The sequence below is a fragment of the Mya arenaria genome, chromosome 12, assembly GCF_026914265.1.
Source record: "Mya arenaria isolate MELC-2E11 chromosome 12, ASM2691426v1".
Classification (NCBI taxonomy): Eukaryota; Metazoa; Mollusca; class Bivalvia; order Myida; family Myidae; genus Mya; species Mya arenaria.
The window spans coordinates 23,584,918-23,657,006 of NC_069133.1; the positions used below are offsets into that span (position 1 = coordinate 23,584,918).

General features: G+C 34.5%; 2 protein-coding genes across 8 annotated transcripts; both read left to right on the plus strand.

The window, feature by feature from the left end:
* Positions 1 to 3,805: 3,805 nt before the first annotated feature.
* LOC128211481 (LIM domain-binding protein 2-like) lies at positions 3,806 to 56,068 on the plus strand. 6 transcript variants are annotated; one of them, XM_052916322.1, is made up of 12 exons: positions 3,806 to 3,936; positions 6,240 to 6,434; positions 27,339 to 27,414; positions 30,738 to 30,840; positions 35,894 to 36,066; positions 36,406 to 36,555; positions 38,146 to 38,223; positions 42,531 to 42,660; positions 45,309 to 45,362; positions 47,455 to 47,481; positions 49,583 to 49,722; positions 51,417 to 56,068. In XM_052916322.1, the coding sequence occupies exons 2-12, from the start codon at positions 6,382 to 6,384 to the stop codon at positions 51,672 to 51,674; spliced, it is 1,242 nt and encodes a 413-aa protein (XP_052772282.1). In that variant the 5' UTR covers positions 3,806 to 3,936; positions 6,240 to 6,381; the 3' UTR covers positions 51,675 to 56,068. The 6 variants fall into 6 exon arrangements, with proteins under 6 accessions (XP_052772282.1, XP_052772276.1, XP_052772277.1 ...); XM_052916316.1 differs by lacking the exons at positions 3,806 to 3,936; positions 6,240 to 6,434 and having other exon boundaries at positions 26,184 to 27,414; XM_052916317.1 differs by lacking the exons at positions 3,806 to 3,936; positions 6,240 to 6,434 and having other exon boundaries at positions 26,184 to 27,414; positions 36,406 to 36,543.
* A 3,721-nt stretch (positions 56,069 to 59,789) lies between these two features.
* On the plus strand, positions 59,790 to 71,742 carry LOC128211695 (ras-related protein Rab-24-like). Of its 2 annotated transcripts, none has more exons than XM_052916714.1 (8): positions 59,790 to 59,877; positions 61,170 to 61,384; positions 61,873 to 61,941; positions 62,641 to 62,787; positions 63,872 to 63,971; positions 66,263 to 66,313; positions 66,903 to 66,971; positions 67,930 to 71,742. In XM_052916714.1, the coding sequence occupies exons 2-8, from the start codon at positions 61,271 to 61,273 to the stop codon at positions 68,010 to 68,012; spliced, it is 633 nt and encodes a 210-aa protein (XP_052772674.1). In that variant the 5' UTR covers positions 59,790 to 59,877; positions 61,170 to 61,270; the 3' UTR covers positions 68,013 to 71,742. The 2 variants fall into 2 exon arrangements, with proteins under 2 accessions (XP_052772674.1, XP_052772675.1); XM_052916715.1 differs by having other exon boundaries at positions 59,816 to 59,835.
* The last annotated feature ends 347 nt before the right edge of the window (positions 71,743 to 72,089 follow it).

Here is a 72,089-nt window from a genome sequence, read left to right on the forward strand (position 1 = left end):
TTATTAACGATTCAAAAAATTGAGTTTTTCGCAGAAAACGTCATTTTTCAAACGTAAATAAATGTCAGCAGCCTTATATCACTGTTTTTCAGACAATTACGCAAACATTGACACATTCTTAGACAAAAAAGTTGTAAAAACGGTCCATCTGCGAGAGCGCAGTTAAACGTATCTTTGTGCTATTGGGAAAAATATTGGTCACAAGGGAAAACAATATTACACTTTCTCGCAGCCTGGGCAATCAAGTCACAAAACGCCAAGAGAAATGAATTTATTTTAATTGTGAAAAATCTAATAGTGACGATGATCTCTCCTTGCATAATATCTTAACAATTATTTTATAATAATAAATATTGACAGAGGCCAGTTTAATTTGATAATAACCAAATCTCTCTCTCCTCTGCATTAAAATAAACAAAAACTATGATATTAATAAGTTAATAACCAAATACTAAACAACGATTTAACTATTTACATTTATAAAAATACATGGAATGCGCCATTTATTATTATGGTTATAAAATCCATAAAAATGATCGTATTACATATATTCTGCACTTATATCATCAAAGCTATTATAAAGAAGCACAAATGGCTAATACAATAACCCTGGTTGTTGGTAAATATATAATAATATTTGGCCGCTGCAAAACAGCTCCAAACATATTACGCATATAAATAGAGTAGTTTATATGTAATCGATGTATCGTGACAATGCTAAAACATATATATTACATGCTGATTATTCGCAAACATCTGTCAGAACAAAATTAAAACTGTTATAATTACCTTTTCGTAATCCATGTTTAGGTGTCTCACAAACGGTTGTTTTAGATTGAAGTGTTACGTTGCTGTTACTCTGAAGTATAAGCAATTATTTATTGTATTTAAATATTTATAATATGCTCGTTTAATTTTCAAGTGTTTCTTTTTCAAAGTGCAATAGATGAATACGCAAGTCGAACACTTATCGTTTCTATCCATTGCCAATACAATCATATAGGCATTTTCACTTGACAACTTTTGGGAAACCGTCATAACGATAATTTTAGGTGCGGAAAATTCGTATATAGCAGTAGTAGAATACAAGAGCGAGCTCCCAAATGTGTGAATAACACCTGAAAAGGCTGATCGCGTTTTAGTTCGTGCCACGGAGAGCTGAATAGTAACCATCGGCAACTTCGAATATTTCACAAGTTTTTCCTACAAATCGACGTGGAATTGTGTGTAAACTGCTAAAAGAATATTGATGTGAACAATAGGTGCGAAGCCTCCTTTATGGTTGTCGTCAAACAAATCTGTCAACGCCATTACAGCTGGCCTAATGAAGTGGCAATAACGAGGTGGACAGTGTGAAAAGTGACCGGGGTGTTTATTTGTTCCCTCCACCATTAAAAGCTGTATTTATGCCAACCGAGACTTGATAGATTTACCGACCACTTTCGAACAGGGATGTACGACTCATTTGCGTTTGCATTAATTTTGTATATTACTACATGTCTTTTGATATACACGTAATACATGTACAAAAAAAACAACAACACACAGCAGTCTGAAGTGTGGGGAAAATCAATGTCAATTCAAAAGTCTAATTGTGAGTTTGTTAAGTGGCCACCAAGCCGGGCAAGCGAGTTTCCTCCAGGTAAATGTACAAAAAAAACAACAACACACAGCAGTCTGAAGTGTGGGGAAAATCAATGTCAATTCAAAAGTCTAATTGTGAGTTTGTTAAGTGGCCACCAAGCCGGACAAGCGAGTTTCCTCCAGGTACACCGGTTTCTCTCAGAGCACAAGACCACGCCCTCGTGCAACATCGTGTCAGCGAGACTGACTTTGTATAAGTTATCATAACTTTTTCACTATTGTTGTAAAATATATCATTTTCTATGGTGGTGTGTGAGCTTATTCATGTTCACACTCGGGCTTTGCCCATTCGGCGAGTGCTCCATTCTAATTTTTGGAGAATAGCGCAAAGACAAAATGTAACTCTGGTTAGAGCTACCTTTGTTCTTTAACGTGCACAAGTGTATAGCATTGTCACACGGGAACCCCATTTAACGCCCCCCCCCCCCGGACGACGATTATTATTTGTTAAGTGGTGTGGCGTGAAAATCGAACCTGCGACCCCACTTATCCATGGATCCCCAAAATTTGTAATCTTCTATACAAAAGAGTCCGATGATCACTTACTTCAGACGCGGTATCCTAGCACTAGACCATTCGGAGCTCCTCGGCCATTTTTTGAAAAAATGGCCGAGGAGTTCCGAATGAGCACTAGACACATGTGATCATTCAAGTGACAATGTGGCGTTGTAAAATAAACGTATCTTTATGCACGGGCATCGTTACAGCAGCAGCAGCATCCGTCTTGTTAGACTATAGAACCCAAAGCATCACCGTTCTTGTATATGAGAATGAAGTCTCTCACGTGTATAGACATAGAACCTCACAGGAAACCCCATTTACATACCTCACTTTATACGGTTATTTAAAGTGCCCATGTCATGCCATTCTCATTCGAAAGATAATTCTTATTTCCTCCTTTGAAGAAGAGATTGTACGTAGCATTACATACTTATATATAAACACATGATATGATTTAATTTACAGGAGACGGTTAGTTTTTAAGTGCTTAACTTGCGAATCGAACCATCGACCCATCGGTTGACGGTTAAGTCTCTTCACTAGCAAAATCTAGTCCAGCGCTGGTGTTTATTTCAAGTGCCCCGCCCGTGAACAGAACAGAATAGAAATTATTTTATTAAACTTAAAGTTTACGTTTTTTGTGCAATATCATTGACACATGTATGTCCGTGGCTATATAATTCATAAATATATCATGTTAACATTTCAATTATAGAAGCCTGACATACCAATGTTTGAGCTAGTTGTTTAAAAAGGACCGGGTACTAATTTAAGGGGGAAAAGGGCTCTTTGTGTCGAAGAATGTGAACATTATGATTTTCAAAGAAAAAATAGGAATTGTTCTTAATTGAAGTAATAAAAGGTTTCATTGACTGCCAAATACTGTAATGTCAAGTTCGTGTGAATATTTGTAAAAAAGCACATTTCAAGTGATAATCAAGCAAAAGAAAATGTTCATTATATAAGGCATTTAATTCTATGAAGGCAGGGGGTGCACATGGGCAGAAGGGTGCTACCAAAATAGGACAGCACCCTTTCATAACGCTTTTGTCGTTTGATTAACCCGTACATCAACTTGAATCCGGCTTCGGCACCAAACGCCAGTTAACAAGTCATGATCAGCGCCTTTTGACGACTTCAAAGTCCACACCATCACAACTATGCGATCTCGATTAGCCTACAGAACAGCTGCATTTTCTTTCACTATTTCTTTCCCATTCTTATAAAGGACCAAACACCATCTTTATATTTCACACATACTTATGTATGTTAGGTGTCAATTCCCGTTTTTATCTGGCTAGCGGGTTGCGTCTGACCAGTTTTGTTAAACAAATCTGGGACCAATAATACAGTCATGATCTTACTCCCAGTAGAAATGCTGTCTGAGTAATCGCTCAAGAGAAGGCGAAACCGAGGAACATTCTTATATGCAACATACCACGAAAAGCCCATATACATACACGTATAAAAGCCTTTCTTGAACACCATTTTAACGAATATCGTATAGCAGACGATTGCAATTGTGTGAAAAGGTACTTTATGTTAAATTCTGGGTAATGCATGTATATTCGAAATACATCATGTCATTATAGCCCCCCAAAGCCCCCGTGCCGTCGCCGAGATAATATAGTGCGACATAACCATGTACAATAGGGTTTAGTTTTTTTTTCCGTCATGCATGACTAGTTTATTTACATTTTGCACATTGAATTAAAAATAGACATTCATTGACTATTTTTTATTGAATAGCACACTCGTTTTGTATTGCTACTAAGGCTTCCACAGACAAAGGTATTCATCTTTTCGATAGCAAGCAGAGGGAAATCAATTAATTGAAGTCACCCGCAAAACAATAATCGTCAATGTAAACAAAGTGGGTGGGGTATTTTGATTTTTAAAGCTGTTTAATATGAAATTCTACATGAATGTCCTCATTGTCAACCTGATATTAAGAGAGAAGTACGATTATAATTCTTGGTTACATCAAATGTTTTGTGTTATTTGCCATTATGAAAGAGAAATATGGTAGACCATACTGTGTCAGTCATCGAAATTAGACTTTTGGATGAACAAGCTCGAATACTTATGGTATTGTTTAATATCAAATTCATGAACAAGCCCTGCTATAAAAAATCAAGAATCTGAGCAAGCCCGGAAAGCATTTTACCAGTGCAGGGCTTGTGCTAATTTCGACCACTGTATAAGGGCTTATAGTCTACATTTTACAGTATTTGTAATTTAATGCTGAGCACAGTTTTAAGTTTTCAAGAATCATGAGTTAAAAACAGTTTTCACCCTTCGTATGAATCAAACAGAAAAGAAAGCAGGTTTACCTTCTGCAACAGTTTTTTCCTTTAAAGGGGCTGGGGAAGCCACCTTTGGAGCAGCTCGTGTAGAGTGGGCTTGTGCTAATTTCGACCACTGAGGTGTAATATAGTGCAAATAATTGTACGTTGATGGATTTTTTTTACGATTTTTGATATGGCAAGTCCTTAACATACAAATTGTTTTGTACCAAAAGTGGGTAGTTATTCCCATCGGGATACGGTTTTAAGCATATTGCGTCAATAAAATATCATAAATATATGAACTTTTACCAAATAATGTTATTTTATATAAGTTCCGTACACCAAAAAATAAATATTCAACAAATTATTACGAGTTTGATGGGTTTTTCTTCATTTAATTCTGTTAAACATAACAATATATACATGAAGGGCACCTGCAAGGCTGCAGTTCACAGTTTTACAACAATCGGAACACTTCGGCCATGTTGTCTGTGTCAGTCAAGTTTCGTTTTATTGGAAAGCTAAATCATGTGTTTAATGCATTTAATGCTTGTTTTGTGCAATATGTCATATTTTTTTGATAGACAGACAGTATTTGTCAGTAAGATTGTCCAATGAATGCTGTTCTTAATCCAGGTTTGTAAGCTTATTTATACTCGCTCTCGGGCCTTGCCCATTCGGCGAGTGCGCCATTAAGATTGTTAGTCATTTTAGGTTTTTGGAGCATAGTGCACAGACAGAATGTTACCCTTGTTAGAGCTACCCTGGTTCTATAACGTGCACCACTGTCACATGGGACCCCCATTTTACTTTCCTCCCGGAAGACCATTAGTATTTGTAGTGATGCGACAGGGAATCGAACCTGCGACCCCTGGATTGATAGTCAAGTGTGTAACCACTAGGCCATGGATCCGCCACGGATTCTTAATCCATATGGAATATTATATTTATATCTTGTGTTAATTTTGTGTGAGTTACAATGATTTTACAAAAGGTATACCATGTATTCCCATGGTAGAATAGTTGTGCAGGTAAAGTTATTTACAATGATGTAGTAGCTAACATCTGCTGGAAAAGGATTGCCCTAACACCTGGCTGTCAATAATCCGGGTTGGTAGGAAGTTCTTATCTTCCCATTTACAATCAGATTTAGGGATTGGAACTTGCTACAAATGCAAAAGCTTTATATGCTTGCCCAATAAAAACAATAGAGCCAATCATTATACCTGGTTGTAGTTTTAATTTGTTAAAATCTTTTAACAGTATCAGTATTTGTATTATGAAAACATAATTTTAGAAGTGTGTCCTGATGGACATGTTAAAACTTCTGCCACTGACTTTTTTCATACAATAAGGACCTGTTGTTTTATTCCTAGAGACTCCTTTGAAAAAGACCAGCTGAGTGAGGGACTTTGAAAAGAGTCATGTCCACTTGTCCCTTACCTTGGAGTTAGTATGGTTCCAGTTCGCAAAAGCTGTGCTGCTTGTCAATACAACTCATAATGGAGCTGGAAAACATTAGAATTTAGTGAAACAAGTCACTAGTATGATGGCATATTATGTTTCTTTCCTGTGAGAGATATCTCCCCACCATCTTATTCATCATGGACTGTCTAGTGTAGTTCTAACTTATATCAGAAATTTACAAAAGAGTTGACAGATCTTATTTGTTTCATATTTGCAGTGCAGTCCTTGACTTTTCTTGCTTTATTTTTGTTTTTAATGCAGTCATTGACTAAATTTGCTTTGTTTCTTTTTTTGCAATGCAATCATTGACTGAATTTGCTTTATTTCTCTTTTTTGCAGGGCAGTATATGCCCGGATGTTCCAAATTCCTAGCACTTTGGAGAGTCCCAAAACCATTCCAGTCCTGAGTGTGAAGTGGTTTGGAGTGAAGTTTTAGTGAGGACCCCCAATAACCGGCAACATTCGCCTCCGAAGCCCACAGATGCCGTCCCGGCCCCTCCCTCCTACTATGGAGGGGGACCCTGGAATGCCAGGGTAAGTTTGACATTTAATATATAGAGAAATCTGTTGACTTTCTGTGTCATCAAGCAGTGCACTAGTATAAATTTAAGTAATCTCAAATTTCTTTGAAGTTTATATTATAATAATATGATCCATTTGTCCATGATATTCTGTCAAATTTGAACTTGTCTTTTAGTCTTGGATAGATCTTTAAAAATACAATGACAGGAGTTATCTGTATGGACAAATGTAAGAAGTTTCTATATTGATACGAAAGCCATTATATATATTTAATCCTACTGAAGCCATTCCTCTTTTGATAGATCTAGACTAGAGTTTTTTATGTGTTGTTTTGTTTCCAGAACTTGTGTTCGCAGGAGAAGAGAAAATAAAATGGCATTTTAAATGCCAGTTTGTTTTGATTTGTTCAAGTTCATCAAGTGAATGTTATTGATATATAATTATCATCTAATGGAAATTTGTCATCATTTCTTTATTTGATTTGGTAAAAAATTAATTTCAGTTCTTTAAATGTTTAAATATACCAACAAACACTTTGCCTGAACAGACATTAAAATGTATTAAAAGTTATCTGACTGATTTTCAGCGTTTTTTAGCAAAGTGCGATCACGATTTTGTCATCAAGTTGGAATTATCTTCTTCTTTTTTTAAATAGCAAAAACTCAGGTCTGTTGGTCTGAGTAACGAATGTAGCCTTACATAAAAAATCAAATAATGCACCGGTATTCATCTGTGGCTCATCGTAGGGCAGAGATGGCCGACATGTTCAGTTTGATAAAAATGGCCAAAAAATATCAACCTGCATGTGTAATATGGCAGATGACTTGTTGCTTACAAAATGTCATTACACCCTGGGAGTAAGGCCGCTTGCTGAAATTTGAAAACCACCCATTCATTGAATAGATAATTAGCCAATGGGAGCCCATGGTCTTTTGTTGAATGTTGCTAGTCAGATGTTGTTAACTGGATTATAAAAGTGCTATTATTTACTGACGCAATGCAATCGCTTAATAGGTCAATTGAATGGTAATATGTTGACCACTTCAATTTTAATTAGCTCACAGAAGAACTGTTGAAAGTTTCCCAAACTTCACACATCAGTATATGTCAAGACAGTCTATCACTTTCATGCAGGAGTTACAGCCCTTGATGACTTCACACATCAGTATATGTCAAGACAGTCTATCACTTTCATGCAGGAGTTACAGCCCTTGATGACTTCACACATCAGTATATGTCAAGACAGTCTATCACTTTCATGTAGGAGTTACAGCCCTTGATGACTTCACACATCAGTATATGTCAAGACAGTCTATCACTTTCATGCAGGAGTTACAGCCCTTGATGAATTGAAATAAACAAACAATATTTTGTTGAATTCATTTATAATATCTTGAAGAAAGATTGTTCAAATTACGTAATAGTTTACACCGCAGAACATGGCAGACAGATTGTTTTTTAGTAAAAAATATTTTATCATGTGTAATTGCTGAAAGTTTCGAGTGTAACACCATGATGTATTTTCCTTACATCACAATAGTGTTATATAAAATGACATTGATGTTATTTCACTCCACTAATTCAGCATTTTACAGAATAAGGAATAAGTTCTTTATTTTTGGTAAAGAATGTGTCATGTGGTAAAATGAACATTAGGCCCCCCAAAAAAATACCTGTGTTTCCGGTAACCTGACCGACCCTATTTTTTCCTCGCCGACCCTAATCTTTTTTTAGATATAAAAGTAAAAAAAAATTCTATCCTAAAAAAACATATTTCTTTAAATATATCATTATTATTTTCGTCGTTTGTCTTTCAATGTCCCCGGAGAATACACTTTCATTTCTGATTATTGTATTACCGAGACGGGAAAACAAAATGGCGGAGGGCGGGAACCCTGTCCGATATCTTAAAATTGGCAAACGCATGTTTACGGTCCAAACACGTGGTTGATCCCCGGAGACATATTTTGCTGTCTTTAAAATAAAAATATTTTGAATTATAGTTCGCGGTGTTATTTTAATATCCATATCCATGTCCAAAATAAAACTTACTTTTTTACAATTAGGCTTTGCGTATATCATGCAGGCTTCTTACGATTAGGCTCTGCGAATTGATGCAGGCTAACTGCCAGGTTCCAATACTCATTTCATTAATCTTTATATTAATTTATCCGCAATTATCAAATGGTTATTTATTTTGCTTTATTTAAGTCCCATCAACTGAAATCCAAACAAAAACCTGCGAAAGTTAATAACACTTTTACAATTTTTGGAATGTGTCGACTGCAGATCAAACGGTACAATTTGTGACGTCAGAGCACGAGGGGTGATAAGATCAAAGGCGCATGGCTATGGTTTGTATCTTATTCGGTCAGTCAGATACCGTATGATCCCATTTGATTGCCTGGATTTCGCTTAGGCTGGTACGAAAATACCATACGATCGAAAAAATAATAATCAATAATAGTCGTCTGGGAATCTTAAAACAATGACCGAAATGTTTGAATTCACTATAAATATCAATGAAACTTTGAATGTAATAATGTACGAAAATAAGATACGTAAAATAAATCCATATCCGCGTTTACTTGTTCTTTTATTATCCTACCTCCACTTGAAGGCCTAGTTTAAGGAGCTCACAGTTGACAAGAAAATCGGCGATTTTCCTCAAGCAAATCAAAAATTTAGTTGATAATTGACTGTTTGGCTAGAAGATTATCACAGATTTGGTGAAGTTGGAAGTGCTGGATTTTCCTAAAAACCGATCACGACTTATAAACGAGTATTGTATACAAAAAAACACCAGATTTCATGGACAAAATTGGCAGGAAAATATGGTAGTCGAAGGTAAGGAAATGATTTCAGACAGTAAACAATGCTGTTTTATCAGACTTTTTGTAAAAAAGAAAACGCGCAGATATAACATAATTGGTCTGATGCAACAGAAAATTGCATGATATGGAAAGTGTAAAAAAAAACAAAAAAACATATCCCGACCTACCGACCCTATATTTTTTCGCCATGTTACCGGAAACACAGGTATTATTTTTTGGCCTTACATTTGTTGCCATTCAATACAAAGCTTGTTAAAGATGCACTCTTACTCCCAAATAAGATTTACCACAATTAATAATATTGTTTTAATATTCCAAAAAGGATGATTAAATGACTACAGTACATCACGGTAAATCTTTTAGCATTCACCAATCATTTGATATTTTTGCGCTTTCTGCTATTAAATACGAGATTACAATCTTGATTTCAGTAATTAATATTTTCCATAAATGCATTATTTAGAAAGTAGTTAAAGGTTTATCACTCAAAATTGATGTTTGTTATACATGTGTATGTATTGATATTGAATAAGAGTGCCACTTTAAGGAAAAGTTATACAGTTTGCCAAAGGTATTGAATGGAAACTCTTGTAAGGTCCTAGATATATTTTAAAAGCTATTGATCTGAAGGTTTGATGTCACCTTTAGAATATGAGTAACAGACAATGAAGGACGAAGGAGAACTTTTATTCAATATACATGTACATTGATGGAAGTGTGAATAACTTCTATGTGTAAAACAAAACAAATATGTGATCGATCCCATGAGAATTTCCCCCACTTTGGTGTATTACTTTTATTTGGTGTTATTGTAGTTGCGTATTATCTCAAAGCAAAGGTCGTGCAATTTTGAAATAGTGAAACATATGGATGCTGATTATTGCTATGGCAACCAGTGTTTAGTCAAATAATGAAGCCAGAATATTTGCTTTCATGAAGTTGTAATTCTGTGTGCAATAAATGGATGACAATTTCATACAGAATAGCTTCCTGCATGCTTCTGTTACAAATAATTCTGGTTTGAAAAGAAAGAGTAAGAATATGATATATTTTAAAGGGACTTAGTCACATGTTGGCAATATCTATTTTTTTAAATATCTTGAATTTGAGTTATTTTACTTTAAACAGATACTTTTATGACAAACATCATACAGCAAATGGCAGATGCTCATTTGGTCAAACAGATACTTTTATGACAAACATCATACAGCAAATGGCAGATGCTCATTTGGTCAGAATTTTGTAAATTAAAGTAAAAAATTAATCATTTTTTTTATAACGTTACTCTGCGCTTATCAGCATAATAGAGTATTTTCTATCACATTTTAAAATAACCTTCATTGAACCATTATTGTTTCGAAATAATTACCACGAAAAAGACTCATATTAAAATGAAGTGTTGCTTTATCATTTATTTGCATCATAATTTTATATCTCATTGATCTGCTACTGTTTCTGAAGTGTTTAAACAATGATTACTTCCATGCTGGTTGCGAGAAAAGGAACCATATTGTATGGTGACTGTAAGTTCAGATTTTTTTAGAAGAAAAAAGTCAATTTACTGTAATAGTCTTGGCGTTGGTGTCATTTTGGTGTTGTTGTTGGGTGTGTTGTTGTTAGCTGCATCATTGCTGGCAAAACCTTTGCTATTATAACTAAAAAAGTAATCAAAATTTTCAAATACAGCTTGGTACACATGTTGCCAGAAAAAAAATGCTGATATACAGAAAGGCACATAACTCTGACTCTAATAATTGTGGAGTTGTTCCCCTTAAACAACTGAAAAATGTAGACAAATGTTGGCGTTGTTTATTGATTGTTGGCTTCTATTTAGAAATGTTCTCTCACTCTCAACATTTTTACCATATTGCAAACCATTACAAACCCATTTTCCTAAACATATTTTTATCCTTGTCTTTAGTGCCTTTGTCAAATTTTTTACCAGACTTACTCAAAATTAAATAAGACAGAGCTTGACGTTCAGATGAGTTTTACGAACTCTTTTTACACTAATATATTTACACCTCAACTTCCATTCCTTTCGGCAATTGATTGATGAACGCAACATCTTCGGATATGTTCGGATCGTAATTCATTGCAGAACAATATACATGAAAGCTATTGATCTTGCTATTGGTTGTATTGTGTCTGAAGGTCCCGTAAAATATAGATCAACATTTTTAAAAGTGTTAGTTTATTATATTTTAAATATATTGGTACCAGAAGTGTTTCAATTTTACGTTTTAAAGTGATTTCAAGTGGTTGATCTTTTCCCGCGTAATTGTGACGTCATTTGATAAAAATATTTCCGGTTATAGTCGGGTCGTTCTATTTACAGAATGGGTAAGAACGGATTACTGAAAGGTTTTCTTAAATGAAATGAAGTATTTTTTTAACAATTCTTGAATGAAATAATGAACTAATGGTGTAAATATAAGGAATGAATTGCGGGATTGATGTCATTATCGGGGATATGAACGCAATTGGGTTGGTCAAAGTACGCGTGGAGTCCTTCGGACTCCACACACATTGACCAACCCAATTGCGTTCATACCCCGATAATGACATCAACCCCGCAGTTCATTCCTTAAATAAATAACAGTGCACTGGTTGTCTTTAAGACCATAAAGGGGATTATAGTTCACCAACTGATACATGATGATGCATGTTTGTGTCATCCAATGGATTGCCTTGACCACCACATACAAATAAACTTTGACAAGTGACCAGGCTAAGTGGTGCTCCCATTTGCATCATTGTACTTATGTAGCAGTATTCATAAAACATCTTAAGTATTTTTCTAGCTTATGTCAGTTTCTTAAGTTAAGAATCTCACTTATTATATAATATAATAATTTTATACCATCTAAAATACTCTTTTATTGATTTAATTTAAAATACTTAGTATTAAATGTTAAAAAATATTTGAACTTTTCTTTTAATTTGATTTAATACAATTTTTTAATTAAATTGAAGTAAATTCAAAAAAATGACTTAAGATGTTTTATGAATACCAGCTGAGGTTTTTAAATTTATATCTCTATAGTAACAAATTTGGAAAGTAGAATTTTTGTTATTTAAATGTTAGAAAGTTTGTGACTTCGTCTGTTGATGTCTGTGAAAAATAACAGGTTACAGTTAAGATAAGTAAATTAAAAAAAAATAACATCAAGAAACAAGGGTTAGACAAATTTTGTTTGCCGATATGTGTTTTGTGTATGGAAAGTGTAAATTGATATTTATTGGTTGACTGTTAATATTGTTAATACATATTGTCGCAATTTCCAGGAAATTTCCAGTCTTTATATCGGTTGCTTTAAGACTTGATGTTTTGCAGGTCCCACTTAATTTGTTAAAGCTGCATAATTTTAAGGCATTGTTAGAGTGGAAGATGTCTTTAATCTTCTGTTGTCTTCAGTCTCGATTAGTATGTAGGTAACGAAATGTGTGCACCATTTAATTGTACAATGTGTCCTGCCCGCAGACTGTTATGCTTGGCGTGGCTCAAATTTCAACAGATCAGGCTCTCTGTCTTTTGCTGTGTCATCTGGCTCAGTGATAGTTTCGGATTCACAGTTTGGACATAGTTGGTATAAGGATTGGTAAAACATGCATCAACACCACTGTTGACCAGTAAGTGAGTATATACTTATTGCCTTGGTGTTTTTGTATCGGTCATGAAAAGGTGTCAATTTTACCTGGAATGTTTTATTTAAGTGTGAGTTTTACAGCAAAGTTTTCACAGATACCAAAGCTGATATGGTGTTCTTGTATTATGAAATGAAGGTATAATGTTTGTAAGTTTCAATGGTTTTCGATTTATATGTAAACTTTCTGTTATGAAACTTCTATGAAATTAACTTAAGATAGGAACTGAGTTAAGATGTTTTATGAATACTGGGCAAGGCTTTTTTTTTAAATTAAATCTCGGTAAATTAATAGTAAAAAAATTGAAAATTTAAATTCTTGTAATTCAAATGTTAAAACATGTGTCAGTTGTTTAGATAAGTAGATAACAAATCAACAACATGAGTCATGTGTTCGTTCGACAAATTTTGTTACCGGTATGTGTTAGATTAAGATCAGAAGTGCAAATTGATATTTATTGTTATCTATTTAGCTGACTGTTAATTCTGTAAATGCACATTGTGTCGCCATTTCCAGGAAAATTCCGGTCTTACTTTCGAGTTCTTAAAGGTTTGATGTTTTGTAGGTCCCTAAATTCTGCAAAAGATGCGTGATTTTAAATCATTGTGCCTATATTAAAGCAGTCTCGATAAGTATGTAGGTAACAAATTGTGCATGCGTATGTGTTAGTTTTACAAAAACCAAGTTTTCACAGACACCAAAACTGTTAGGTGTTTTTGTTTTAAGAAATGCAGGAATGTTTGTTAGTTTTAACGGATTATGGTTTATATAAAAAGTAATGCAGAATACACCTTTCATGTAGGGTTTTAGACAGGTTTTTAAAAGGACAGGGTGCTACTGAAAAGGGGACAGGGTGCTACTGAAAAGGGGACAGGGTGCTACTGAAAAGGGGACAGGGTGCTACTGAAAAGGGGACAGGGTGATACTGAAAAGAGGACAGGGTGCTACTGAAAAGGGGACAGGGTGCTACTGAAAAGAGGACAGGGTGCTACTGAAAAGGGGACAGGGTGCTACTGAAAAGAGGACAGGGTGCTACTGAAAAGGGGACAGGGTGATACTGAAAAGGGGACAGGGTGCTACTGAAAAGGGGACAGGGTGCTACTGAAAAGAGGACAGGGTGCTACTGAAAAGGGGACAGGGTGCTACTGAAAAGGGGACAGGGTGCTACTGAAAAGGGGACAGGGTGCTACTGAAAAGGGGACAGGGTGCTACTGAAAAGGGGACAGGGTTCTACTGAAAAGAGGACAGGGTGCTACTGAAAAGGGGACAGGGTGCTACTGAAGAGGACAGGGTGCTACTGAAAAGGGGACAGGGTGCTACTGAAAAGGGGACAGGGTGCTGAGGGACAAAAGGGCACATTGTATCGGGCAGCGAATAATTAAAGCATTATAAATTTCATACGGGCACAGAAGGGTGCTTCTAAAAAGGACCCCTTAAGCTAAAACTCCATAGTTTATAGCTAATTCTTCATCACAAGTAAATAAATAAGTTAAATATTTACTGCTGGATAAGACGATGATGGAGTGTTGTCGAAATGAGATTTTTTGGCTTTTCCAGATGGCATAAATTGATTTTGAATTTCATAAGCAATAAAATATTTTATGAGAACTCATGAGATGACAGTAATTGTACACTAACAAATTATAATGTTGAAATCCAACAATTGAAAATGAACTGTTTTTTCCATGCAATTCGGAGCCATGCATTCCTCATATGCTGAAAAATAATTAATTGGAAGCAAAAATTTCAACTTTAGTCTGTCTATTTTCTTTGTCAATCTAAAACTTGATAATTGATCATAATGCCCTCTTCAATTAATCTAATAATGGATTATGGTTTGTGTATTGAAGGTTTGGACAAGGTCGAGGTTATGCATGGCCATTCAAACTAGTTTCAGTCCCCTGTAGACTCATTTTCCAGTTGACTTCTTTTTCACTGAATGTTCCAAGGCATTTACAAATCCCATCATTTATCAGCTATTAAAAGCTATTATGATGCGTTCGTTGTCTGTTTCAGGTGTCTATACATTTGTGTCTATAGTTCATTATCGTTTGTGTCTATAGTTCATTATCGTTTGTGTCTACAGTTCATTGTCGTTTGTGTCTCTAGTTCATTGTCGTTTGTGTCTATAGTTCATTGTCGTTTGTGTCTACAGTTCATTGTCGTTTGTGTCTAAAGTTCATTGTCGTTTGTGTCTATAGTTCATTGTCGTTTGTGTCTATAGTTCATTGTCGTCTGTGTCTTTAGTTCATTGTCGTCTGTGTCTTTAGTTCATTGTCATCTGTGTCTATAGTTCATTGTCGTTTGTGTCTATAGTTCATTGTCGTTTCTTTAGTTCATTGTCGTTTGTGTCTATAGTTCATTGTCGTTTGTGTCTATAGTTCATTGTCGTTTGTGTCTATAGTTCATTGCGTTTGTGTCTATACCACGTGATAAATTACGTCAAATATGCTACGTCAGAAGGTAACATTTTGCTTAAAATGAAGACTCAAATTAAGGATAACTCCATTTTAAATGAAACAAATGGCAGTCTAAAAAGCTTAAAGGGCCCCTAGTTGTGTCATTACCGAACTTTGATAATGTCATTAGTTTCATCAAACACTTCGACAAACCTGTTTCCAAAATAATGTTTTGACAGTGCTGCGTCAGACAGCCGTATTGTGTAAAGGTTTGTTGAAGTGTTTTAAGAAACTAAACTCTCAATCAAATTCTGGTAAAAGACTGAAGGCAGGGCTCTGTAAGCGACGTAGACTGCGCTATATTTCATTTAAAATGGTGAAGAAATAGTTAAGTTATCTTTGTTTAAAGTCTATTTTCAAATCAGAATATTGCCTTCCAACCTAGCATTTATGACGCAATTTATCACGTGGTATACACAGACTGTGCACCCACTTTCAAAGATTTTTATATAAATACACAATGAATATGGAGCTATGTATACTGGTACAAGAAATGTATATTTCAATAAGAGGGTTGGCAGTGTTAAAAAAATAATTGCAGGTCAAGTGATAATAAAATAAACCACTTATTGACTTAAAATTGCGAACTGATTTTTGATACATGTATATTACATCCATTTGCATTAAAACGTTGTTTTTGTTTTGTTTTATTAACTTGCAAAATCCTCCTTTTTACCAAAAATAACATTAGATTTCCTTTTCTCAGTGCCCCGACCCCATTCCCCAAATCTCAAATGTAGAAAGTCAGCCCTGGTTGGGTATAAGTAACTTGCAGAGCTTAATACACAGTGAGTAACATGCATATATTGTAATGATGTTGTAATTTATCTGCAATAACTACCAATGGTAAAGGGTCTAAGAAAGACCATGGAAATCTCTCACTACATGTTTTTTAGGTTGGCAAATATTTAGGTATGTTTGTGGATGGTATGAATATCCAATACTTGTTTGTTTCAGTGTCAGATAACTATTAACAACACACCAATAGTGTTATAAGACTACGCCTATGTGTCGCCACACCCATTCCGTCACACTATGTCACAGTAGGGACCTCCAACACGTAGCAGAAAAATATGATAAGAGTTTGAATAAGTTCATAGGGTTTTAGCTTGTAAGAGTAATTGAAGGGTGCTGCTCCCTGCCCTTTTTTCGCAGCATCCCTTTGTCCTCGTAGAGACCAGGATGTGCACCATTCAGTGCCTTCTTAGAATTGATTACTTTAAACAATCAAATTACAAATACAAGCATTAATCTGGAGGTTGAAACCAAGAACTACTTCAATTTAACACATAACTAACACTTTCAGATAAGTTTAGAATATTTTATATTTAGATTCTTCACAACACAATGAGCCTTTTTTGTCTTTTAGCATTCTGTCCCTTAACTGTTAGCACCCTGCCTCTGCCCTTTTTAAACCCTAGTTAAGGCCCCTTAAAAATTTGTTAATGCTCAATAGTGATCACTCTGTCGTCTGTCTATCTGTTCGTTAGCCGTTCAAGGTATCGAATTCATACTTTCTAAACTTCCTCACAGTAACAATACACTCTTTTGTGACAAGTTATGTAACTAATGCTTTAATATTGTCGGATTTATGCCCCTTGGTTTTCTTAGAAATTGTGATAATTTTTATGGTTTTTTACAGTTTTTATTGGAATGCGTTGATAAAAAATTTCAATATTTCAAAGAAAAAATAATTCTAGAGCAAAAAATATACTTAATAATTGTTAAAAAATAATGGATTATACTCAAATACTTTTTGGCTGTTGAATATTTTTCCTTTGGAATCTTGACCAACGTATTCTATGATAGAATGTGCTCTTATAAGATAAGGTGTTACATACAGTTGAAATCACAGGGACTGGCGAAAATACCTCGAGTCTCAAAAAATTTGAGCAAACCGGAAATGCTTATCTTCATTATAAAGAAATAAATCCTATACATCCAGTTTGACCCAATGAGGAATTAGAGCCCCCGGCGGGGGGGAAAATCCCCCGGAATTTCGATCCATCCCCCGGTCTCCCGTCGGGAGATAAAAATCCCCCGGAATTTAAAAAAAAACAAAAAACATTTTTTTTTTTTTTTTTTTTTTTTTTAAATTTTACATCAGGCAATAATGACAAAGTGAAACCACAGTATGTGAGTGAAACTCTCCAAAAGGAAACTTTTACAACAAGTGATCAATTAATTTGTAGTAATTATCAAAGGCAAAGAAATATTACTCTTTTGGAAGGAAGAAATTAATAATATTTATTCTATTCTCTTATTGTCTGAAAGTCATCAAAGCTGATAGAATTAAGCACAATTTTTTAAAGACTTTGGAGGAAGGTAAATTTTATTTAATTGTCTCGAAAACATATTTTTCCAATGACATATTTTGTTCTGCAAGTGCATTACAGTATGACATGACAGTGTATCATAAAAATATGATAAATCATGACATAAAATAATTCTGTATAATGAAAAAGTTTAGAGGTTTTCAAAGCAAACTATATGTGAATACATTTTTTCATACTTGCGTCTAAAAATACTTTAAAATTTCGCCAACTTAGACCTGCTAAAAAAATCCCCCTGAATACAAGCAAAATCCCCCTGAATTTTCAGCCTTTTGAACAAATTCCCCTGAATGGTCTCCAGAAAATATGGCATGCATGCCGGCGGTGATGAAAATCTAGCAATTCATTTAAAGTCACCTAATATTTAGTACTGTACCTCCTCACTTCAGCCTACTGGATCATTTAAGAAAATAAGTTTTATGGTTTGTTTTCTTAAATGATTGAGGGGAGCTAAATATTGAAAATCTTAAGGAGATTATTTAACAATTATCTCCCTTTAAGTAATGCAAGACTATTACCTCCAAAATTCAGAAAATTATTATGTTCAATAATTATTATCGGTCAGTTTCATGAAGACTGAGTATTTAAAATTTATACTGATCATGTATTATTCTCCCATTTACCCCACAAAATTTAAGAAATGCTAAGTTTAGTAAGCAATTTTGAGAAAAAATAATAAATTACGAGTGTTGATTCATGAAAAAAGTTCTATTACTTTGTTGACAAAAGCTGCCATCTTATTTAAGTTGTGTCATTTTTTCCCCTTAAAATAAACAATATTTTTTTCATATGTTATACAAGCATCACATAAATTCTGCCAAGATTAAAAATTGAGTTAGTGTAGAAATGATCTGGAGAAAAATCAATGTGTTTTCTCTCTCGCTAGGATGGCTAAGCTAAAGCCTGTTTCAACGTTTCAGCACTCACTATTTCCCTTCTAATCTGCCTCGGGCTAGCGTAGACTGGCACCCTCATGCAGATAAATATATTTAGGATTGGGGAGTAGTTAGAAATATAGTAGCTCTTGGCCATTTTACTATTTGTAACGATATCAAAATAAAATTATAATATTTGGAAAAGCAGTTAGAGACTTGTCTGATAGAGGGGTGTTATACTCAAATTTAAAGGGACTACACACCAGATGATACAATTGTGAGAAAAAAAAAGAAAATTGTCAAAAATTTACATAAAACTGTTATTGTAAATGTACATTGCACTGATTCATACTTCATACAACACATTTATCTCTTGCAGTTTTTGGGTAATTTTTCAATTCAAAATCTTCTGGGTTTATCTACCAAGTAAGTTTAAAAAAAATAGCTTCTACCAATTCATCACTTGTCTTTCACATGCTTAATACACACGCTTCATGGATTGACAGTACAAGGACGCGGGGAAAACTGCTGCGAAACAATGTAGGTGCAGAGCTTTATTTACCTATTTCAGAACTATTTGGTGTCAAGTCCCTTAAATAATATTGATACAGTATTTTGGCTTGAGTGGAAGATCTACAGTCATTTTAAGAGTTCAATTTTTCGCGATCTTCTAAAAAGAGCATTATATATAATGTTAAAATTGGACTCTAATTTATTTCGTGTTAGTTTGTTACATTCATCAGAATTGATCAACGTAAAATTAATGAACAATATAGAAGAGTCCTCTGTTGTCATTTGCCACACAAAAATGCAAACACCAAGTATATGTAACCTTTTACCTCAGTCACTAGTTCATGAAATGGTTAAAAAATATACCTACTTAAATATCCTCTATGAATTTATTTTTGGTTCATTCCTCAGAATGGATCTTAACCTAAAATAAATGAAGAGAAAATTTTGAAAACCCTTTGATTGACATTGGCCCACACAAAAATTCAAACACAAAATAGTTTTATGAAGAATTATTTAGCTGTTTCCTTTGTATTAATAGTGAATAAGTATTTTATGTATAAGAATATAATAGTCTGTGCCATATTCATTTAAAATATTTTTTATACTTATCCTTACACATGCATCAGTGATTCCATTTAGTTTCTTGTCCAATCAGTTTTGCCATCCATTCAAAACCCTAAGATTCTTCTCTTAATATTAAGTTAAATCTAAGTTGGTTGAAAATTGCCCCAGTTTACAATTAAGCAATCAATTTTAGTTAGACAAATGAGGCATTCTTGTCTTAAATATGACTCTTACTCAAAAATAAGATTTACCACAATTAATAATATTTTTTTTTTAATATTCCAAAAAGGATGAATAAATGTCAAAAACCATGGTTCTTATGAAGGATACCGAGTTACATTTGAAAGAAATAAGCATAAAACATGCTATTTCTACCTTATATTTCAGCATTCACCAATCTGTAGTTAATATTTTCCATAAATTTATGCATTATTTAGTAAATAGCTTAAGGTTTATCAGTCAAAAGTTATGTTTGTTATAAACATATATGTATTGATTTTGAATGAGAGTGTCACTTCAATTTAATAACCTTGGAAACTCATGAGAAAAGCTTTAGAGAATTCCTACATGTAGATCAAGTTTATTATTTAACAAATTTAGAGTGGATTAGGCAGATCAATGAGTCAGATAATGTTCAATGAAGCAGCAGCAGTAGGGCCAGTCCAAAAAAAATGCCAGTATTATTATACATGTACCTGTAACCTGGTCCCAGTCTACAGTTGTATAAACTGTGCACAGGTTATCTTCAAATTGATCTCATTCCTATTGTTTGCATATTGAGACCCTGTGTTACAATGTAGCTATGGATGAGCTCTCTATCAGGGTGAGGCCTCATCCTTATATTGGCAAAAGTTTGCTTACTAAATATAACAAGCCTCAACTTGGTAAAAGTCATGCTACAAGTTTTGAAATAGGGCAAATAAAAATAAAATGTACGCGCGTGCATTGTGATAATGCCAAGGTTTATAAGTAACTTTCAAAGAGATGTAAAAGAGCTTGTTATACCCAACATGGGCTGAAAAAATGAAACAAAAGGCCTGATTTTTGTACATCATGGTCATGTACTGTAACCATATGCTGCAGGTACTTGACTTTAAATTAACTTCAGGGTGCTTATGCACTCCCTTAGACTTCAATATCTTGGAATCATTGAGAAGCGATCATGAAATTTAATACTGGTACCAGACTTGTAAAAGGTAGACACATTTTTGTAAACTCTGATTGACAATTTTAAACAAATTGTGAAACAAAAATTGCTCTTTCTAATCAGCATGTCTGCTTCACTGCCAAACTGGAACTGGGCATACTATTATACGATGTTTAGCACTTAAACTAAACTGTCTGGCTTTTCCCCACCCTTTACATCAGCTTGTCTGCTTCACTGCCAAACTGGAACTGGGCATACTATTATACAATGTTAAGCACTTAAACTAAACTGTCTGGTTGTCCCCACCCCTCTTTGAAAAACTAAACTGTCTGGTTGTCCCACCCCTCTTTGAAACTCCATAATTTTCTACCTGAATCATGCTTAACGAATAGTATCTAACTACTTTGAGATTCTGCATAATGTATTATGCCATATTTTTTGTACCTGTGTACCCTGTAAATGGCCCCTGAATACTGCATGACCAATTATTGGCAAAGAAGGGGGTTTGTCGAACTCTACAACTTACTTTTTGGGTTGTCTATTTTGAATACCGCATACCAATTGAAAGGGGTCTCTGGAACTCTCCAACATGCTTTTAGGGCTGTCTGTTTTGAATACCGCTTACCAAAGAAAGGGGTGTCTGGAACTCTCCAACTTACTTTTGGGGTTGTGAATGTCTGTTTTGAATACTGCATAGCAAAGGAGGGGTTTTCTGGAACTCTCCCACTTACTTTTGGGGTTGTGAATGTCTGTTTTGAATACTGCATAGAAAAGGAGGGGTTTTCTAGAACTCTCCAACTTACTTTTAGGGTTGTGAATGTCTGTTTTGAATACTGCATAGCAAAGGAGGTTTTTTTTGGAACCTTTCAACTTACTTTTGGGGTTGTGAATGTCTGTTTTGAACACTGCATAGCAAAGGAAGGGTTTTCTGGAACTCTCCAACTTACTTTTGGGGTTGTGAATGTCTGTTTTGAATACTGCATAGCAAAGGAGGGGTTTTCTAGAACTCTCCAACTTACTTTTGGGGTAGTGAATGTCTTTTTTGAATACTGCATAGCAAAGGAGGTTTTTTCTGGAACTCTCCAACTTACTTTTGGGGTTGTGAATGTCTGTTTTGAATACTGCATAGCAAAGGAGGTTTTTTCTGGAACTCTCCAACTTACTTTTGGGGTTGTGAATGTCTGTTTTGAACACTGCATAGCAAAGGAGGGGTTTTCTGGAACTCTCCAACTTACTTTTGGGGTAGTGAATGTCTGTTTTGAATACTGCATAGCAAAGGAGGGTTTTCTAGAACTCTCCAACTTACTTTTGGGGTAGTGAATGTCTGTTTTGAATACTGCATAGCAAAGGAGGGGTTTTCTAGAACTCTCCAACTTACTTTTGGTGTTGTGAATGTCTGTTTTGAACACTGCATAGCAAAGGAGGGGTTTTCTAGAACTATCCCACTTACTTTTGGCATTGTCTGTTTTGAAAACTGCACACAAATATCCATATCTATACACTGTTTTTAGGATTGCTGTTCTCAATTCAGTGTCCATCTATCCATTTAGATACACTGTCATTAGTCCGCTGTTGTCAATTCAGTGTCCATCTGTTCACATCCATACACTGTCTTTAGGCTGCTGTTATCAAGTCAGTGTCCATCTATTCATATCTATACACTGTCTTAGGGTTGCTGTTGTCAATTCAGTGTCCATCTGTTCACATCTATACACTGTCTTTAGGCTGCTGTTGTCAAGTCAGTGTCCATCTATTCATATCTATACACTGTCTTAGGGTTGCTGTTGTTTATTCAGTGTCCATGTGTTCACATCCATGCACTGCCTTCAGACTGTTGTTGTCAATTCAGTGTCCATCTATCAATATCTTTACACTGTCTTAAGGCTGCTGTTGTCAATTCAGTATCCATGTGTTCACATCCATGCACTGTCTTAAGACTGTTGTTGTCAAGTCAATGTCAATCTATCCATATCTATACACTGTCTTAGGGTTGCTGTTGTCAATTCAGTGTCCATCTGTTCACATCTATACACTGTCTTTAGGCTGCTGTTGTCAAGTCAGTGTCCATCTATTCATATCTATACACTGTCTTAGGGTTGCTGTTGTTAATTCAGTGTCCATGTGTTCACATCCATGCACTGCCTTCAGACTGTTGTTGTCAATTCAGTGTCCATCTATCAATATCTTTACACTGTCTTAAGGCTGCTGTTGTCAATTCAGTGTCCATGTGTTCACATCCATGCACTGCCTTCAGACTGTTGTTGTCAATTCAGTGTCCATCTATCAATATCTTTACACTGTCTTAAGGCTGCTGTTGTCAATTCAGTGTCAATCTGTTCACATTTATACACTGTCTTTAGGCTGCTGTTGTCAATTCAGTGTCCATCTGTTCACGTCTATACACTGTCTTTAGACTGCTGTTGTCAGTTCAGTGTCCATCTGTTCACATCCATACACTATTTTTAGGCTGCTGTTGTCAATTCAGTGTCCATCTATCCATATCTTTACACTGTGTTAGGGTTGCTGTTGTCAATTCACTGTCCATCTGTTCACATCTAGACACTGCCTTCAGATTGTTGTTGTCAATTCAGTGTCCATCCATCCATTTCTATACACTGTCTTAAGACTGCTGTTATCAATGCAGTGTCCATCTATTCATATCTATGTTGTCCATGCAGTGTCCATCTATCCATATCTGTGTTGTCAATACAGTGTCCATCTATCCATATCTGCGTTGTCCATGCAGTGCCCATCTATCCATATCTATGTTGTCCATGCAGTGTCCATCCATTGAAATCTGTGTTGTCAATACGTTGTCCATCCATCCATATCTGCGTTGTCCATGCAGTGTCCATCCATTGAAATCTGTGTTGTCAATACGTTGTCCATCCATCCATATCTGCGTTGTCCATGCAGTGCCCATCTATCCATATCTATGTTGTCCATGCAGTGTCCATCCATTGAAATCTGTGTTGTCAATACGTTGTCCATCCATCCATATCTGCGTTGTCCATGCAGTGCCCATCTATCCATATCTATGTTGTCCATGCAGTGTCCATCTATCCATATCTGCGTTGTCCATGCAGTGCCCATCTCTCCATATCTGTGTTGTCTAAGCAATGTCCATCTATTCAAATCTCCATTGTCAATGCAGTGTCCATCCATCCATATCTGTGTTGTTAGTTCAGTGTCCATCTATCCATATCTGTGTTGTCAATGCAGTGTCCATCCATCAATATCTGTGTTGTCAATGCAGAGTCCATCCATCCAAATCTCTCTTGTCAATGCAGAGTCCATCCATCCAAATCTCTCTTGTCAATGCAGTGTCAATCCATTCAAATCTGTGTTGTCAATGCAGTGTCCATCCATCCATATCTGTGTTGTCAATGCAGTGTCCATCCATCCATATCTGTGTTGTCAATGCAGTGTCCATCCATCCATATCTGTGTTGTCAATGCAGTGTCCATCCATCAATATCTGTGTTGTCAATGCAGAGTCCATCCATCCAAATCTCTCTTGTCAATGCAGAGTCCATCCATCCAAATCTCTCCTGTCAATGCAGTGCCCATCCATCCAAATCTCTCTTGTCAATGCAATGTCCATCCATCCAAATCTCTCTTGTCAATGCAGTGTCAATCCATTCAAATCTGTGTTGTCAATGCAGTGTCCATCCATCGAAATCTCTCTTGTCAATGCAGTGTCAATCCATTCAAATCTGTGTTGTCAATGCAGTGTCCATCCATCCAAATCTCTCTTGTCAATGCAGTGTCAATCCATTCAAATCTGTGTTGTCAATGCAGTGTCCATCCATCCAAATCTCTCTTGTCAATGCAGTGTCAATCCATTCAAATCTGTGTTGTCAATGCAGTGTCAATCCATTCAAATCTCTCTTGTCAATGCAGAGCCCATCTGTCAATGCAGTGTCCATCCACTCAGTCTGCATGTATATGCAGTGTCCATCCACTCAGTCTGCATGTATATGCAGTGTCCATCTATCTATATCAGTATCTATTTCCTTCAATACCTTTGTCACCTGTTTTCATGAAACTGGTCAAATCTTATTGCAGAACCTATGTATCAATACATTATATTATTTTGACAAAAGGGATGTAGCATGTTTTAAGAATACTTTACATTTGTACCAGTTCGCTCTTTTATGAACAGTCATGTAGGCCTTTGAATTTTGTTTGGATTCTCGGGTTTTTGCTATTCAAAATGCACGTAGCAACTTGTTGAAGAATTCTAAAAACAACATGCAACAGGTTGTCGCTAGGGGAGGGGGTAAACCACAACACTTCTAGGCATCGATTTGGCCTGCAAACCCCAAGTTTCCTTCTCTCTCTCTGTCTCTCTCTCACACACAGTGAATTTCCTCAAATAATGGCAATCTTCTGTAATTAATGAATTCTTTACTGTGCAAGTCTGGGCTTATATATTGATTTTCCCTGTCCACATCTCAACATTCTAGAAATGATGGTGCCTGAGTATTGGTATTTAGTCATTGAAACTCAGACTTGATCTTTACTGGTATTTGTCAAAAAATCATCCGTTCATGGGGCTAGCTCCAGAAGGTACTAAACAGCATTAAAACATAGAAGGTTTTGGTACATAATGTTGTTAAAGCCAGAAACTGGTTGATTTTACCAGGTATTCCTTAAATATTATGTAGTTAAAAAATAAAGGCTTTTTCTGAATGGTGATCTTGAAGTTAAACAACAGTTTGTGATTTAAGATTTGTGAATGAAATTAGGCAATGGACTCAGCTAATAGTTCAGCTTAATAACAGTTTGCTCATTTTTTTGGAACAGAAGTATTTTCTTGATATTATAAAGAAATCCATATTAGTATTTCGCAGTGATCAGAATAAAGTATGTCATATTTGCGTTATATTATATTCTTCCATATAAAATAATGGACTGGTCTTTGTCATCAGGTAGAATATTGGAAAATTGACAGGAGAAATCAATATTCATTTTCTCAGCCTAGGCCTAAGTCTTTCCAATATTGACTGATATTCACGTTCACATGCATTGAAACAGACTATAGGCCATACTTTGTTGGTCTGTTCTATTTATGAAATAAGGTTTGTAATGGTTTCTAGAGGTGCCCTGGGGGGAATCGTTGGAGCTTGTAAAATTATCATGTGTGCATTAGGTGAAATAGGCCAACTAGGCTCTTTATTGACATGTAATTAGAAGGTGTATAAATTAAAATGTGCATATTGTGAGAAACTGATTTGGATTTGGTGGAAATTATCTTATTTTGACCATTGGATATTTACTGAGTAAACAAGTGCCCCTTTGTGAGCCTTTTCCTTCCCAGAATGCAATTGAAACAATCTGTATACATGAGGGAAGTACACATGTTTTGCTGTAAACTATACATGTATATATGTCAGCATTAGAGAAAGTATATAGAAATTTGAAATGGTTTGAAACTGGACAAAAAGTTTTTACGAGTGGATTTTTTGTGAAGAAAATTTGGATAAATTTATATGTTGCTCTGTGTGCATAATGAATAAAGAAGGGAATTTTTTCACTCATGGAGAAATTTTGTGGCATCAATTTCAGGATTCTTAATTGAGATTCTCAAAATTGCTGGACTTACCTTTAGTGTATTATAACAGTGTTCAGTATAAAAATGTGTTAAAATATTGACCTGTTTCTCCTATTTTCTTGATATTTGTGTGTAATTATCTAGATTTTTTTCATCATAATGGTTTAAACTTTATTACTCCGAAAAATATAATAAATCACATAGTTCTGCAAGTTGAACATACATACATGTACTGGAAGTCATTCTCTTGAGAATATTTTTGTAAGACCTGTTTTAAGATGGACTAGCTTTAGAATCATGTAGTGTTAATACATTATTGGATCAGGAAATAAAAGAACAACACAAGCTGATGCATATTCGGTATAGATCCATTGACAATATGTTTGATCGTAAAAGGAAGCCATCATGCTTTCTTTATGAAACTTGATATCTGTGTTGTTGGGTGCCCTATAGAACTGTAGTCGCAGAGTTGTGAAAGATGATGAACCCAATGACGTCCATGCACCACGGGATGCCAGGCGGCCCGGGTGGGATGCATGGGATGGGTCCAGGCATGTCCCAGGCAGGGATGATGCCCAACAGTATGTCCCCGTGTATGCCAAACAATATGTCGCAGGGCGGCATGCCCAATAACATGTCCCCAGGAATGCCTCCCAGCAGCATGCCCCACATGATGCCCATGAACATGAGTGGTCAAAGCATGGGGGGTGGGATGGGACCGGGCGGAATGGGACCGGGTCCACAGGGACCAATGCACCCACGGATGAGCCCGGGTATGTCAGGGCCTGGAATGTCGCCCGGAATGTCTCCGATGCCTCCAGGTGTTTCTCCAGGGATGGGCCCACAGCCGGGAATGGGACCAGGAGGTCCCGGCGGTCCTGGACCGGGGCCTGGAAATGGCCCACCAATGTCACACGGCATGCCCGGTGGTCCGATGATGAACAATGACCCATTTTATTCATCCCCATTTTCTATGTATTCCAACAGGCGACACGCACCATACATGGGACAGCCAGACTACAGGGTCTATGAGCTGAACAAGCGCCTTCAACAGCGCTCCGAGGTGGGTATATCATCTTGGGAGTAGGTTATTAGTAGGGTTTTCACCAAGTGATCTAACAAGTATCACATAAAAACTTGTATTTCTGATTAGATTTACTGATGTCAACAAAGTTTCTTGACTCAAGTTACATTGTAATTGATTTTATAAATTTGCATGGTCATTTTTTTATCTGTTTAATTGGCTGTATTATTTTATATGTTAAAGAAATGTTTGAATTTTTAAATAATTATGTGAAGATTTTCATGGTGAAAATACTGTCAAACACTTTTTTAGATAATACCTCTTGCTACTAAGATTATTGTTATCTGTTTTATTATTGTGACTTTCACTTAAAGCATCCCTAGGTGAAGATGCTGTAGACTGTTTTAATTTAGAGTTATTTCCCTTGTTTAAAAAACTGCCATGTTTTTATGAAGTTAGATAATACCCTATATTCCATACTTAAAATGTCAGAAAACAAACTGCTACCATGCCCTTAATTCTATTCAAATATACTATCAATATTGTATTGATATGCTCCAGTTATTGATTACCTGAAAAATGTGCAAATATACAAAGGGAAGTAAATCTCTCATGTGTCCATACAGTGTTTGTTTCCAAATTTTAGGGAATAGTGGGGGGCCCTTTAATAGGGGATAAATAGCCTTGTTTTGGCAAATGGGGAAAATACTGTTATGATACATATAATGTTCAGCTTGTTTTCAATCTTTTTTTCAACAAACCATCAACATATTCATGAATGGCACTTATGACTACATTTGCTTAATTGAAGAGGTCAATGCTCCTAAAAAAATTGAGATACAAAACAAAGGGATTTTTTTTACGTGAGTAGGGGAAAAATATGTACTTTTTCAGAAGGGGAATGGGGCCAATTATGTGTGCAAAAAGGGTCAAATAAATCACACTGCCATATGGAATATATATACACTTCAACAGAGGAAATACACAGTGGGTATTTTTTTTTTCTCTTGGGATATGGGCCAGCGTCCTTTCAATTGTGAAATAGTGACACAATGCCTAAACTTGTGAATGTGCCTAAACTTATGAATTTACCATAGTATAATTTAAACATAATTTAAACAAAACAAAGCAAAGCCCGCTTTGGTTTGTAAAATGCAAATTTTGAGAAAAAAATAATTTTACTATAAAAAAAGTGTGGCTTATCATTGGAATTGTAAATGGAGAGGATTTTTTTGTCAAAAACACACACTGTACTAAATTTATAATTATTTACACTGTTCAGGAGAGTTTTACCATTTGATGCTATAAATACATAATGTATGTACTTAAGTTATTCAGTCTTAATCTTGGTTTTTGTTTAAAATTGTGTAGAAAGATATAACTGAGTCATTTAGTTTGTATATAAAACAGATATAATATTATTTACTGTTAACGTTGAAACATTTTTTTGTATATATATAGAAAAGATATAATATTATTTACTGTTAACGTTGAAACAGTTTAGTTGTCCATTTATTTGATGGTAATTAATGTAAATATATATAGAGATAATTTTTATAATCATTATTAAAGACAACATCAAGAGCTTTATGTAAACTTTTTTTAAAACTGTAATACAGGGAGATTTTAGCTATGATAATGATAAACTGTTAATTTGCTTTCAAATGTGCAGGATACATGTCTATTTGAGAACCCTGCACGTTTAATATGAACCATTTTTTCCTATTCAGCAAACTTTTTAAAACCTGTTAAATTTAGTGATAAGTCATGTATAGTCATACAAATATCTAAAATCAAGGATGTTTACAATAGTTACCCATCAGCTTGACCATAGGTGGAGTCAAAATTGCAGATTGACCAATCAGCGATCAGTAAGTGTAAAGGCATAGCTGTATACACACCCTGTTGTGTAATTACACCCCCTGTTGTGTAAATCAATAAATGGTCCACTCTTATAAATCAATACACAATATCCTGAAAGAATGAGAAATTTATGATTTGCTCTGTTACCAATGAAGGTGGTGTATAACCTAAATTATACGATAGGGTATGGGTTGAAATGCATGTGGTCAGCTAACTGAGCAGGTGTTTTTGTAAACAAATGGTGCCGATTCAAAACCTTTCATGGGAACAAGTTGCATTTTATGGTCAGCATTGTTTAAGTCGTAGAAAAAGAAAAAAGACTCGAAAAGACCCATGATCGTTTATTACTGCAAGTGTGTCTAATAAGACATTTACGGTATATATATCTGATCATTTTCGGATCTAGGTTACCATCATTATATTTGATTGATTACAACTCAGTTGTTGAGGAAGTCACTACCTTTTTCATTGTGAAGGCCGCTGAAACACAGATAAAACATATATAGAAATAAGGCCAATATTTTTTTTGGTTGTGGTTCCTGTTACATGCTGAAAAACAACTTTTTGAGTCAAACCAAGTGATTTGTAGAGTTTGTACGATAAGAAATATATTTATGCGAAGGAACAAAGATATAGCCTAAATAGCTACCTTTATTAACGTTAATTAACACTTTGAAACGCTGCGCATAGCGTTGACTCGACGCGAGGCAAATTATAGAAATGAATGCGGTGTGCGATATGCTTATATCATGGGGTCTAGGAAAAAAGGTTAATAAAGATAACATCCGCAGTAATCAAAATTGCTGAGGTTTGAAAAATATGCAAAAACTGTGTTGTTGGTAGTGTAATATCATGACTAAAAATTTGGCTGCCAGGAACCCCATTTTTTTGTTCGGCCTAAAGTGATACCAACATAGATCTATAATAGTCCTCCTTAAAATGTGTATAATAAGATGTGAAGGTTGACTTAAGGCGTTGAATGAATATGAGTTTAAATAATGCTAAGAAGTTAAAGCATTATTAAATCATTTAACATGTTTTTAAAATAACTGAAAATGTAATATAAAGTATAAAAATTGGGTGGAAATAACATGGCTGCTGAATTAATTGTTTAGTAAAGCAAAATAAATTATTTAGTGTTTGCGAGATTCCGCTATACTTGCCATCCCCCATTCTTAACCTCTAAATAACATTTATGAAACAAATAAATGGAAAAGTGGCTGTTCCTTTAGCCAGCTGCTTTTTGTTTGACTAAATAAGAATCTGTGCTGCGTTTCCAATTGCAGAGACATATGTGTAAACGCTAATTAATACTTATACTAATAATTGTAGGCCTTAAGTCATTTTTGTTGAAAATTAGTTGTTTTCTGAAAGCAACAAGTGTTTTTGCCTATGAATCAAGGTTTTTGTATTTCTAAGCCATATTTTTTTCATAATGCAACATAAGAAATGTAGATGGCTGAAGCATAAATTCAGTTTCTTTGTTGTTTGTTTTACAGGACAGCGACAACCTGTGGTGGGATGCGTTTGCCACAGAGTTTTTTGAGGACGAGGCAACACTTACGCTGTCCTTCTGTCTGGAGGATGGGCCAAAACGATACAGTAAGTCACATGAACAGGGACAATTATTATTGTCCCTTTGGCCTTACAGGAGCACAATATAGGTTAAAGGGGGCATAATGTAGGTTAAAGAGGCACAATATCTGTTAGAGGGCACAATATAGGTTAAAGGGGCACAATATAGGTTAAAGGGGCACAATATAGGTGAAAGGGGCACAATATAGGTTAAATAGGCACAATATAGGTTAAAGGGGCACAATATAGGTTAAAGAGGCACAATATCTGTTAGAGGGCACAATATAGGTTAAAGGGGCACAATATAGGTTAAAGGGGCACAATATAGGTGAAAGGGGCACAGTATAGGTTAAAGGGGCACAATATGGGTTAAAGAGGCACAATATAGGTTAAAGAGGCACAATATCTGTTAGAGGGCACAATATAGGTTAAAGGGGCACAATATAGGTTAAAGGGGCACAACATAGGTTAAAGAGGCACAATATCTGTTAGAGGGCACAATATAGGTTAAAGGGGCACAGTATAGGTTAAAGGGGCACAATATAGGTGAAAGGGGCACAGTATAGGTTAGAGGGGCACAACATAGGTTAGAGGGGCACAATATAGGTTAGAGGAGCACAATAGAGGTTAGAGGAGCACAATAGAGGTTAGAGGGGGACAATATAGGTGAAAGGGGCACAATATAGGTTAGAGGGGCACAATATAGGTTAGAGGGGCACAATATAGGTTGATGCCAGACATTTTTATGGCCTCGAAGGTGGGCATATTAAAATCGCACCGTCCGTCCGTCCTTCCGTGTGTCCGGCTCAATAACTCATGTCCGGGCTGTAACTTTCCCTTGTATGGACAGATTATAAAATAACTTGCCACATGTGTTCGGCATACCAAGACGACGTGTCGCGTGCAAGAACCGTGTCCCTACCTCTTAGGTCAAGGTCACACTTAATGTTTATTCACAATGGAATGCTGCATATAAGGACATAGAGTATAAGTTGTTGTGTCTGGGCTGTAACTTTCCCTTGTATGGACATATTTTAAAATAACTTGCCACATGTGTTCGGCATACCAAGATGACGTGTCACGTGCAAGACCCATGTCCCTACCTCTAAGGTGAAAGATACACTAAGTGTTTATTCACAATGGAATGCTGAATATAAGGACATAGAGTATAAGTTGTTGTGTCTGGGCTGTAACTTTCCCTTGTATGGACATATTTTAAAATAACTTGCCACATGTGTTCGGCATACCAAGATGACGTGTCACGTGCAAGACCCATGTCCCTACCTCTAAGGTGAAAGATACACTAAGTGTTTATTCACAATGGAATGCTGAATATAAGGACATAAGAATATAGGTTGTCAAGTATGGGTGGTATTTTTTTATGTTCAGAGGCAATTTAAAATAACTTGCCATATGTATTTGTTTAATCTTTAACTTTTCATGTACTGACCTTGTTCATAGGTCAATGTCACATTCGGGGGCATTCGTCACATACTGTGACAGCTCTTGTTTTGTTTTGAATTCATCATACTGTTACTCATTTTACTGAAATAAAATGTTTAGCATGATCCTATATTTTGCCCTTTATAACTTGATGTATAACAGCTATTCCATCATTCGGAGCTCCTCGGCCATTTTATCGAAAACAACCTCGGATGTATGCAGGTACATCAGTTGAAGGAGTTCGTAAAATTTTAAATTATATCATTAATTAAATGTAGTGTTTTAGAGTTGTATATATTGATCTAAGTTTAAATTGATTGCCATTGAATTGTATTATTGCAAACATAATAAAGAATCCCAAGAGTTAAGTCACAACGTTTAACTGCTAAATAAAATTACTAAGCGATCTACTTGCAGCGGACTTAAAAGTACCACTTTTTGAGTATGTAAACCGTCCAAATACATCCGAGGTTGTTTTTGAAAAAAATGGCCGAGGAGTTCCGAATGCTATTCCATTTAAAAATACAACCTACCCAAGTAAACTTTAACATAGCACTTCCAAATTGAACTGTCCCCCTTTAGAAGTTGGTTTTAACCTCCCACTCTTACTGCTGTGGATAAAACAGCCCACACTGTAACAGTTTCCTGCTTAACTCTCACAAAAGGCAGAATCCCAATATAATTTACTTAAAAAAAAGGAGGGAGCTTCAAAATTCAGGGGAAAATGTATTATTCAAATTTAAACTTTAAAATGCCTTTTTAATGAAGAGTTGAAAACCCATGTACACATTAATCTCGAAATACTCCTGAATTTTCCTATGAATGTTCGGATGGATTATTCTGATTACTATGCATTTTTTCCCCCATTTTGCATTTTTGCTGAGGTTCCTAATTGGTGGTAATTTGAAACACATGATCCCATTCAATTTGGATATATACCTGGAGATTTTATAAAAGCATCTTTTTTCTCAAGAAAATTCTACAGAAGAAACTCCCATATTTCCGTCTGAAGATTCAAATTCTTTTAGATTTCATACCAAGTTTAGTGAAAGAATTTCTTAAAAAACGAAGTATGTTGCATAATATTATGCAAAAATAATTTATTAAATTTTTGTCTTGTTCACAGCCATATCGGTAAATATTGAGTAAAGCTACATCTAATTTATATAAGACTATAAAAAAGATCATGAGGTTATGGCTGGATAGTACCAGTTATAACTCATATCTAACCTGATTTCAGATAAAATATCTTGCTTAAGAGTGCTCAGGCTTAAAAAACCACATTTGGTTAGGGTTATGCAACCTTACCTGACCCTACTGGTTTTAAAGTCTGTTGTTAAAAAAAATAAAAAAAGAATAAAAGTAAAGAGAAATAGTGTTGTTTTTTCAGTGTGTCTTTTAATACATGTAATTTAAAACCTTTAAAGTTTTAAACAGAAGGTAACTTTAACACCATTCTCTAATGCACCAGTCATTTGTAACCACGGCTCCCCCAGGTCTGGGGAATAGCGGGGACTTTGACTTTTGGTCCAGCTAACCCCGGGTAAAATCCCCGCCCTGAGGGGACGAACTGCTGGTAAAATCCCCGCTAAATGCACCCGCACCCAAGGGACCTTGGTAAGGCCCATCCCCGCTATTTTTGGCGTGAGGACAAAACCACCGCATTCACCCGGCACTGCGGTAAAAACACAGCCCATTTCCTCGGCTATCCCCGGTATACCCCCAGACCGGGGGGGGGGGCGTGGTTACAATTGACTGGTGCATAATGGTGACAATAACGTTCTTACATAAAGCCTAATAAAAAAGGCAATACAAACCTACCTTTCCTACCTGTTTTTGAATAGGATGTAACCCTAACCAAATAAAAAAAATTGGCCTTAAGTTCAACCATAAAGATACAGGCAGAATCAAGCGATAAATTTCCTTATGAATTTTTTGTTGAAACTCCAAAATTGAGATAACGCCTGGAAAATAATTATCTTAAGCCTTAAACATGTACTTATACTGATGTAATAATATTTATGGTAAATGAAATATATATATATAATTTTTCTTTTTGCTGTATTTAAATTATTTAGACATTAATTGTGGTATGTAATAACTCTTTTATCTCACTGTAGGTATCAAACTTATGTAAATTAATGACTAATGACATCTTCAGGGTTCCCCCTGGGTTCTAAAAAGTTGTCGCCACTTTTTCGCGGGGGGGTTAAGGGGGCCGCGATAGGCCCCCTTACGGGTCCAGGGCAGCGCCCTTGTGGGGGCCAAGGGGGCGAAGCCCCCTGAAGCTCATGGGGTTTAAGCATTTTAAGAGCCTTAAATTGCATTTAATTAGCACATTGTCGTGCAAATCATAACATTTTGTTGTACATGAAGCACAAGATATTAATAGCAAATTGTTATTCTGTTGACAAAATTCATTGTATATGGACTAGTATATAAATAAAAAAATATTGCAAAAAATGTGACATAAACATCAATATGTTGATTTCGGTCTAATGCCTGCATACAATAAAAGAATACATTTGTGAAATTATGAGATAAATTTAAAATAAATGGAAACTCAAAGAAATATACATTGTCAAACTAGGGCCATAACTTTCCTAATAGAAATTTGTCTACCTACTCTTTACTCCAGCCAACATATTAGAAGCCTTATCAAATGGGGTTTAATCCTATTTATTTGATTTCTGTTAATCTTTTTGACACTTTTTGAACTCTTAGAATGCTGCATTTTTAGCAATTACAAATTGCGACAAAACCGAAAGCAAGTCTATTTTTAGCGCGTAAACGTCATTACGAAATTTGCATATCACGTGACTTTCGGACAACATAAAATTCTATGATTTGCATATTTAAAACTAACACGATAATTACGCAACAAGGCTGTTGAGCTAAATTGTAAATTGTTTGCTAATAAGAGACATAACAGTTAAAGGATGTCATTGTTTATCCGTGAAAGCAATAAAATTCTGCAATAATTAGCGAGGTGTTGACTGGGCCGTGACTGCTTGCCCTAATTATCGGATTAATTTTTGTTGTCGCACCAGCAGATGCGCTTGATTTATGACAGTGACAGAATCGATTATCATGCAGGCCGCATGGTCACCACTTACGTCATTTTAAGAAAATATTTTAGAAAAAAATCGTTGTCGCCATAAATTCGCCAAATTTGAAAAGTTGTCGCCACTTTTGCGATTTTGTCGCAAATGGCGACAATGGCGATCGCCAGCGGGAACCCTGATCTTCTCTAAGATATCAATATTTTCTGTTAGTACACGTATCAAAAAGACACAATTTTAAAAATTGTACGTCAAACCTAAACATTACTCAAAACAATGATAACCCTTTAATAATACTCTAGCTCAAACATATGTTGTACAAAAATGTACTTGAGTTATGGCCCTTAGCATTATCAAATGATAAACAAATTAACTTCTTGTAAAATTCCTGTCATTCTTAAGGTAAATTAGAGGAATCTGTCTTTTATCAGTGTTGTGCGCCAGTAAGTAGTCAATATATTCTTACCAATCTCAAGACATGTGTGATATGTTAGTAGTATACTTATGTGATCCTTTACAAATTTTTATCAGTTTATATGTATGTGTTCATCTTTTTAATTGTTTGATCATTTCAGCCATAGGGCGAACCCTGATACCGCGTTACTTCCGGAGCATATTTGAGGGCGGAGTTACGGATCTCTACTTTATCTTAAAGCATGCGAAAGAATCATTCCACAATACCTCCATAACACTTGACTGTGAAGTGGCTACCATGGTAACGCATCATGGTAAACCCATGTTCACAAAGGTAAGATAAAACGCATCTTCAGGCTCGATAAAAGCACGGTTTTCCTTGACCCAGAAAACTGGGGTCTCAATATTCAAGCAAGGGACAAATAAAAAATATAAGCGATATTTGGGCGTTTTTTTTTAACTGGGAATTGGTGGCAACATAGTTATTTATTCATTCGACTCTTTTTTATAGGCGAATATGTTTTTATCTGTTTTTAAATCATAAGCTTTTTTGTTTTGATCGTTAATGTCAAATAAGTTCAACATAATTATGCATTGGAAATAAAAAAAGAATTTTTGCATCAATGGAACATGTCTATATGTGCCCCTTTAAAATGAAATAGACAATTTACAGGTAGTGACAGAGGGCCGATTAGTTCTAGAATTCACATTTGACGACATGATGCGAATACGTTCATGGCACTTCGCTGTACGGCAGCATCGGGAGCTAATTCCCCGCAGCGTGATCGCCATGCAGATGGGCACCAACGAGGTAAACCCTGATGTATGTAGGTTTCACAACGCAGCGTGTTTATTTTATCTCTGTTAGACATTAATTTTGTTATCTTGTTTACTGAAGAGGCCATCTTATCAAAGAGGTAGTTTATGATTGATATTTCGAACCCTTATCTTGGTTGCAACCTTATATCAGGGCTCGAATTTAACTTTTTTCGATACTTGCATATATTTGCGAGTGCTTAAATTTTCAACTCGCAAAACCTGACACTTACTCGCATTTTTAAGTCAATCCTTTGTTTGGTATGAAAAAAATATATTGTATGGAAAACACTGATTTAAGGCATAGTTTTATTGTTTTAATGAATAATCATGTAATTAATTTGGGGTTATTTTCTGGAACTGATTGATCTATGCCATCAGCTTCGGCCATTTTAAATCACCACACGAATTTTTGTTGTTGATATTTTGGCTTATCATCATTATACAGACTGTCTTAATACTATTATCGCTAAATACTGTTGCCAAAAATGAAAATGAAAGACCAGTCTACAAAACTGTAAACATAGTAATGAGTACCTGCCACATAGTAATGAGTACCTGCCTGTGCGCAGAGCGTTAATCTATGTCATCACTTTCTGTGTTTATCGGAAAACGAAAGTAGGCATTTCTAAAATTAGTTTTATATCTATTGTGCAGGAATCGATAACATATATGATGTTTATACCTCTTTCGAGGATTTTTTTTTTTTTACAAATTCGCAAATTCAAGTTCAAATTTAACTCGCATGTTGTGAGTGTGGGAGTGCTATATTCGAGCCCTGTATATCATCCGTAGAGCTACAGATAAGGTCATAATTGGAGTAAATACCCTTTTAAATGTGCTTATTTTGTATAGATTCAAAAATATGTTTGTTTCTATACCAATTGTTATAAGGACGTGACATTACTACAATCAATTTAAAACCGTTTGAGAAAAAGGTGTTTTGACCAAATCGGTGAAGAATTACTTAAAACTCCTCTGCAGTGATTTCCCTTAACCATCATGTTCTTATAATGCAAGGGGAAGTTCGTTATGTCTGGTGTTTTTTATAAGTAAAGTTAAATGTATTGTGTGCGCAGAATACGGTATGTTTGCACTTCAATATGCCAGTAGACTTTAACAGTCCCCATTACACTTCATTTAATGAAACTTAGGTGTACACTATTACATAAGGGCGTACAAGACACTTGAAGTAAAATGTTATCTGCAGCTCTGGTATCTAACTGAATTTCTCAAATCTCATTGATAAGATGGCAACTAAGTATTGTTGATATGATATGTTGAATAGTGTTATTGGATTTCTAATATGTATGATTAATAATATTTATATTTTTTGGTAGGATTTGTCTTTTTTTATAACTATGTCATACCAATAAAAGGAGATTTCAGTCGATCGTATTTGCGAACATTTATCAACTGTTTAATGCTTGAAGCAAGAGATTGCTGTCAAGCAAGGGTATTTGTAGTTTTTGAAATCTGCCCAATGTTAATTATCAAATGTTGTGGATTGAAAACTGATCAATGATTGATAAATAATAGAATATTTACATACATGTATAAAATATTTCCATGTATGTAAATGTACACATACTTTCAGGAGCCAGCCATGGTGGAACAGCTGGGGAAGAATATCACCAGACAGGGCCTCACTAACTACACACTGAACTTCCTCAGGGTAGGTTCATCTATAACTACTATCCAACTTCCTCAGGGTAGGTTCATCTATAACTACTATCCAACTTCCTCAGGGTAGGTTCATCTATAACTACTATCCAACTTCCCCAGGGTAGGTTCATCTATAACTACTATCCAACTTCCTCAGTGTAGGTTCATCTATAACTACTATCCAACTTCCTCAGGGTAGGTTCATCTATAACTACTATCCAACTTCCTCAGGGTAGGTTCATCTATAACTACTATCCAACTTCCTCAGGGTAGGTTCATCTATAACTACTATCCAACTTCCCCAGGGTAGGTTCATCTATAACTACTATCCAACTTCCTCAGTGTAGGTTCATCTATAACTACTATCCAACTTCCTCAGGGTAGGTTCATCTATAACTACTATCCAACTTCCTCAGGGTAGGTTCATCTATAACTACTATCCAACTTCCTCAGGGTAGGTTCATCTATAACTACTATCCAACTTCCCCAGGGTAGGTTCATCTATAACTACTATCCAACTTCCCCAGGGTAGGTTCATCTATAACTACTATCCAACTTCCTCAGGGTAGGTTCATCTATAACTACTATCCAACTTCCTCAGGGTAGGTTCATCTATAACTACTATCCAACTTCCTCAGGGTAGGTTCATCTATAACTACTATCCAACTTCCCCAGGGTAGGTTCATCTATAACTACTCAACTTCCTCAGGGTAGGTTCATCTATAACTACTATCCAACTTCCTCAGGGTAGGTTCATCTATAACTACTATCCAACTTCCTCAGGGTAGGTTCATCTATAACTACTATCCAACTTCCCCAGGGTAGGTTCATCTATAACTACTATCCAACTTCCCCAGGGTAGGTTCATCTATAACTACTCAACTTCCTCAGGGTAGGTTCATCTATAACTACTATCCAACTTCCCCAGGGTAGGTTCATCTATAACTACTATCCAACTTCCTCAGGGTAGGTTCATCTATAACTACTATCCAACTTCCTCAGGGTAGGTTCATCTATAACTACTATCCAACTTCCTCAGGGTAGGTTCATCTATAACTACTATCCAACTTCCTCAGGGTAGGTTCATCTATAACTACTATCCAACTTCCTCAGGGTAGGTTCATCTATAACTACTATCCAACTTCCCCAGGGTAGGTTCATCTATAACTACTATCCAACTTCCTCAGGGTAGGTTCATCTATAACTACTATCCAACTTCCCCAGGGTAGGTTCATCTATAACTACTCAACTTCCTCAGGGTAGGTTCATCTATAACTACTATCCAACTTCCTCAGGGTAGGTTCATCTATAACTACTATCCAACTTCCTCAGGGTAGGTTCATCTATAACTACTATCCAACTTCCTCAGGGTAGGTTCATCTATAACTACTATCCAACTTCCCCAGGGTAGGTTCATCTATAACTACTATCCAACTTCCTCAGGGTAGGTTCATCTATAACTACTATCCAACTTCCTCAGGGTAGGTTCATCTATAACTACTATCCAACTTCCCCAGGGTAGGTTCATCTATAACTACTATCCAACTTCCCCAGGGTAGGTTCATCTATAACTACTATCCAACTTCCCCAGGGTAGGTTCATCTATAACTGCTATCCAACTTCCCCAGGGTAGGTTCATCTATAACTACTCAACTTCCTCAGGGTAGGTTCATCTATAACTACTATCCAACTTCCTCAGGGTAGGTTCATCTATAACTACTATCCAACTTCCTCAGGGTAGGTTCATCTATAACTACTATCCAACTTCCTCAGGGTAGGTTCATCTATAACTACTATCCAACTTCCTCAGGGTAGGTTCATCTATAACTACTATCCAACTTCCTCAGGGTAGGTTCATCTATAACTACTATCCAACTTCCCCAGGGTAGGTTCATCTATAGCTACTATCCAACTTCCTCAGTGTAGGTGAATCTTGCATGAACTAGGGAGGATTGAATATTATTATTATTTCAGCCATTCCGATCACCTCGGCCATTTTTACCGAAAACAACCTCGGAAGTATGCCGGTACATCAGTTTAAGTAGCTTGTAAAATTTTGAATTATATCATTCATTAAATGTAGTGTTTTAGCTTGTATTTGTTGATGTAAGTTTAAATTGATTGCCAGTAAAGTGTATTATTGAAAACATAATTAAGATTCTGAAGAGTAAAGCCATTAAGTATAACTGCTTATTTAAATTACTACGCGATCAACTTGCAGTGGACTTAAAGTGTACTGATTTCTGACGTTGTAAGCCCTCCGTCTACATCCGAGGTTGTTTTCGATAAATATGGCCGAGGAGTTCCGATTGTATTTCAGCATACCTGCCATATCCCCCGGGGGGGGGGGGGGGGGGGAAATCCCCCGGAATTTCGACCCATCCCCTGGATATATATCCTGGAATTTAAAAAAAAACAAAACTTTTCAAAACTTGCTTAAGGTTGACAGTAGAAAGCATCAATAATATTATGAGTGTGAAATTCCATGAAGGACCATGATGACTTAGTCCAAAAATTATTGTAATTTGAATGTATTTCTGTATTTATTCTTATATTATAAATGCAGATATTGCGCAAATTTTCGTCACGTAAAAATCCCCTGGTGTAATATCAAAATCCCCTGGAATTCAGACCAAAATCCCCTGGGAAGCTTCTCAGAAATATGGCATGTATGTTTCAGCCCACCTTTTGGCAACTTTATATAAACCACTACCCCAGACTATCTTTTATAAACCAGTACTCTATTGTACTACGGTAGGTTAAACAAAATTTCAAGTTTATAAACAACGATTTTGTGGTTCATGATATATGTGCATTGCATTGAATTTGACATAAGCATTGTCCGTCTATCAGGACTAAATTTAAGGGACTTGCCCATGGTCTGTAAAATGCACTCTTTTTTAACATGAAATAAAGTGTGGCAAATTATTAGGAGTGCTAAAAATAAGGAACTGACAGCTGGTACCTTCAACAAATGTTGATATTTGACCTAATAATGTCTTTGAAGACCACAATTTTCAATAGCATTTCTTTGAGCAGTTCGTTGTTGCGTGATTTGTTGATTATCATCATCTTGTGATGTTACCAATGTCTTGTTATAAGGTCAAAATATCTTGCACTGTTCTAGAAGTCCTGGTGACCTTGTGGTGAAGACGTCTGTCTTCTGTCTTTTTCTTGAATTTACTGGCGTTGGTTAGCGAAAATAAAACCAAGCTATCTTTTTTTTATATAAAAATAAGAGTTTTTAGATGCATTGCCTGAAAAACCAATTTTTCTGTCCAAAAACATGAGTGTGTCCCTTTAAATATGGCATCAAGTTATAGAACAGACTTTGTATTCTACCATACTAGCTTTACTATTAATTAATTATTTTCTATATAACAGGAATTACAATGGTTTATTATACATCATTGTTTAGAGATCTCACATAAGATTATAAAAATTATTAACTGACATCATTTAGACTGGTTAAGAAAACTGTCAACGTGCTGTTTGTCATTGACAGTCTCAGAAGACTGTTGCAGTGTTAATTATTGTATTCATCCGTTCTGAAAACAACAAGCATTAGTCATAGTGGACCTTAAGTCTTAGTTAAAGATGCACTATTGCTCCCAAATAAAATTTACTACAATTAATAATATTGTTTTAATTTTCCAAAAGGGAAGAACAAATGTCGAAAACAATGTTCTTATGAAGGATACCTAGTTTGATTTGAAAGAAAAGAGCAGAAAACACGATATTTCTACCTTATGAGACTATAGTAGACTACAGTAAATCTATTAGCATTCACCAATCATTTAATATTTTTGCGCTTTCTGCTATTAAATACACGGTTACTATCTTCTTATCAGTAATTGATAATTTCCATAAATGCATTATTGAGTAAGTAGTAAAAGGTTTATAAGTCAAAATTAATGTTTGTTACGCTTGAATTTGTAGTGATTTTGAATAAGACTGTCACTTAAACATAGCATTCTGCACTGTGTCTTTGACCATGTTTCATGCACCATTATTAAACTTGTACATACTGTATGTGTATGTGGTTAACTGGTTACTGTTTAATTTCTTCCATAGTATTATGAATGGGGAAAAAATTATGAAATTATGAATCTGCTTTGAACTTGTCTGCTTTTTATGAAAAAGAAAGATACACGGTTACAATCTTGTTATCAGTAATTAATATTTTCCTTAAATGCATTATTTTTTAAGTAGTTAAAAGGTTTATAACTCAAAATTTATGTTTGTTATACATGTGTATGTATGGGTATCGATATTGAATAAGAGTGTCAATTTAAATCATGCTTTTATTTCCCACAGTTGTGTGTGATCCTGGAGCCGATGCAGGAGCTCATGTCCCGCCACAAGGCGTACGGACTCACTCCGCGCGATTGTCTCAAAACCACCCTGTTTCAAAAGTGGCAACGTATGGTCTCACCGCCAGGGAAAGGTAACTCTTGCATCCTTGCTGCTTATTGACCTATTGCCTCCCTTGCCTGTAAATTGCTTCACTTTGTATGACAATATACATGTACCCCTCGCTATCTTGTCAGAGTTTTGGCTCACTTTTATTTTCGGATATGCTAGTGTCTTTTGTTTTAGGTTTCTAGACATTATGACTCGTTTATGCTAGCGTTGTTTTCTTTCCTATGGAAACTAATGCTTAAATGCATATAAAGAATATAGGGTGTCTAAGTGAAAAAAGGTAGTCTTTTTTTGTATTGCCTGCTTTTCTCCATTATTACATAACATTTCATGGCTTAAAGGTTCAATTCATGCCATTACCAAAATTAATAAAAAATTGTTTAGCATTACATGTCTTACATTTTGAGGGGTTGGTAGGTAGTTTTTTGTTTGGTTTGTTTTTTTATCCCCCGCCTATGAAATAGGGAGGGGGATATTGAAATGGCGTTGTCCGTCCGTCCATCCGTCCTTCTGTCCGTCCGTCACCTGCGTTTTCTCAGTAACTAGCCGGTAGAAATTCATGAAACTAAAAATAAATATGAACCACTATACTGGAATGATGCCCGTCCAAAAAAAATTCTATATGAGTTATTTGCCCTTGATTTATTAAAAGATCCATGTTTGCAGCCTTTTCTATGCAACTAGCTGGTAGAATTTCATGACACTTGGAATAAATAAGAACCAACATACTGTGATGATGCCTGTCTATTTTTCTTTTGGATTGGTCAATTTTCCTTTAGAGTTATTGCCCTTGATTTATTAAAAAATCATTGTTTGCAGCCGTTTCTCAGTAACTAGCTGCTAGAATTTAATGAAACTTGAATGTCATATGAACCAACATCCTGAAATGAACTTCTTCGGTGAATTTCTACGGCTACATTTTTATCTCAACTATTGAGTTCTATTTTGCAATGATTGATGTTTCCGAGTAAGCAGTTTCGGAAAAGACAGTTTTATTTAATCATCCCTCTAATTTATTTCGTTAAAATTTTTTATCATAAAGTAGTCCCGGTCGATAAGTAGTCCCGGTCGATATTTTATAATTTGGCTCGGAAAGGGATAAACCAATGTGCTCATCTTATTCTTTCTGAGATTTTTTTTAACCTTCAAGCACAAACAAGCCATCAAGCACAAACAAGCCATCGTTGGCGGAGGATATCTTTTCACTGAAAATGCTTGTTAATAGTACCTTACCCCATAATTCTGTAATGCAAAACCAAAACCCCCCAAAAAGTGACCTGAAGAGGCTAAAAAACCTTTCAGATCAAGGGCATTTTTATTACTAAGGTAACGACAAACAAACTATTCATTAATGTTTTACCAAATTTTGAAATTCATATATCAAAATATAATTAATTTGTGATACCTTTTGAAATGGTTTAATGAAGTGGTTGCATACCATAGACATGCATGTCATTTCAAGCTATGTAGGAAATAATTTAAGTGATATGTCCTAGGATTCTGTGATTATTTAAGGTACTTCCTTGATTTCTAGCATGCTCAAGTGACACTTGTTCAAAACATGACCAATGAAAACAGAACTTTCTTGGGATTCGCTCACATATTTTATGTAAGCAACAATTTTTTTTAATTGTTAAGCTCTACTGGCCAAAAGGCCAGAAAAGATTATGCGATGGCATGATGTCTGTCGTCCATGTTTCTGTAAGCAATTGCTTGTGAACGCAATACAGTCTGAAGTTTTGATTTTATCTTAATCCAACTTATACAGCAGATGGATGTCCACGAGAGCTTGGTTCCTTTCTTAAATTTCTTAAGGGAGACAACTTTGTACACAGCCAAATGTGAAAGAATTTCTTATGGGACACAACTTTGTACAGCGAGGTGCATATTATTGTAGTAGTTTTTTCCCTTTGCCAGAAAGCAAGAGTTTTCTAAGGGAGACAACTTTGAACAGAGAGTTGTGTATTATTGTAGTAGTTTTTTCCATTTGCAAGGAATCCATCTTTTTTTATTAACGGAGTAAACTCTGAATGTGAGTTCAGTACATAATAAAGACATACATGCAAGTAGAGCATAGGCCCTCATGGGCCTCTTGTTGTTGTTTTTTACACATTTTTATGAGCAAACACTGAACAGCATCTCATAAAGAGTTTTGTATTGGCCAAAAATTGTACAAGTGTCATTTGAATATCCATTATGATTATACATATTATTTTCTTGCATGATATATTAAAGCATATAATGTCCTCTGTCAGCAAAAATGTTGAATTTGCGCTAATATTGATTTTAATCTGGTAAATAAACCAAATCATTTGTTGCTATGTTTCAGAAAAGGTCCTATTATTTCAGATTAGCTTAAATAGAAACATTTTTGCTTTCACAATTATATTTTATTTTGATCTGCATGAATTAGAGAAATGAATTTCAGGACAGAAATATGGCTGATGAATTAATATTTATAAAGCATTTCTTTTTATAAAGCGTTGAAGCTAGAATGCTTGTAGTTTGTTTCTTAAACTAGTTTTGGCTATAAAAGACATTGCTTTACCAATAAAAATGTCAATGTTAAAATATCCAGACAAAAAGAAAAAAATCAGTTAAATTTTAAAATGGTGCAGGCCATATTTCAAGAAAGTACCGATTAGTGCTCATGTGTTTGTTTCTGTTTGCTAGATGGCGATATGCCAAATATGCATCCCCAGGAAATGCCCGGACAAAAGACAAAAAGTAGGTCCTTCATGTATTCTAACACTGTGAATAAAAAAGTAGTGCCTCTGTATTTACAAGTAGGACACTAACTTAGCAGTAAAATTAATTGCCGTGAAATATAAATATGTAACAACAATCTGAATGAGCTGCTCACAACTCTTACATAACTGCCTTTGTAGAAAGTCTGACTATCAATTCTCATTTCTACTTCTTTATTCTCAAAACTTCACGTAGCAGTTACTTCCCTTTGTTGTGCATAAGTCACTGTTGTCATGCAAATCACATGATGTTTACGTCATTCAAAAATAATTTTATTAGAATATTTTTTTGAATATTTAGCTTTATTAAGAAATGTTTTGCTTATAAAACTTTGCATAAATGTATTGAAGAAATATTTCATTAAAAAAATGTGTATATACATGTAGCTGAAATTCAGCTATTTTTCGTAAATGATGACAGAGATCTTCGCTGCTTAACAAGGGAGATCACTGTGAGGGAGATTGATTTAAACTGACCTAATTATATATGGTTGATTTCTTTCAAATATGCATGCTTCTCAACCTGCACTGTCTCAATATATAGTCATGATATGATAACCATTTAAGCAGCTCTCTCCTGAATTGACTGATTTGACAACTTTTTCATTTTTTTTGTCTCAGAATCAGCTGATTTTTGCATCAGTGTTTTCAATTGAATCATATAGGATAACAAGCAATAGAATAGATCTTAATTGTTCGAAAAACTGCTGAAATTTTTCTTTTTCTTAAAGTGTTAGCAGACAACGCGAAAACTTTTTCTTCTTCACAGGACATTGCGACAGGTAAACACCTTAAGTTTACCTGTCGCAACAAATTTTTACCTGTCGCAATGTTACAAACAGTATTCGGTTACATCAGCTTAAACCTTGATTTTAAGCCTCTTTTTTAAATAAGTTTTGTAAATCCCCATTATAACAGGTTAAGATCTTTTTGGTTAGACTTGTCTTACAGTTCTATAATAAATTACAAAAAAAGCTAAATATCATGTAAAAAATCAATATTCGGATCTTATGTCATAATTTTTTTCTTCCCTTGCCTACCCCCCAAAAAAACTCATCTGGTTCGTCTACCCATGGAACAGCTAGATCTTACTCTTTTAATTCATCTTTAAATTAAAGATACAGCACGGTTATAAAATGTAACGAATTGTACTACAAGTCAAACTCAGGCACAACATTTATGCAAAAACGAAAGTAGATTTCTTGTTATTGGCAAAGTTAAACAGAGCGGAAAGAAAGTCAGCTCGGTATATTAATCATCATATCTAAATTAAAACGATTGCCGGGAACCACTTCGCCGAAAATAAATACATACGGAATTTTGTAATTTCCGAACATTTCCGTAAAATAAAAGTATTAGAGTACGAGCTGAAATCGGAACCTTACGCGTTTTATCGGCTTTTACGGAAACATGTCGAAACGGGGTTTACAAATAGTGATACACGGATTAACATTAAAAATAACTCCGAACATTTATTAAGAAACTGAAAGTAAATTTTCCGAAAATTAAACGGTGCTGACTGTAATTTTTCACCGGACATTGTGACCGACCAAAACAAAAGTTTCGCCGGTCAAAATGGAAATATACCGGACATGTCCGACTGTCCGACGGACATTCGCATAGTCTGTGTTAGTAATGCTTTTAGCCATAAAACATCAACTTTTGAGCTTAAATCTAAAAAACTGTGATCTGATCTTTTATTTTCAGTCTTATATCTCTGTTTTCAGACAAAAACACAAACATTGGCTCATTCCAAGACAAAAAAATATAATAAATTTTCCAAAACAATCAATCTGTGAGAGTGCAGCTTTAATAATAAAATGTTTGATTTAGTTAATTGGAATAATTAGGTATAAAACAGTAATTTTGTTACCTCTTTCATTTTCGTTTTCACAAACATCCACCTTCCTTGGTTACAAAATAATTTATTTTAAAACATCTTTTGTGTTCTAGCCACTTTGAAATTTCAAGAATTAATATACTTTTGTTGTGTGAATAAAATCCCATGCATTATCATTATGTGTTTCGTTTATTATGAAATGTGTAGATGTAGTGTTAAATTTTTTTTGCAGGAAAATATAGTTGTTCTCCGAAGGATGGTATACCTCTTTTTTCGGGCAGTCATTGTTCTTCACAGCTAACATTTTAACTCAAGAATAAGCAGTCTCATAGAAATGTTGATCATAAAAATGATTTTTTCCACTCCATTGTATAAAACTAAATAATTCTTTGGTTTAGCTAAAGTTCGCCAAAAGTGTTCATTGATTGGTCAATATTTATCCAATAATGGTTGTTGACCAATCAGATTGCTTTAATGTGCAAACTAGTAAAAGGATAACTTGGGCCAAGTGCATAAAACTGGATAACTTATCCACTGGTTATTTTTTGGTAAGTTTACACATAAAAGTAATTTGATTGGTCACCAGTCATTATTGGATAAATATTGACCCATCAAGAACCATTTTTACTAACTTTAACCAAAACAAAGAATTAACTGGTTTCAAACCTGTGGATAACTTATTCAGATATATACAACTGGCTACTGACCAACAAATAAGGTTGTCATTTCACATTAGTAACATTGATATTTTTTATTCCTGGTTACCCCATACAATTTTTGCACCATTTGGAAAGGCATTGCTTCCCTGCTATTGAGATTACTGATATATATATATAAAATAGATGATCGCAAAAACATTATACATCAAGTTATAGCAGTTGGTAAATTTAATCTTTATTTTTTACTGAAATTAGTATAAAACAAACTTTTTATCAATCTTTCAAAGCCAAAAAAGCTTGAATGATTAATCAAAATAATATGTGGTCACCAGTCAACCAAAACACATATTTGTCGGCTGGATACCTTACGTCAAGGGTCAGTTTGTTTTACATGAGTGCAGAAATCTTTGATAAACAGTCTGTTGTTGTTCTTGTTTTTGTTTTTTATGAAAATTAGATGTCCGTTATTTTATTGAAAAAATAGACGAATTTATGTTTTTTGCGAATACATGATTTGGAGGGGATTAAATCATTTCGACTGTGAGACTGCTTTAATGCTACGCATACTAGTTAAGTTGTATTAACATCTAATGCCGGTCATATATTTGAATTTCTTTCGTCCACTTAAATCATTGTTTTTAATGCACAAGTTCTTGGCAAGGGCGTTGAGAATGGGAATACTAAAAAATTCACCACTTGCGTTTGGTCACTATTGGTGTCTTGATCATGTATGTTATTGTGAACATTTATTTATTGACACCAACAGAGTCATTAACCCCAGTGAGAGCATCTCGGTCTTGTTAGTTTGTCGGCCATAATACACAGACATGATGATATCCTGATACAAGCTACTCCAGTTCTTTAACGTACAGAACTGTCGCACGGGACTGCCCATTTGACGTAATAACGTCCACCTGAAAGATGTTTACCGTTTTTTATTGGCAAGGCAGGGGATCAAACCTGCAAATCCCAAATTGACAGCCAAGTGTGTTACCACCAGACCACAGATTGGCCCCTATCTTAATACAAATAAAAATCTATATAGCTTTATATATTATTAATTTTTATATTTTAGCTAAGAAACAATTAGTTTCAATAAAATCATTCATGTGTTTAACCACTAGACCAAGGTCATTTCAATATCTGACAAATTTATAATGATTTAGTACACATTAGTATACATGTACACATACTGTAACCAGAAATTGTTATACCATATACAAAGGAGTAAAAATGTTGTATCTAAGAAGTGTTTAAAGTGTTCAAATCATGCAAGCATAGCAAATATTTGACCTTATAAGTAGAGCTCCATTTATTTCCTCATTTATTAATTTCTACGAAATATCAATTTAGATAGTATGCAGTTGTTGTCAACAGAATATTATTGAAATTATTGTCTGTGTACTATAAATAGAAATAAGTTTGTGACGATATTTTCCGAGTAGATTTTAAGTTGACTTTAGAAAGATCTTGAATTTCATATTTAAAAATAAAATCCGATATATCCTGATTGTTATGAAATTTCCCCCTGCGTATAAGAGTATCCTATCATATTGTTTATCATAAAATTGGGTAATGTTGTGGTATTAATAAAGCAGTCCAGTATTGTCAACAAATGAGAAACAAATTATACATATATAATAAAACAGGTAAAATATTTTGGTGATTAAGTATTTTCAGGCGTACTATTCTATTTTTCAGACACAACTCGTCAGCCAGGGAAACGACGTAAGAGAAAGTCTTCAACAGGAAGTGCAGCGAACGTAAACAATGCTGTACCACCATCAGGAAAGCAGAAGAGATCTCCAGGACCTCCTGGAATCAACACGTCTATGCCCGGAGTAAGAAATGTTTTAAAACTGCGAGTCTTTTAACAATTGAAGTGATAATAATTTGAGATCTTTCATTCTGAGCTTCTCGGCCATTTTCCATCGAAAACAACCTGTGATGTATGCCGGTACAACTGTAGAAGAAGTTCGTAAAGTTTAAAATTAAAGTATATATTAATAGTAGTGTTTTAAAATGTGTTTTACAAAATCTAAATTCATTGCCATTCAAGTGTATTATAGCATAAATAATTATGATTCCCTAAAGTAAAGTCATTAACTTTACCTGCAAAATTGAAATATCTTCACGATGTATTTGCAGCAAAGTTAAATGTTAAGTTTTTGACATTGTGGTCTGTAGGTGATTTCCTTGGCTGGAAATTAAGGTTATAATTTAGGTAATGTTAATCAACACACTCTGTTTGGTAAATTTTATCTATACATCTGGGATGGTATTTATAACAAATCTTAGGTCATTTCCTAACTGAAGTCATTTTCCTAACTTAAGTATCTCACTGGTCACATTATATAGTTATTTAATAATATCTTAAACACTTATTTTTATTAATTTCTGTGTAATATACAAAAAATGGTAAAAAGCACTTGATTTCTTTCTTTAATTTATATGAACATCTTAGGAATTTGACATAAAAACAAGAAATGTCTTAAGCTGTTTTATGACTACCGGCACAGTTGTTGTAAAATTAAAGAATGCTTTGTCAAATACTTTAGAAGTTTTAAGTGCCAAAAGTTAATAAAGAATAAAATAAAATCTAAAAAAATAATAAAAGGTATTAGCTAAAGAGTTATGGAAGGGTACTGCACCCGGCCTTTTTTTAGCTCTACTGGCCAAAGGCCAGAAGAGCTAATGCGATGGTAATGTGTACGTAGTATGTGCGTCCGTGCCCCTGTAAACAATTGCTTGTTCACACGATACAGTCTTCAGGGTGATAGTATCTCGATGAAACTTGTACAGTATTTAGATATCCATTAGAGCTTTGAAAACCAGCCAGATCCGCCCATGCATGCCTAGATTATGGGCCTTGAAAGTTAAAAGAAAATACTATTTTAGCTAACCTAGTTTTAGCCAGGTCTGCATGAGCGAATTCTATTTTTAGCCAAGTTTACATGTCAAGTCTAGGATTAAAGGGAGACAAATTGCTTTTTGGATCTGCAGTTGATTTTGTGAATTACTCTGCCTTGTACTTGTTGAAAGCCCAAAGGCCATTTTTAAGCTCTGAGTGTCTGTAGTTTGCGCATTCATCTATTAAACCAAAATTGGTTGTGAATGTTTGTTGAAATTATGCACCTGGGGTCATTACAGACCACGTCCAGGGTTCACAGGTTATCCGCATTCAGAGAATTTAATGCTGAAGATTATCAATTATTTCTTCTGTTTTCACAAAAACTTAGTATAAAGACATACAAACGTAAGTATAAAGACATACAAACTTAATATGTTTTGCAGATGAAACCCAAACCTGATTCAAAATAACACTATTCCCAACAGTTCATGTTCTATTCACAATATCTCATATATTCACAGTCCAACACCATGTGCTCTTTTCTCACTTTAATATCCTGTCCCTCTTTCGGAACACCTTGCCCTTTTCTCACTTTAATATCCTGTCCCTCTTTCGCAACACCTTGCCCTTTTAAAATCCTGCCTAAAACCTAAATGATTTATCACTGAATCATCTTTCCTACAGGATGTGATGGTGGTTGGCGAACCAACACTGATGGGCGGGGAATTCGGGGATGAGGATGAACGACTTATCACTCGGCTTGAGAACCAGCAGTTTGAAACGAATGGCCCTGATGAAGAAAAATTCAACCCCAACTCTCCCGCCCTACAACAGCAGCAACAACAACAGCAGCACAATAGCCCGTGGGGCGCCGATAAAAAACCCATTCCGACGTCGGGTCCACCGCCGAACCCGGACGTTGACACAAAAACTGAACAATGATTCTCAAAAAATTGACAGATTTATTTGTTGTTTTGGAATGGTACTTCTAGCTGTGCTGGAGTGTAGTCGTTGGTAGCGATTGCGAGGTTATGGCTACTGCAGATATAATTCTATTGTGTAATGTTATAATGAGGGTAAGCGCCAGTTTTCAAATGCACGCAGTGAGTTCATCTCGTTGCTAGGAAAGCATGATAAAAAATGTGCACGTGACAAGTGTGGTATTTATATGAGCGAGGAGTTGAGCGCGACAGACCAGTGAAACGGACTCATGAATGAGATATTTGATTATGTAGAATATTATTGCATGATCGAACGCATTGGGATTTTTTCAGTACAAGTTGTTTGAATACTTGTTAAAACGAGATTAGACAAGTTGAGTATTATATTGTGGAAACAGTAGACACAATACATGTTATAAAGACTTGATCACATGATTATTTTTATCACATGATCGCCGATGGAACAGACCAATGACACTTCGGAGCTGGAAAAACTTGCATCGAGGGACAAATGTTCCGATGCAAGTGGACGAGGTTCAGGCTTCTGCATTCTTACTTCTGTTGACCGTTAAATGGTTTTCATGTTCAAAATGTGTAGATAAATATTTCATTTGTGCATACTCTATAATATCTTCTTTTCTTTATATGTATGTTTAATTCTGTTAATGACTTGATGTAATTATATAAAGGTATCGTTTTTTATTGAGACCTCATTAATGCTTTGCATTTCGATGTAAGAAATCAGCTGATTTACGTTTATAAATTTTACACCACACTGGAAAAGGATCTTTACTCTTAATCATTTTTCAAGCTAGTGCGTTTTACTGTATACATGTAGATCTGTTTTCAGGTTCGCATTTAAAGATTTCAAGGTTTAAAATGTACATGGCTTTTAGGCCAATACTGCCTGTTGCCAGATTTAACACCGCGAAAATTCTCCTGGATAGTTCAGCTCTCGATTTAAAGCAATAAAATGATGTTTCAAGCTCTCTGAATAGTCTTTTTTTTATATGATAATGATTGCTTAATACTGAGGGAGCTTAAGAGTATTGTGTCTACATAGGGCTGCAGTTTTTCATTTGTTATTTCATTATAACCTATCATAAGTAATACTAAATACAGGGATGGAAGTTTGGTGGAAAAATTCTTTTTAAACAATTTGGACAATGAAGTTTTACAAATGGAGTAAAATATCAATAATGTAGTAAATATATCACTAAGAAACATTCATTAATGAATGAAGATTCTCATATAATTTTTTATGTTTTTAATATATTTTTTGAAAATAGGGAATTTCAGAGACAATTTTTTTATTTTTTTTAAAAAGCAGGGTCTGGTCCTTGATAAAGTAGTCGGGTGTTGGCTTCTGGAAAGAATTGTAAAAAAGGCCCTGACTTTGGGCATAAATACCTCATACTCAAACTAACCCCTTGTTATTTTTCAGGATTGACATAAATCAGCTAATAATATATAAAAAAGTGCTATTTTATGTTTTCTTTGTGCAAACCCTGATGTTATTTAGCCAATTACCAACATGTTTAAGCCCATGTACATAATAATGCCAAAATCACTTTGATTTAAGTCACACCATTCTGAATCATAAAATTATATCAGTGATTTATTTTATTTTTTTCTGATCAAATGTTCAGGATGACAGATCTGTTATTGAACCCTATTGAATGTTATTCAGCAATATTTATTGACTCCCAAAAATAAAAGACACTGTATGAAGTAATTGCTAAGCCATTTAAAAACACAACCCAACCCACTTTCAAATTGGAGCGTTAAGTGTTTTTAAACTCATCTTAGCAAAAATTTAACCGGAACTTCCATTTAAATTCTTTATTTTGCCCATGTTGGGTTGTATATTTGAATGGACTAGTTAGTGATGTTTTTTTATTCAAACAAAGCTTGAATATCAATATACAGTCGCACCCAGTAGGCTCAAACTAGCTTGGTTCAATATCCTTGTTGGCTCAAACTGGATGTAAAGGGCCGATTTCCTTTTACTGAATATTAGCATTCCCGCTTGGTCGAATTTCCGAAGGCTTGAAGTAGTTTAGCCGGTCCCTGAGAGTTCTAGCCAATGTGGTTTGACTGTAATAGAATAGCAAGAAACAGATAGAATGGCATAAACCTGGTAGCAACTTCGTCAATTTTAAGAAATATTAAATACAGACTGCAGTTTTACCAACAAAAATCTTATGTTTATTGCATTTATCTTCTTCATGGATGAACTCTGCCCTGTTTTCCTGTGGCATTGTGACTTGATTGTTTTGTATTTGTTGTTGTTGTTTTTGTTGTGTTATACATAGGACATAAATATATATATTTGTCTTGATATTTATTGTTTGTTAAAATGGTTTCAAAAATGACATGAGGGAGATTTTTCTTAAATGTTCATCTGTATTGATAACGAAGAAAAAACAGATGCTAGTCTACATGTATATAAATTCTTAAGTCTGAAGAAATGTAAACCTTACTTGAGTAGCATTTTCCTTACTGCAGAAACATATTCTGAGGAATTGTATTCCTTACTTAAGTAACATATTTCTTTTTGAAGAAATGTTTTTCTTACTTAAGTAACATATTCCTTACTTAAGTTATGTATTCCCTTTTAAGTAAACTATTCCTTTGACTGTTATTTATGCTTATTTGTTTTTTTTTTCGGTTTGCTTGGAAATTATGCTTATTGTTAACCGCTGTTAAAAGTGAGTTAGGCCCCCAAAAAAACTTGTTTCCGATTGCATCCTTTGTAAGAAACTATCACAAATTAATCCCTAAAGGATGGGAAAAATAGTAATAATGGTCAGGAAAAGTGTATCTGCTGGCAAGAAACAAATTACGGTTGGGTGCAAAAAAATGAGGGTAGGTTTGGGAGCCAGGCCTCATTTTCTCGAAACTTCTTAAGTCCCTTATAACAGGATTAAGCTAAACTCACTATTTTTGGTTTTCAATAATTTGGATAATATTTACTTCTTTAAGAGTTTTTATACTTTAGATAGGAATTATCTATATGTTAGTTAAATTAAACAATTTGTCATTTATCAAAATTCCATTTAAGTACGTATTTTGAGTAATTGAAATAAGCTACTTAAGCCTGTTAAGCTTAAGAAGTTTCGAGAAATTGGGGCCAGAAACAAAGCATTATTTTTGTTATGCCTTACAGATTCTGTTATCTGTAGTCAACGCTCTTGACTTTGTTAGAAATCAGTGTTTGGTTATGAGCACTTATATTATGTTTTTTTATTCTTTTCATTTCTTTAAATAGGAAAGAACTTTCTTTGTGTAAGTGGCATTATTTCTCTGATTCACATACAGTAGTGATCTCTGGCTTTGATATTTAAAGGCATCTGAAGTGATCTTATTCTCTGAGGTCGTCACTCAACCGAATACAAATTTAAAAAAGATACATCTGTAAATGTCTAACGATAAATTATATCTTTATAATTTCATAAAAAAATCTTTGGAATTATATGTTTATTGACGTTTATGTTTCAATTTATCATTCTCTATGTTCAGTTGTTTGTGTGAAACTGCCCAAAAATAAGCCGTAATATAATGTTTTAAACAATTAGAAAATGAGGGATTATTGCATTTCAACAAAAATGTTAAATAAAGGAATGCTTACCTTCCTCTTTTCAGCTGATTTCCTCATTTTTGGCCACAAAACTTTAAAATTAAAATTCTTGCCTTTATCAGATCTATACAATATTTTTTCCCCATTATTTATGTGATAGGGATGATCCTTTTTTGCAATGGTTTCCACTTTTTATATAAATATTTGTTGGCATCCCTTTAAAATCAGACTGGGTTTTCATGCAGACAGCAAAAATTAATGTATTGATTTACCTGTATTTATATGGAAATAGTCTCTCTAATATTATAACTGGTTATCAGTTGAATATTGATCTTCTTTATCTGTTGACCATGGGCCAATTGTTCAGAATTTTGTTAAAGTTAACAACCAGTTAAGCTGACCAATTTCATCATGTTCAAATATATTTAAATAAAACAAGTACAGCTGAAACAATTCCATCAAATCTCGTTAGAAATACTGAATATCAAGACTTAGTGTGTCCATGGAACTTCCGGAATAGTAAAGTCTTAAAAAAGTTAACAATAATGTTGTCAGCACATTTGTTAACTTTAACAAAGTTTTGAACAATCAGCCATTTGTTGAAGATTATTTGGTGTCTTGCAAGAAATGTTTTTTTTCTTTTTTTGAACATCAAATAAATAAGGTGAATGATTGAGCAAGTTTTTGGGCTATTACGGAATTTTTTCATCAGCATTTGCATAATTTATCACACAATCATGTTTGTGTTATCTCAGCTCATACCTTGGGCTAATTATGTAATATATATACAAATGAATAAATTATTTATATTGTAATGGTGTTTGGGTTTTTGTTTGTTTTGAGGTCAGCGATACGTGTGATATTTAATGTAACCAATAGCTTAGATATTTATCGAAAGCAGTAATTTTAACCATAGCTTAGGAATTCATGGTAAGCATTAATGTTAGTCGTAGCTAAGGAATGAATTTTAAAGCATTATTGTTAACCATAGCTTAGGAATGGATAGTAAGCATTAATGTTAACACTAGCTTAGAAATGTATATTAAGCATACATATTAACCATAGCTTAGGAATGGGCAGTAAGCATTAAAGTTATTCATGGTTTATGAATGGACAGTAAACATTAATGTTAACAATAGCTTAGGAATGGACAGTAAGCATTATTGTTAACAATAGCTTAGAAATTAATAGTAAGCTTTAATGTTAACAATAGCTCAAGAATGGATAGAAAGCATTAATTTTAACAATAGCTTAGGAATGGAAAGTAAGCATAATTGTTAACAAAAGCTTAGGAATGGAAGAAAAGCATCAATGTTAAACTTAGCTTATGAATGAAATGAAAGCATTTATGTTAACAATAGCTTAGGTATGGACAGTAAGCATTAATGTTAACAATAGCTTAGGAATGGACAGTAAGCATTATTGTTAACAATAGCTTAGAAATGAATAGTAAGCTTTAATGTTAACAATAGCTCAGGAATGGATAAAAAGCATTAATGTTAACATTAGTTTAGGAATGGAAAGTAAGCATACTTGTTAACAAAAGCTTAGGAATGGAAGAAAAGCATCTCTGTTAAACTTAACTTATGAATGAAATGAAAGCATTTATGTTAACAATAGCTTAGGTATGGACAGTAAGCATTAATGTTAACAATAGCTTAGGAATGGATGGTAAGCATTAATGTAAACAATAGCTTAGGAATGGACAGTAAGCATTAATTTTAACAATAGCTTAAGAATGAATAGTAAGCAGTAATGTTAGCAATAGCTAAGGGATAGATAGTAAGCATTCATGTTAACAATATCCTGTGAATGGATAGTATCAAAACATTTATGTTTACCATAGCTTAGGAATGGATAGTAAGCATTAATGTTCACAATAGCTTGTGAATGGATACTATTAAAGCTTTAATGTTTACAATAGCTTTGGAATAGAAGTAAAACATAAATGTTAACAATAGCCTTTGGATAGATAGTATCAAAATATTAATGTTTACCATAGCTTAGGAATAGATAGTAAGCATTAATGTTAACTATAGTTTATGAGTAGATAGTAAGCATTAATGTTAACCATAGCTTAGGAATAGATAGTAAGCATTATGTTAACAATTGTTTAGGAATAGATAGTAAGCATTAATGTTAACAAAAGCCTGTGAATGCATAGTATCAAAACATTTATATTTACCATAGCTTAAAAATGGATAGTAAGCATTAATGTTCACAATAGCTTGTGAATGGATACTATTAAAGCATTTATCTTTACCATAGTGTAGGAATGGATAGTAAGCATTATGTTAAACATAGCGAATGAATGGATTAGTAAGCATTAACTTGAACAATATCTCAGACTCAGGAATAGATAGAAAGCATTAATGTTAACAATAGCTCAGGAATGGATATTAAGCATAAATGTTAACAATAGCTTAGGAATGGATAGTAAGCATTAATGTTAACAATAGCTTAGGAATGGATAGTAAGCATATATGTTAACAAAAACTTAAGAATGGAGAGTAAGCATTTAAGTTATTCATGGCTTATAAATGGACAGTAAACATTAATGTTAACAATATCTTATAAATGGACAGTAAGCATTAATGTTTACAATAGCTTAGGAATGGATAGTAATCATTAATGTTAATAATAGCTTAGAAATGGACGGTAAGCTTTAATGTTAACAATGACTTAGGAATGGATAGTAAGCATTAATGTTAACAATAGCTTAGGATGGACAGTAAGCATTATAGTTAACAATGCTCTAGGAATGGACAGTAAGCATTAATGTTAACAATGGCTTAGGAATGGATAGTAAGCATTAAAGGTATTCATGGTTTAGGAATGGATAGTAACACTTAATGTTAACAATAGCTTAGGAAGGGACAGTTAGCATTAATGTTAACAATAGCTTAGAAATGGATAATAAGCATTAATGTTAACAATAGCTTAGAAATGGATAATAAGCATTAATGTTAACACCGTCTTAGGAATGCAACCATGTGCTGATATATATTTATGTAATATATACTTTTATTTGGTCAACTGATAGTTTGATTGACAACTCGGGACTGGTCAATTTCTTTGTATATATTTATATAGTTATGAGTAAATGTGATACTGTGTAGGATACATGCAGTTAACAAGCTGATTCAAACTTTAAAATACGTTCAAATCAGCTTGTTAACTGCATTTGCACCTGGAACTAACATGAAAACTGATGTTCCAAAAGAGGTATGCACATGTCGTTTTCTCTTTTTATAAAGCTTAAAGTACCTAAAGTTGGTTGTGGAAATATTTCAGAATGTAAAAGCACATACATGTCTATCTACGACTAGTGCTTAACTCCTACAGCGAGTTCAGTCTGAAAAGCCCCATTCCAACTTTTTCTAGCAATATGGTACCTAGTCGATCGTTTGCATTAGGAGTGACTTGGTATGGTGAATTTTTAGGCTATACACCTTATGTTTATTCATATTTACCAACTTTAGGTACTTTAAGCTTTATAAAAAGAGAAAACGACATGTGCATACCTCTTTTGGAACATCAGTTTTCATGTTAGTTCCATTAGGTGCAAATGTGTGAACAAGAGGAATGCCGGGACACACTCAATGCCTATGTGTACGGTGTCAAGTGTGAAATTATAGATCTATATAGTAATCAGACATTCTCTCATTCCGTATACGTCTCCATGTTTTCAAATCAATAACTTCGCGGCAAACGCAAAAAACCCAGGGACCTTAATATTTTGATGGTCATGACAAGCAGATGGACACTATTGATTTTGTCGTTACTGGGACAAATGTCAAAGTTGAGGTAGGTGACGTTGGGCTGAAAATCTGTTTCCAATCGATAAATGAAGCACGCTGGGGCCCTTGGACATCAAGGCAGGTGGGTTATGAGCAGCAGATGCACCCTATCAATTTTCGGTCAGTGAAACGGAAGGACAAGGTAGTGGAGACCTTAAAGCTGCACTCTCACACATCAAACGTTTTGACAACTTTTTTATTTTTTGTCTTGGAAAGGGACACTTTTTGTGAAAATCCATGGAAACAAATTAAATAAGACTGTTGGCATAAAATAGATCGCAGATTTTTATATTTAAGTTCAAAAACTGATGTTTTATGCATCTTTCTTAAACCGTTAGTAACGGTTTAGGCCATAAAACTATCATTTTCGTTCGGAAATATGAAAATCTACTATCTGAATTTTGGCAGCAATCTTATATCATTGCTTTGCAGATATTTACGCAAAAATTTGCTCTTTCCAAGACAAAAAATGAAAAAGTTGTGAAAATGGTAAATCTGTGAGAGTGCAGCTTTAAAGCAGACAATCCGTTTCAAATCAATAACTTTTATGAACACCCATAAAGATAATTTGATTATGTGCCGAATTTACTAAGCTTTATGGTGCCGTGTCGACTATACCAAAGCAAATATGCTGATGACGAATTATCTGTGTGGCGAAATGTCCAGTTATAGGCTAATAGTGGTTTGTAACCAGCTGAGAAGTCTAATAGGGCAGCGCCTTTTTAAGAGTAAGGGAGTTAAATCGAAAGTAGAAACCATATTCAGACAGACGAACTGAAACAGTTATATTTGAGCTTTATATAGAAATAAGTTCTTTTTTTTGGGTCTGTATAAAGTCAGTTATTGAAATTATATTGTTAGCTAGTCAGTCATATCCATGGTATAATGTTTTTTTTTCATAACAATTGAATTGAGTCATTACTGCTTTAACTAAATATTATGTTCTAGGTCTGTGTTATCTATCTGTCTATTGTCTGTATTGACAGCTATGGAAGCATTTACTAATCTAATTTTAATTTGTATTTTATCCCAAAAGAAGTTGACAAACTCTTACGTTCATGGTAATTAATTGGGTAACTTCTGTACATGTATAGGGTACACTACAGTAGTTGTGTCTGAGTACATGGGGGTATTTACATGTGTTATATATATATTGTTAACACAACTTTATAACTAATTATAACTTGACTTGACTTTTTATTGCTCCTGGATTATCATGCATTTCACACTTGCACAATTTTGGGTCTTTGACCTTTCAGAGTGGGTCAAAATGTGTGTCATTTTGACTTACATTTTGTCTAGAAATTAACAAGAATGCTTTAAATCTTTTTACAGTACATATATTTATAAATGTGATAAAATTTGTTTCTTTAAGATAACACCAACTCTCATGCAATGACATTTTCCGGTCCATTATTTTTACTAAAAATGAAATTATTGAGGTTTCAAACAGTCAGCCAAGAAGTAGCTGGGTGGGCTGACACTAATTGTGGCCACAAGATAAAAGTTAAGGCTGTCATGAGTCTGCTGAATACATACAAAAATAAGCAAAAAACTCAATGAGGTATATTAAGTTGGACTAACACTTATGGCTGAGATGGTCCAGTCCCTTTCATACTGATAATTCTCATGATACAAAGCCTGCCCCAACGTCCATGAGGTTCTGCCAAGCTGTGTCTAGTGTGACATACATGTAGTCAACATGACAGAACAACTGAGAGCACAGTGGTTAGTGCACTTGCTTCTCAGCTAGGCAACTGGGGTTCGATTCGGGGTGCATGTGAGTTTGGTTGATGATCACCAAGCCGGACAAGTTTCTCTGGGTTCTCCGGTTTCCCCCACAACACAAGACCACACTCTCAAGTAAAATCGTGTCAATATAACGTTGTAATAACTTGTTTGACAATGGTTGTAAAATAAATATGTTTAAACTTAACTGCGCCGAATATTGCATCATATCTTCTTACGCAAGGAACATATCTGACCCAGGGATTTTTATGAACCTCCTGCTCACAATTTTCTGTTTGACATAGTTTATCTAAATACTTTTTCTAATTGTTTTTATTTTAAACAGTAATTGTTGATACATGTAATGTAAAAGATGTTTTTGTTTCAGGCGTTTTTTCATTTGTGGCTGTATCACTTGGTAGTGACACAATGAGGTGATGACTCATTAATGATTACCCTGCTGTAAGTGTCTACACTGTCAAACCCACGATGAGTCGCGTGGATGCCAAGATTGTGCTACTTGGAAAGTCGTACGTAGGCAAAACCTGCCTTGTAAATCGTTACATACACCACAGATTTGATGCGGAAATACCGTACCAAAATGTAAGTGTAACACTGAAAAACTTGTTTCAGCAGTTTAAAGCTGCACTCTCATAGATTGACAAATTTGACAACTGTTTTCATTTATTGTCTCAAAATCATGTGATTTTGGCATCAATGCCAATCCAACCATATATCTCACAATAGAGCAGATTGCAATCGTTTGGATTACTGCCCCAAATTCATTTTTTCTAAAGGCTTTAGTAACACTTTAAGCCATAAGACATCACTTTCATCTCTGGCTGACTAGCCAACTAACCGATTTAACCAATTACTGATCTTTTTTTATAACAAAAACAGTTCTTTTATTACCGGGTATGTTTATACATATATACTTTTTGAAAATTTCAGCTGAAACATGGTTAAAGTGATGAAAATTGATATTACATGAAACAGGACATAAATTGAATAAATTAGACTCGATGTGATTGTTAATTGAAATATGAATCATAGAGTTTATCATATACATGTAAGTGAAAATTCAATTTCAGACTATAGGAGCAGCTTTCGGATCTAAGAAGGAAATGGTGAATGGAAAACCTCTTAATTTAGGCATATGGGTATAAAAGTGGATATTTTATACATGTTTTTTTTTAATTTTAGACAATATTATACCGTATTACCCTGTGACTGTGTGTGTATCAATAATTGAACAGTACTGAAGATATCGTTGTTTTTGATTACATTGTTAAGACAGTTTGGAAGATTTTTTGAAATAAATATATTGTCTAATTTAAAATTTGGTGTAATGACAGTGTTCTTAATAATGTCCCGTTGTCAGCCTAAATGGATGGTTAAAATTATAAAAAATATGTGAATTTTAAGAAGAATAAGTTGAAACTGGTCAGTTACTTTACCAGTTAAAATGGTTTAACTGAAACTTATTAAGAACACTGAATGATATAAATAATATTATCATATAAGTCTTATACATTAATCATATAAGTCTTATACATTAATAAATGATTAATTAATGTACAATTCTCGAAAACACAATTTAGGCATCCATGAAATTTTAATTAAAGATTATGAAATATCTTTTATTACTACCATAAATCAAAAACAAAACACAATTTTGTGACATTTCAGTTTTTATCAAGATTCAGTTACATCTTGACATGTGGTTAAACTGGATATCACAGAAAAAAATCTGTTTATATCTAAAACATTAATTTGATTTTTTGGTACTTTAATAGAAAGTGTTATTAGCAATATAGGTCTATTTTATGTATTCTTAAAGGCATTTTTGACTGTTTCAGGATACAGCTGGTCATGAACGGTACGAATCGATGACCAGAATGTACTACCGGAGTGCGGTAGCCTGTATCCTGTGTTATGACATCACAGATAAATCCAGCTTCGACCGTATACGATTTTGGGCTGGGGAGCTTCAAGCAACTGAACCTGTGAGCTTAATTCTTGCAGTGAACATATCATGTGGTTAATGCGTGAAGGTACCAAGCATCAACTAAATATAGAAGGTTTTGGTACCTTCTGGCAAATTTCATTTACTTTGAAAAAATATGTTTTTACTTTTATCATCTTGCTAGTTGCTCTCCAAAAAGTATTTGCCTATATATCTGATATATACAGTTTTCACTGTATATTTGTTAATTTTTTGGCTTGTATGTATTTGAAGAAAAAGGTATTATTTGCTTTATGTACATGTATATTGAAAACATTTAAAGTGATGAAAGAAATATGTCCTTAGGCTGTTGAAGCCATCTTTTTAACAAGCATGTATGTTTTTCGAAGTCTTGTATTTAATGAGATTTATTTTGAAACAAATAATCTGGCTGAGAGGCCTACACTAGGTGAATTTTAATTTGCAAAATGAACACCATAATTTGGTTTCAGAAACTTGCCATGTATTCTTCTAAATTTCTTTATCTACGATATTTTTTTTGTACGCTAGTTGATAAGATAGCCCCTAGGTCTTATCAGTGTGTGTATACCACGTGATAAATTACGTCATATATGCTATGTCGGAAGACAACATTTTGCTGAAAATGAAGACTTAAATCAAAGATAACTTTTCTTTTACAACACCATTTTAAATGAAACAAAGGGCAGTCTATGCCGTTTAAAGAGCTCTGCATTTGTTTTATTAACAGAAATTGATAAAGTTTTAAGTTTTATTAAACACTTCGACAAACCTGTTTCCAAAATCATGTTTTGACAGTGGTCCGTCAGACGGCCGTATTATAAAAAAATTTGTCGAAGTGTTTAAAGAAACTAAACTCTCAATCAAACTCTGGTAAAAGACCGAAGGCAGGGCTCCGTAAGCGGCATAGACTGCGCTTTGTTTCATTTAAAATGGTGAAGTTATAGTGAAGTTATCTTTGTTTAAAGTCTTTTTAAAATCAAAATATTGCCTTCAGACGTAGCATTTATGACGCAATTTATCACATGGTATACACACACTGTCTTATAGTGAGTGACATTACATAGCCATACATTCATCTCTTTATTCTATCTTCCTCCTTGAAGGCATGCCGCATCTACCTGTGTGGTACAAAGAAGGACATTGTGGACGACTATCCCGGCAAACGTCAGGTGGAAAGGTCCACAGCTGAGCCTTTGGCTGATGGTTTGTATTCTACATTCTTGATATAGTACTGTGGATTTATTATATCACTTGAAAATTAAATAGAGCATAATTGTTTGTATCTACAGTGGCACTTAGTAACTTGTGGTCACAACTTATTAAATCATGGCCAAAACTTTGTAACTTGTGGCCACCACTTATTGAATCATGGCCACAACTTATTAAATCATGGCCACAACTTTGTTACTTGTGGCCACAACTTATTAAATCATGGCCACAACTTTGTTACTTGTGGCCACAACTTATTAAATCATGGCCACAACTTTGTTACTTGTGGCCACAACTTATTAAATCATGGCCACAACTTTGTTACTTGTGGCCACAACTTATTAAATCATGGCCACAACTTTGTTACTTGTGGCCACCACTTATTGAATCATGGCCACAACTTATTAAATCATGGCCACCACTTATTGAATCATGGCCACAACTTATTAAATCATGGCCACAACTTAGTTACTTGTGGCCACCACTTATTGAATCATGGCCACAACTTATTAAATCATGGCCACCACTTATTGAATCATGGCCACAACTTATTAAATCATGGCCACAACTTTGTTACTTGTGGCCACCACTTATTGAATCATGGCCACAACTTATTAAATCATGGCCACAACTTTGTTACTTGATGCCACAACTTATTGAATCATGGCCACAACTTTGTAACTTGTGGCCACAACTTATTAAATCATGGCTCCCAACTCAGTTACTTGTGGCAACAACTGATTGAATCATGGCCACAACTTGGTTACTTGTGGCCACAACTTATTGAATCATGGCCACAACTTAATAACTTGTGGCCACAATATAAATTAAGTGTTGCGGATGTCACCTATGTGCAACCGTATGTTTCAGTGAAAGATCGTAATATATTTCACTGAGTGAGCACCAAAGGATAAATAATATTTCACGTGTGAAATATTCAATTTTGGTGTCCATGAGGTGTAATATATTGCTATCTTACACTTATACAAACAATTTTTATTTTATGCTTAAAATTTGAGTTAAAAGTAATTTTAATAACACTTTTTGAGAAAAATGTGCCAATTTGTATGCACATGTAACATCATTTCGGAAATGATGTCATTGAAATCGTGTCTCAGGTCTGTGTGCACTGACTTTTAGTTTGGAAATGAGAGCACGCTAAAATTTAAAGACAGTAAAACTGTCAATTTAATATTTTCAATGTTTCAAACAGTGAAATATCTATTTAATTTCACTGAAGAATCTCTATAAACCACTGGAAAGCATATACTATAGAGTGGCAACAGCAAAATGGGACAGCTCTTTCAAACATTTCGGGTGTGTAAGCTTATTTATACTCGCACTCGGGCCTTGCCCATTCGGCGAGTGCTCCGTTAAGATTGTTAGTCATTTTAGGTTTTTGGAGCAAAGTGCACAGACAGAATGTAACCCTGGTTAGAGCTACCCTGGTTCTTTAACGTGCACCAGTGTATAGCACTGTCACACTCGACCCCATTTAATGTCCCTCCCGGAAGACGATTAGTTTTTTTTAGTGATGCGACGGGGGGATCGAACCTGCGACCCCTGGATTGATAGTCAAGTGTGTTACCTCAAGACCACGGATCCGCCACTCAAACATTTCTATTACTTTGGTTACCTTTATATGTCAGCAGCCATTTGTATAGAACTAATTACTTCCTTTGTTAAAGATAAAGTTAGCCAAATTTTTCATTGGTCAATTCTACTGTTGACCAATCATAATGTTTTGATAGGCAAACCAGCCAAAAGTTATCCTATGGACAACTGCATACAGTTTCATTCAATTGACTGTGGACCATTAATGATTTAAAGGGTAAACAAAGCAACATGTAACATTGGAATGATCGTCTGAAATATTGAAATCAAAATATAATGCTTTTTGGGGTTTCTACCAGGCATTGCAAACACGTATTACATTGTCAAACGTCAGATAACTGATTGTCCGTGTTGTCATCGGTGGCGTCTCATTTGTATTTGGTCAATATCACTTTTGCATGACTTGTTGCCGAATCTTGGAATGCACATTGATCATGGTCTGTAGATGACCCTTATAGATTTCAGTTTCACTAAATTAAAGGTCGGATCGTGTTGGCCTTTTTCTCCCATGAATATTAAACAAAGAATGTATTCACCGTATGGGGCAAAAAAAAATATAGTTGTGCAGTTTGCAAAGGTCACATTTATGGACAAACAATTTCAGTTACATGTATTAAATGTGAATTAAAAGGTTATTTTTTAACCTAAATTTTTGTTCCTTTTCATTTCAGATTTAAGCTCAGAATTGTTTGAAACCTCAAGTCAGACTGGGGAAAATATAGGTAAAAATGTGACGTTTTTATATTTTAAAAAAACTAGACATAATTTTAGTTTTACCTTCAACATACGGGTGTATTCATCCAGTGGTTTGTCTGCTCAATACCTTTAGAAGCCTTTGTCCAATAATCACCAAACATGGTCAGAATCTGTGTAGGCATAATATCATGGACAAGTTTGATAACCAGCCATATTGCTTTTGTCCCTTGAGAGTAATCGCCCTTATAGAAATTACCTAAACTAGGTTTTGTCTGCTCAATTATTTTTTAAGCCTTTGTCCAATCACCACCAAGTTTGGTCAGAATGTGTATGAGCATATTACCATGGACAAAAAGCAATAACCAGCCATATTACCCTGGTCACTTGGAGAACTACACACCTTAGGTTATAGAAATATATTGTCTACTCTCTAAATTTGGCCTAGGCTAACGTACACAGGCTAATCACCAAACTTGGAATTAAATGGGAGTATTTTATGATAATTGTAGTTCTTGTTGATACATTTGATCTTAAAACTTATTTTGTTTATTAACTAAATTTTAGGGCTGATTTTCACCATGACATTGTATCAACATTGGACCCTTTATATTTCAGATGCACTATTCCACAAAATAGCTGAGGATATTGCCGCAAAACGGGAAGAAGATGCCAGACGACATAAAGGTTGGGATTTGTTAAAAAACAATGTTCTCTTATTTTCATAGTATAGGTTAATTTCTCTCGAGCACTGAAACATCATTATTTTTGACAATCTGGAAGTTGATTAGTATCAATGTACATGTAATTAGTGTTGTGCCGATGATCGATTGTAATCGAAAATTGATCGGAAAGGCCTACATCGGCGACAATCAATAGTGAAATTTGAACAATCGATTATAGAAACAAGGGATGTAACCACTACCAACTAATTTACTTATTTCTGGTTAATGCAAATTTATGTTAAAATGTTAAGGTGTTACTATGTTAAATTATGTACTCATATGCTTATCAAGTCAATAAGTCACTACAGTACATTATTACAAATTTTCTTTGTAATTTAACTGCTAAAGGATTGGTTCTCAACTTCCCATGTCTGTGGATTGTAAGTGATTTTTAAAACATGTTACCGTTTTTTTGTTTTACTTATTACTGACTAACTATTAAAAAGAAATTGATATCCTTCTTTGTGTTTATTTTGCACATGTATACAATACTAAATGTAAGATAATGATTAGAGCCTGTGGTCTCATGTTCTGTAATAGTAACTTGTAAACACAAAACGATAGTCGCTTTCTGAATAGATAATGTAATTTATATAAATAAATCTACAAACAATATTGTAAGGGAACCTTGGTGCTTAAAACTGGTGCATGCACTGTATCTGTATGCCTTAAATGTGATGACCAAAGATAATCAAATAATAATTAAATCGATTAATAATCGATCATTGATTGGTTTCATAAATTGATTATCGATAGTAAGTTTTCTGTCCGATTCCGAACACTACATGTAATATTGTTAATGAAATCAATATAAAAAAAGTCACTGGACCGATTCTTCAGAACTGCTAGAGTTAACAATGTTGTTAATGGAATCGTTAAAATCATTACCTCAGTGGAAGTTAAATGTGTTTATATTTCAGAAGAGAAAGGGGATACATTGAATCTGTCTGAGGGAGAGAATCGATGGAAGTTTCCAGGATGTTCTCGCTGTAACAGATCCTGATGGGCAGGGGGCACAACTCTGCTCCCTATCTGACATTTTGTGATACAGTTCTTTCATAGTTATCTCCCATTAGTTTTTAGCTTTAATTCAAATTTTGTTTTACAATGTTTGTGTATTGTAAGCGTTTTTGTAACGTAAGTATGCGCAGAGCTGTGTTATTTTTTGAAGCTTCACTCTCACAGATTGACCGTTTTGACATACTTTTTTTTTGTCTTTTAATGAGCCATTTGTTGTCCAAATGTTTGGAAACTAGTGATATAAGACTGCTGGCAGAAGATTAGATCTCATTTTTCATAGTTAGTTTTGAAAATTGATGTTTTATGGCTATAAGTGTTACTATTGCTTTAAAAAATGAAATTTTCGGCAGTTTTCCAAACAAGGTCTGATCTATAGTGAGTTATCTGACATGACTTAATTGAAGGAATTGTTGCCAAAGTCAGCTGATTCTTGGACAAAAATTAAACAAAATGTAAAAGCTGTAAATCTGCGTGAGTGCAGCTGTAAAAACTTCATGATGCAAGTCAATATGATTACTAATTTCAACAGTTTGTTCTCTTCAGTGACAGCCTCTTCGTCTTGTTTTTATCAATGTCCTTCTGCAAAAACTCGTACTTGGAAACTAGTCATAAATAATTGTTAGTCATGGAAACTTGTGATCACGCGCTCTTGTTGTTTTTACAGCTTCTTAGACCTGGCACCAATTTCCTAAACAATTTAGAAACCCCAGGATCATGCTAAAAAGTATGCTATCTATTTTTTTGGGTATAATTTGTGTAATGTTCACATTTTTAAGTGTTCAGAGACTTTGAAAGGAAATTATCATATGATTATCATGATGAACTATTTTTTATTCTGTAAAATTAAGTTTAAGTATGTATTTTGGCTAAGAGAAATATAATAATAAGACTTGTTACACTTTTGATTTTCTTGGGGTCTTTGACATTCAATCAATAGTTCCAATTCACTCTTCGAGGCCTTAATGCAAGATCTTTGTAATGCCTGCAATTTCTGTATTGAGTTGCAACCATCTTGCAGTGAGCCCACATCTTACTGATACACAGGTTAGTGAAATGATGGGTTAACATGAATATATTGACTGTGTATATTATATGAATTTTTGTTCTTGATTTTTATTTTTATTATTTTTAATTGTACATAATATGTTTTGAAACTTCTGTAATCCTTTTGATAATTAACCATCATGGCTTATCAGTAAATGCTGAGTGCTATTATTCCTTATGTCATGGTTATGTGTTGACTAAATGTCTAAAATACATACCAGTTATGTTGGCAATATCTGGTTTGATACTTAAATTTATTATACACCCATCCTAAATCCAAACTCAATACATATCGCAAATTACCGTGGTCTGTTTTCAACTCCAGTGCAATACGGCTGTATTCCACTTTGATATCAGGTCATAACAATTATCATGGTGCATTTTTAAAATGGCGTCATAAAACAAGAGTGTGTCATAATAATTACATTTATTATGATATGTGTTTTTAATTGATTGAAACCAGAAATTTATATAATTTATATAATAATGAGGTTATTGCTACTGAGATTTGATCAGCATGTCAAAATTTGACTCCTATGGATTTCTTTGGCAGATTTTGATTTCCCTCGGCCATTGCCGCATGAAATCGGATCTGAAAAATCAACTGAAGTCAAATATGACCTTCCGGATCAAAACGCAGTAAAAATAACCATACAATATTAGTTAGATACACACTTCAGATCTATGAAAATAAACTGCCTTTGCCTCCTGCAAATTTATGTATTTTTCTGTGTTTATTTTACTAGTTATTGCTTTAACATAGATGTTCATTTGAAGGTAATTATTGCATAAACATGTGTCACCATTTACATTTTCAAAATTTACACTTTGTACCTCTTTTATGAAATACCACTTCTTTTCATTTCTTATCTATCTCATTTGTTATTAAAACAGAGTAAATGAGCAATTTTTTGTGTAGAAAACTATATATATATATATATATATGAAACACCACTGAGGGTCATATGACATTTTAAGGACTTGTCAGTCAGCGCCCGAATGTGTATATTGACCGAGGTGTTAACCATTGTGAAAATTGCAAGTGTGTGTGTAAGCTAATTTATACTCGCACTCGAGCCTTGCCCATTCGGCGAGTGCTCTAATAAGATTGTTAGTCATTTTAGGTTGTTGGATCATTGTTCACTGACAGAATGTAACCCTGGGTAAAGCTACCCTAGTTCTTCAAAGTGCACCAGTGTACAACACTGTTACACGAGACTCCAATTTAACATTTTTATTGTGTTTTTTTTAGTGGTGCGGCAGGGAATCGAACCTGCAACCCCTTGATTGATAGTCATTTACCACTAGATCATGGATCGGTTACTAAAAATTACAAAGCCATACCCAGCACTTTTTTTGATGTCAGTGGTCCATACTTTTTTTGACTAACCAAAAGTACTAATTGGACTGCTGACATCATAAAACTGGATTTTTATTACCGTAATATACATTGATATACTGCCAGATCAACTTAGTATGTATAAAGGACACATTTATGTAAGGTATATTAATGTATACACATACATGTAGGAAGAGAGGGAGGGAGAGAGGATAATTATAGTTACACGAGTGGTCATTTAAGAAGTAATTTATTGAACGAGTTTTCTAAGACTTAAAAGGGATAATTATAATTAAATGAGTGGTTATTCAGTCCAGAGTTTATTAAGGAAGTTTTGTGTTTTTTTAAATTGATAAAAACGAGCCTTGGGTTCTTTTTATTAATTTTAGTAAACAAGTTTAACAACTTTCATATTGAATGACCATGCTAATTTGATGAATTACAGCTTTAAATACATAAATCGTTTCTATGTAGTGGGCATTTGTGCGCTCATTTTTAACATTTAAGAAGTCTCATGGAAAGTTGATATATATCAAAATGGCATTATTTATGGTGGTGAAGTCATTTACTATAATAAAATTATGTATTTGTTCTCTATGGTTTAATGTTGTATTGCTGTATTTTATCCACAGTGGACTAAAAATGGACTAGACAACAGATGTTCCAAGTGCAAGAAAAAAAGAAAGTTGTCAAAAACTTACAAAAATTGATATCGTTGTATATATCTCATTGAATCTTACTTACTGATGTATCACATCGCTAACGACACAGCCATGTATCTTTCACTGTTTTTGTGTATTTATCCCATTCTTAATTAACTTGGTTTGTTAACTACAAAAATACCAGTAAATTAAAATAGGGTTGTTATATCTATTCGTACTATTCACGAGAATTTCACATGCTGAGTTTACAGACTATAAACTAGGAAACCATTATGCGCTATTTTTGAACAGGTAAACTCAGCTGAGACAGTGACAAAATATTCTTTTATTCATGTAAAGAGATGTGTTATCGGCCTCATACTAGCTCGTATTGACAATGCTAGGCTTGTTTTGAGAAACATCTGGTGTCTAGTCCCTTTAATCTATATAATTAAGAAATCATACTACGTATGAAAGATATGTACCATGCATTTTTTGTAGCTTTAATACCAGCACATTTGTAAACACAGGTATTTTTTAAAGGTTGTCAAAGCAATGTGTATGTGCCATTTTGAATCATTTTAGATCTATCTGTACTTGCTTTAGATTGGATTTCCTTGTTAACATGTACCGGTACACATAAAGGGTACATGTATGATGTGATGTTGTGATTAAAATTACTGTTACCGAGTATATATGTTGCTTTCTGAATTTATGAATTCACTTTCAGTTTATACTCTATGTATTGTATGTATGCTGAGATGACACATGAACTATTACTTCTTGTAAATTACATCACCCTGAAATCAGGGGTCGTTTTCATGGAGCAGTTTAAGTCAAATTTTGGAAAAAAAACCTTATTTGTAACTATCAGTTTGAAAAAAAAATACGGAAAAAGATTTTACCATATTTTATAAATAATGAATGCATATGAATACATTTCACCAAAAAAGTATACCTATGTTCGTCACCCTAGATCAAGAACTCAATAAAGTGATTGAGTGATTGCATTCAAGGGGCTGTACTCCGTATGATG

Coding starts and splice junctions, on each gene's coding strand:
- LOC128211695 (XM_052916714.1), top strand. CDS start 61,271: ATGAGTCGCGTGGATGCCAAGATTGTGCTACTTGGAAAGTCGTACGTA. Junction 61,942..62,640: donor CTCTTAATTTAGGCATATGG/GTATAAAAGTGG, acceptor TGACTGTTTCAG/GATACAGCTGGTCATGAACG. Junction 63,972..66,262: donor AGCTGAGCCTTTGGCTGATG/GTTTGTATTCTA, acceptor TTTTCATTTCAG/ATTTAAGCTCAGAATTGTTT.
- LOC128211481 (XM_052916316.1), top strand. CDS start 26,830: ATGATGAACCCAATGACGTCCATGCACCACGGGATGCCAGGCGGCCCG. Junction 36,067..36,405: donor GTAAACCCATGTTCACAAAG/GTAAGATAAAAC, acceptor GACAATTTACAG/GTAGTGACAGAGGGCCGATT. Junction 47,482..49,582: donor TAGTTGTTCTCCGAAGGATG/GTATACCTCTTT, acceptor TCTATTTTTCAG/ACACAACTCGTCAGCCAGGG.